The sequence below is a fragment of the Populus trichocarpa genome, chromosome 1 (assembly GCF_000002775.5).
Source record: "Populus trichocarpa isolate Nisqually-1 chromosome 1, P.trichocarpa_v4.1, whole genome shotgun sequence".
NCBI classification, from domain to species: Eukaryota; Viridiplantae; Streptophyta; class Magnoliopsida; order Malpighiales; family Salicaceae; genus Populus; species Populus trichocarpa.
Window position 1 is genome coordinate 37,684,195 of NC_037285.2, and position 72,089 is coordinate 37,756,283.

The 72,089-nt window shown below is 32.1% G+C and overlaps 4 protein-coding genes across 5 annotated transcripts; 3 read left to right on the forward strand and 1 right to left on the reverse strand.

Annotated features, from left to right (window-relative positions):
* Nucleotides 1-9,678: 9,678 nt before the first annotated feature.
* Nucleotides 9,679-15,753, forward strand: LOC7485075 (kinesin-like protein KIN-12F). Of its 2 annotated transcripts, none has more exons than XM_024593952.2 (16): nucleotides 9,679-10,099; nucleotides 10,183-10,323; nucleotides 10,425-10,508; nucleotides 10,590-10,715; nucleotides 10,799-10,855; nucleotides 10,940-10,993; nucleotides 11,114-11,206; nucleotides 11,351-11,446; nucleotides 11,703-11,851; nucleotides 12,145-12,294; nucleotides 12,514-12,643; nucleotides 12,724-13,707; nucleotides 13,799-13,900; nucleotides 13,985-14,131; nucleotides 14,218-14,979; nucleotides 15,230-15,753. In XM_024593952.2, exons 1-16 carry the CDS (start codon nucleotides 9,767-9,769, stop codon nucleotides 15,467-15,469), a joined length of 3,648 nt encoding a protein of 1,215 aa, XP_024449720.1. In that variant the 5' UTR covers nucleotides 9,679-9,766; the 3' UTR covers nucleotides 15,470-15,753. The 2 variants fall into 2 exon arrangements, with proteins under 2 accessions (XP_024449720.1, XP_024449719.1); XM_024593951.2 differs by having other exon boundaries at nucleotides 9,680-10,099; nucleotides 10,796-10,855.
* Nucleotides 15,754-16,858: 1,105 nt separating this feature from the next.
* LOC7487525 (mitochondrial import inner membrane translocase subunit TIM22-3) lies at nucleotides 16,859-20,087 on the forward strand. Its single transcript, XM_002298813.4, has 5 exons — nucleotides 16,859-17,138; nucleotides 17,308-17,372; nucleotides 17,639-17,711; nucleotides 17,792-17,845; nucleotides 19,681-20,087. Exons 1-5 carry the CDS (start codon nucleotides 16,943-16,945, stop codon nucleotides 19,935-19,937), a joined length of 645 nt encoding a protein of 214 aa, XP_002298849.2. The 5' UTR covers nucleotides 16,859-16,942; the 3' UTR covers nucleotides 19,938-20,087.
* Nucleotides 20,088-24,967: 4,880 nt separating this feature from the next.
* On the forward strand, nucleotides 24,968-31,199 carry LOC18095365 (40S ribosomal protein S8). Its single transcript, XM_024605094.2, has 5 exons — nucleotides 24,968-25,129; nucleotides 25,217-25,289; nucleotides 29,720-30,050; nucleotides 30,591-30,760; nucleotides 30,903-31,199. Exons 1-5 carry the CDS (start codon nucleotides 25,126-25,128, stop codon nucleotides 30,979-30,981), a joined length of 657 nt encoding a protein of 218 aa, XP_024460862.1. The 5' UTR covers nucleotides 24,968-25,125; the 3' UTR covers nucleotides 30,982-31,199.
* Nucleotides 31,200-45,494: 14,295 nt separating this feature from the next.
* LOC7485076 (beta-1,2-xylosyltransferase) lies at nucleotides 45,495-49,266 on the reverse strand. Its single transcript, XM_002300314.4, has 3 exons — nucleotides 48,415-49,266; nucleotides 47,996-48,145; nucleotides 45,495-46,927 (listed from the first exon to the last, which is right to left on the reverse strand). Exons 1-3 carry the CDS (start codon nucleotides 49,066-49,068, stop codon nucleotides 46,205-46,207), a joined length of 1,527 nt encoding a protein of 508 aa, XP_002300350.1. The 5' UTR covers nucleotides 49,069-49,266; the 3' UTR covers nucleotides 45,495-46,204.
* Between the last annotated feature and the right edge of the window lie 22,823 nt (nucleotides 49,267-72,089).

Here is a 72,089-nt window from a genome sequence, read left to right on the forward strand (position 1 = left end):
TCTTTATCTACTACTAATATTTGTAGAGGATTATAATTACATATGATAATAGGATTTAAACTTTGTAATAGTATAAATAAGGCTAAATGCTATTATAAATATTGGTTAACCCTATATATTGAATTTATACAATTTTATCTATCTTTTTTTTTCCTTAAAGTGTTTTATTGCTTTCATTTATTTACAACTTTCTCTTGATTGCTTTCATTATTTTTTTTGTGATATAGATTCTTACAATCCCTTTGTCCATTAAACTCACATATTTCTTTACATATTGGTGATTCTAAGAACAAATAACCTTTTATATGGGTCAAAGTCTATAATCTTACTTCTTGTTTGATTGAGATAGTTATCGCCTTATAACATGTTCAATCCTAAATAAAATTAATTAGCAACATATATATTTATAGTTGTAAACTCTAGGTTTAATGGTGTAAATCCCAATTAAAACTAGTATATATGAGGAAATTTCTACGGTTATTGGTATAAACCCCCTGTTTTGTTTTGTATACCCGAGTCAATTAGTGTAAACTTGAACAAGAAAAAAATAATTAGAGGAATAAGAGTAAAATAGTAATTGATGGAAAACAAATCTGCAATATTTAGGCCAAATATTTTAGAGAGAGAGGGAGAGCTTACAAAACTTGATGTTCTTCTTCTTCTTCTTTTTTCTTTTTTTCTTTAAACTAAATGGTATAGGTAGATAAGAGTGTTTTGTATGAAGATTAGTGAAGAAAATCTTACATAAACTTATCTAAGAGTGGGAGAAATCAATGGATAAATATTTAGTTAGATAAAGAAAGAAATTTGAAGAGGAAACAAAGGAAGGAGAAGAAAATTGCAAGGAATTCCCTATTTTTATCCTAAATCATTGGGTAAGGTGTTATAGTAACCCGATTTCTTGTCAATGTTTGTTTTTATGATTAGAGAAAGTAATTCTCAAATTCTCAATGTTAGGGTTTTTGAGTAATTTAGAGAAAATATGTGTTTTTATGTTAAATGCTTAAATAAATAAGGATTACATTACTAGATAGAGTACGATAATGAAGAGAAATTAAAGGAAAGTTATGGGTAACCCTAAACCTAGGGTTGGCCATGAGAAAGGGTTTATGAAAGGGAAGAATTAAGCTTAAGTTATGTGAAATTGTTTGATATTTTGATGTATATGTATGAGATAAGTATTTAGTTGAAAATATATTGGGTGCTATAAAACTTTAGAAGGAATATGAGTTATGTGTTATGGAAGTTAAAAGGAAAAATATTGAGTTGTGAAATTGGAAAAGTGCGAGGAATAAAAGCTATATTAAATGCAGTTAAGTTAAGAAAATTAAAAAAAATCATGGAATGGTTGTTAGGCTTAAGGTCGACCATAAGTAATATAAAGGAAATGGAAGATTAAATGGAAACTGATGTAACTCCATGTCAATTGATAAAATTGCATGGAAAGCAGGTTGTGAGATTGATGTTAGGGTTGAGTATGTGTGTCATGCTATTTGACTTGTTAGGAAACATGGCAAAGGTTTTATGAGGTGGTTGAGTTGTTAATTGTTTAAATTACTAGATTATTGGTATTTATGTTGGGTATAATTTGGAAATAAATTAATCTGGTGTAGAAAAGTAAAATATAAAAATGAAGGATAGATGGAACATAAAAAATAAAATATTATATATGTTGTAAAGTATAAATCATGCATATTATAATACATGTGTTAAATTTTATGAGCAAGAATGAAGTTGGAAAGTAGTGGGTGTTAGTTAAGGTGAGGTGTTGGAAAGTATTAATGTGAAGTTTACAATTTTAGAAGTTAAAACATTAACTAAGAGTAATGGAAATAGAGGATTAATTAGTAGGCAATAAGATAAGAAAAGTGGATTAAAATGGAATATAAAAACTTGATACGGAAATTAACCTTATACTTGGGAATTTGATGACTACATACATATGTCAGGAAGATAATTTAAATGTTATCCTTATGCACTAAAAGTGAAAAAAGATTAATTAATATTGTTGTATAATTATATCAATATAAAGGTTATGAACCAAAGTTAATAGGAAACCTTAATGTAAGGAAATATTAAATGGGTATTGTATATATTGACAAATAAGGATTAAATATAAAGGTGATGGAAATAAGAAATGAATTAATTTAAAAACTTGAAAATTAAAGTAAATGGAATATGAAATATGTTAGACTAATGCGAATTGAAAAAGGGTAACATTAATGCATATTCATGAAATTTGAAAATTTTAAATTTGATGTCAGCATCTCTTTTTTTTATCAGGAGAGGTACTAATAGCTAGACCCTCAGTATGAAGAGCTAAAACATCAGGAGGAGCATATAGATGCTCTATACCTTACACTTTTTATTTAAAAAAATGTTGTCTTTAAATTCTTTATGATTATTGTGTTTTTCAATTCAAACAATAAAGATGAATGAAAAATACCAAAAGAAAAAAAGAAATGAGAAATATCAAAGAATCATAAAAGATATTGTTAAGCCAATCACATGAGTGGGGGATACTGATAAAAAATGGATAAGTCGAACACATGTGTGGGGGGGGCTACTGATCAGAAAAGGGATAAGTTGTTATTCACATGAGTAGGGGTTACTAAAAATGTGTTTAGTATTGTGGTAGCTTTTGTGGTTTAAAAAAAAATTGTTTTATAAAAAGCACTTTTGGTTGAGATTGATTTAGTATTTATACATATTTGGTTAAAATTGTGATTGAAATTGAGATTTAACAAAAAGTAGTTTAATGTGTTTGGTTAAGAATGCTTTTCAAATTAAGGTTATAAAATAACTAAAAAAGATATATATTAATATTGATGGTTTTTAATTTAAATATTGTAAATTTAACTATTTCTATTATATCATGAAATAAATAATATTTTGTATAAAATATTTTTCTTGTTCCATTAAACTATCTGCAAATCCATCCGACAAGGACTACAGTTTTCATGGTTTATTAGGCGTGCAACAACATCATATAAAATATCATCAAGAACAAAATTGAGATTGCGATCAAATTCTGCAAATGCTACGTTATCATGTGATCACTTTCTAATTTATATACTGCCATTGAATAATGTTAAACACTAGTTTTTTGAATAAAATACAATTAAAAAAAATGAATTTTTATTTTATTTTACTGGATTGGACCCCGTCCAATGCATTTAGGTTTGAGCTGGACCCGGTCTGACCATGAACAGTGGAGACGTTCTCCACTGTTCACTTTTGCAAAGTGAATGGAGAGTGAAATTCTCCACTATTCACGTGGAGAGTGAATTAATTCACTCTCCACTGTTAAGTGGAGACGACAGAAGTAGGGGAAGTAACTTGAAGCTGCTTTCGGTTACCTTGCGTTTTAAACATAAATTATACTGGGTCTCACAAACAGTAAATTACGTTTAATAATTAACTAAATGGTTTATTTTTGTGGTCTGCTTTAAAAGCAGAAGCAACCACAGAAACAAACACTCTCAAAATTAGGTAAGGTGGTCATATGAGTAGGGGATATTAATTTTAGTTGGGTATATTGACCATATGAGTGGGAGATAAATACTCAGGGTTTTATGATTAGTTGCCAGAGTGAGGGCCAATAGACCTGATATCCTTTAGATGATCCCAGAAAAAAAAAAACTTAAAGACATTGAAAAGAACTATGCTAACCGTATGAATTAGGCCATAACCTTAATGACCTAATGAAACATATGATATAAAGTTACAAGTGAGAAGTAATTATAAGTGTGTGCAAGAACAATGAATTATAGGAATAGAATTAGAAGTGGTGAGCTAATAAATAAATAATATGATCAAAAGAAAACCAATAGAAAATGCAAGAAATTGTGTTATGATGATAGTAAATATGGAATATTCGTGGTGAATTCCCCATTTGTGAAATTAGTTGTATATTACCAAATTGATTGCATAATTAAACTGATAGCTAACCTTATGTATATATGTTTTAGTTCCATCCCATTTGATTAAAATATCAACAAATTACCTATAACATCTAAAAGAGTTGGGGTGTCAACTTATCTCCTTCATTATTCATATGCATATTGAAGGACATGACCCTTTCTTTTCATTTTCCTTTTTTTTTTTTTGTATTTCCCACTCATTTTTCTTTTATTTTCATTCTTTTTTCTCGATTTTGTTATTCAATATTTGCTTAATTTTAAATTTATCTTCATAAATTGTTTTAGTTTGGTTTCTATTATGTTATCGTAGTCTTAAACAAACATTTTAAAATTGGTTTTGTTCTTGGTTTTACGAGCGTCTATTTATGTTATTGTATGATTATGTAAAAAATATTCTTAAAAAAAATAAAGTTTTTAAACTCAGTAGAGTCCATCACCTGGATTGCGAATTAGTGGTGTTAAGCCATGAAACTCAGGTTAATCCAATATATTGATGTCTTAAAATTTTAAAAAAGGTCATCTTGAATTTTTTTTTAAACCAAACCATGCATTTTACTAGTCATCCGGGTTGCCTTTAGGTTTGCTAAGTCGATTGTGTGACGTTGGGGTAACTCCCCTACGATTTAATTTTAAACCTAAGTTAGGCAAAAAGTTTAGTCAATAAGTTTCAAGGTTGACCAATTGGACTAAGTTTACTAATAATGCCAAATAGTGCTCTATTACCTGGATATTTTTATTACATTTAATTTTTTTATTCAACCCGCAATGTAACTTGGGTATGTAAACTAGTTATTTCTAAATGATATTTTGGAATAAGGTTCCTATCTTTATAAAGATGCCGTATTATATGATGTTATCTTGATTAGAATAAAAACTTGATAGGTGGCCCATACTATGTTGCAAGCCTGCCTAATCTTTTTCGACTTAAAAAAAAGATGTTAAGACAATACAAGCATTCTTAAAAAAGGAAAAAACAAATATGAGACTTGGATCATTGACTTCAATAAGTTTAATAAGCTCATCTAATTTAAATAATATGAATAAAAAAAATACAATGACAAAAAATAAATTGACAAAAAATTGAGAATGAAAAAAATGTAAAAACATCCGACCCGAGCTCATCCGGGTTAACATGCCAAATATGAGACCTGGTCATGATACCAAACTAACCCAATCAAAAATAAATTGAATAAAACTATGAAACTCAATTACCAAACAACTCAATATTAAAGGGTGAAACTAAAAAAAAAAACAATCTAATTTAAAAAAGAACTACGTCAAACCGGGTTAACCTGTTAACCCTGCGAAAATGAGCATAAGATTGGAATGACTCCATAGAAAGGAAATTAAAAAAAAAACACAAAGATCAATTCTCAATCAATTAAATCCTGAATGATAGAATTGAAAAAAAAAATAATTCTAAAAAAATCAAATATTGAAGGATCTTATTTGATAACAAACCAAAAATTAAATGAGAACGTGGCAACCCCATTGAAAGAAAAATAGAAAAAAAAATTAATTTCTAGTAAATAAAATGTTGAAAGATGAAATAAAAAATAAATAAATTAAAAAGTTTGAAAAAACCCTGACCCGAGTATACTCGATTTAACATGCGAAATTTGTAACTTGGTAGTGATATCACGGTAACCTTGCCAAAAGAAAATTGAATAAAATGATAAAATTCAATCAAACAACTCAATGTTTAGTGGTGAAATTTTTTAAAAAATAACTTTTAACTCTAAACGCATCCTGATCATATAAACAAATTGAGAACAAAAGGGATGGAATAAAAATAAAAATAAATAAATAAATAAATAAATAAAAGCACTACTTTACTATTCATATAAACAGTGAAGCAAGTATATTACACCTGAATTCTTTTAATAGGTTGAAGTAATTTCTATTGAACTTTTTAAAACTTAAAGATGTTTCACTCAAATCACTAAATGTTTCAATACTACTTGTAATATCATGATACCTAAGGAAGGAAAGACATATTATTAACAAGTGTAATTTAAGGAGGGGAAATCATTCTTCCCCTCCTCATAAAATATTGTTTATTAAAATAGAATTTTGTTATTTTTTTTTAATTTTAATTTTCAATTTCATCTTTTAATATTATAGTTATTAGGAATTGAACTTCATAATTTATTTTATTTTGCTTTTTATAAGATTATCCTAATTTCATGACCCGAGTCATGAGTTTTGCAGGTTAACCTAATTGACGTGGGTTTTTTGGGTCATTTTTGTAATTGATTTTCTTTTTTCAGTTTTATCTTTTACCATTTGGGTTGATTGAGAGTTATGCTTCATAATTTATTTTAGTTTGCTTTTTATGAGGTTGTCTTAGTCTTATGACCTGATTCAGGGATTTGATGAATTAAATCGGGTTGATTCAAGTCTTTTTTTTAATTGATTTTTTTTAATTTTCATCCTTCAATGTTGGATTGATTGAGAATTGAGCTTCATAATTTATTTCGATTTGCTTTTCTATTAGGTTATTCCAGTCTCATGATCCAAGTTTGACAAGTTAACCTAAATTGACTCAAGCTTTTTTTTTATATCATTTTTTAATTATTTTTTTTAATTTTATTATTCAACATTGGGTTGATTGAGAATTGAGATTCAATAAATTTTTTATTTGTTTTCTATGAGGTTATCATGGTCTCACGACTTATATCATAAATTTTACATGTTAACCTGAATTGATTTAGGACGATCCAATATATTGTAGTCCTAATTTTTTTATATATATAAAAAAGATGTCATCTTATATTTTTTTAGTTAAACTATATTTTTGTTCCAGTTGTTCAGGTGTCTTTGGATTTACCAAGTTAATTGGGTTATATTATGTCAATCTCTACACAATTTATTTTTTTAAAAAATATGTTAGTGATACCTGAATATTTTTTTTAATTTTTTTTAAATAATCCAACCTACTACATAATATAAATAAAATTATCTAGTGATTTATATTATTCTACACATGATGTTTTTATCAAATTTCATACGATAAACAACAATAACCCCATGTGATATTGAAAATTGACAAAAGAAAAACAACTTTAAAGATTTAAAAATATCCTTTAATGTTCAAGAAAATATTATAAAAATCTCATTTTCTATGCAAATTCTTATATTATTTTCATATAACTCTATCTAACAATTTCCCAAAAATTTTAAAGTTTTAGACATGTACTATATAAGTTAAAAAATTTCCCATTTTCCGAAAAAAGAAGAAGAAGAAGTGGCAGCAAAAATTCTCAATACAAATGGCCTTTTGATGTCGGTTTTTTTTTTCATTTTGTTTTTTTCCTTTTTTTTTGGAAAGTGAGTTTTCCCATAACTATGTCGTTTTGTTCTCAATTTTTCGTTTTTTTTTTTTACGGAAAGTGGGCTTTTCAATAACTGTGTCTTTTTGCTATCATTTTTTCTTTTTCTTTTTCATTTTATTTTTTTCCTAAATTTATGTCCATCTTCAATATTTTAAAAAATATATTTTTGATTGGACGTTTAACTTTTAGGAAATGTTTAGAACGAAGAACACATATCAATACAAGGACACATTCTTCGAAGATTGAGGATCATTAATCAGCCGCACTAACAAAAAAAGATTTAATTGAAATAAAATTTTAACATATAAGGATGAAATTAATTAAAAAAAAACTATAGATGGATGTTATAGTTCTAAGATGGCTTTCCAAGCGAGTGTATATATATTTAATTTATAATTATGTAAATTAGTAAATTTATAATCCTAACAAAAACAAGCATACTTACTTAATAAATATATATACAAACTTACGTAAAAGATTAAAAAAAAAAACTTTATGAAAAATAAAAGGATTCTGATAAGGTAGGTTTGTTTTTGCGTTTCAAAAATATTTTTAAAAAATTAAAATTTTTTTTATTTTAAATTAAAATTTTTTGATATTTTCTAATTATTTTAACATGCTAACATCCAAAATAATTTATATAAAAAAAATTATTTTAATATATTTTTAAATAAAAAATATTTTAAAAAATAATCAACATAATACACTCCAGAACAATTAGTAACTCAGTGCCGAAGGAAAGTTGATGTGATCATGTGACATTCAAATTTGCATTTTGAGGAATCCACGTTCCACGCTGGTTACAACGGCCATGTAATTTGAAATAGTTTTGGATGGACAATCTTGTCCCCACCTTCCCTTCTTCTCCTTTTTTTTTCCGCCCTTTTTCAAGGAGCGGCTCGCGATGCTGATAAGCTAGCTAGAGAAAATTGGAGCCCTTGATGGGAAATACTTGAAATGTCAATTATTTCTTTTACACTATTTTGTAAGAAACATAAACAATTAAATACAAAAGACTCAATTACTAATTACTAGAAACTATATCATATTTATTAGTTTTTTCTAATTATATCATATCCATGTGATCTTTAAGATTATTTGAAAAAATATTAAATTTTAATTTATCGGTAATATTCTTATTATAAGTATATATACAAAAATAAAAATAAAAATGCATATATCCATTTTTATTTAGGTTTTTTTTTGTTTTTTTTTTAATTTTTCTTTTCTTCTTTGTTATTTTATTTTCACTATTAAGTGTGTGTTTATTATTATATTTTTTATTTTAAAATATATTTTTTTAATGTTTTTTTACATTGAGGGGATATTGATATATATTGACAAATAAGGGATATTCAAATAGTGTTAAAAATAACTTTTTTAAAAAATAATTTTTAATATATTTTTAAATAAAAAATATTTTAAAAAATAATTATTACTATAATCCCAATTACCCCGAAATCATAGTACCCGTCACCACTCCCGAATGCACAAAACCGACCCCAAACAGCCAAAAACCACCACCAAAGTACTGTCATTCCCTCCTCCCTCCTCCCTCCTCCCGTAACCTTTGCTCACCATGCACAATTTGGTTTTCAATCCTTTGGGCTCATCACATAAGGGAGACAGAATCATCCTTCCCTGTCAAATGAAACTTCCTCAAAAAATGGCACAATTATTCAATCGTCTGCAGCAGCACGTGTATACGTAGAATTAAAAGTTTAAAAACATATCCTAACTGTGGACTTGAATTAATCTATGATTTCTAGGCAACAAAAACATAATTTGGGTTTGAAATACTAACAAAACCAAGCCTTCAAAATCCTTAAAGTTTCATTCTTTACAGTGTCTACAGCATCAAACAGTTAAAATAAAAACTGGGTTTGCTTTGTTATAAGTCACGGGTTCATACAATTTCGGCATTGGGATGCTTGCTGGTGAGGCGAATCATGAAGCAGCTATGAGCATTATCATAGTAAAAGATGCCATTATGTGTGCCCACCGCTTTAGAGGCCCGTGGTTAGGAGATCCAGTGGAGTAAAGGAGAGGAAACGGCAGTGCTTTGATGCTGGTTTCCGGTGATTTTGTGGGCTATGAAGTGGTGGTAGCCATGGCGGAGAGAGGAGGAGAACGAGGAGGAAGCAGAAGAAAGACAAACAAAAAGGAAGAAGCGGATTTAATACAAATAAATTAAAAAAATACACTAGGAAGTTTTTAACATGATTCAACTTTCAACTTGATGTCTAGATAATTTCTAGTTAAAATTTCTTATTTTATTTCACATCAATGGTAGGAGACGACCCCACAATAGTAGGGCGTTATTGTCATTGCACAAATATCAAAAGTTGAATTTAAATTCCTCAAAGTCTCAACGGTCATCTCTCTCTCTCTCTAGGGTGTTTATAGTCCCAACAAAAACCTTCCCCTCCTCACCACTTCTTACAAAATCTCTCTCTCTCTCTCTCTCTCTCTCTCCCCCCGGATTTCTAAATCAAGAGAAAGTACACCATGAAAGGGGAAGCTAGCGAGAATAATCGGTTCTTAGGAACCTTATCATCTTCATCGATAAGAAATTTACTTCCCAGATCCAAGCGCAAATCCAAAAAATTCTCAGAAAACACTCCTCCTCCACTTCATCCTAACATCCAAATCAACGATCCTCCTCTCTCCCCTTCCATCCCTAAACTCTTTCCACCCTCCAAGTCTTTCTCCTCTTCTGCTTCTCTCAACAGATCAGACGGTCAGAATGTTCAATCACTCTCTCCTCGGGACCCACCACCGCTACTGGGACAAGTCGATGGATCCCACGGGGCATTGGAGGATTTGGATCCGGCAGTGAAGGTTTTTGTCTGTTTTAAACTGTTATTTTTTTTTTCGTTTTTCGCTCTCTTGGCTTATTTATTTATTTATCGCATATTGTAAAGGTTGTGGTGAGAATTAGAGCAGTAAATGATGTTAAAAGAGAGGGTGGTGATGGTGTAGTGAGGAAGCTTTCTTCGAATTCGGTATCAATTGGTGATAGGAAATTCAATTTCGACTCGGTTCTTGATTCGAATTCAAACCAGGTACAATATTCTTCTACTTGATTTTTCTTAGCATAATTTATTTATTCTGCTGTTAACATATTTTGATTCGTAAACTGTTGGATTGTGTGTCCGTGTACCAGGAAGATGTCTTCCAGTTAGTTGGTGTTCCTTTGGTTAAAAGTGCATTAGCAGGTTACAATGCGTCCATCTTGTCGTATGGAGAGGTATTATAACTGTGTGTTATGCTAACTAACACTTCGTTTTCTTATTACTGATCACTAATGATTTTCTGAGTACTTAACCAGACTGGGAGTGGTAAGACATACACCATGTGGGGCCCACCAAGCGCGATGGTTGAGGATCATTCAACGGGTAGCAACCAAGGCATCGTTCCTCGCATCTTCCATATGCTATTCTCGGAGATTCAGCGAGTATGTTTTGTTTTGTTTCCTTTTCCTTGGTTTCTGTGTGGAAATGGTTAGTAACTACGTGTTCGGATTGTCTTTCATAGCAGCAAGAGGACTCCCAAATGAAGCAGATCAATTATCAGTGCAGATGTTCATTTCTTGAGGTATGCGTAACAGTCTTAAGAAGTTATGGATAGAATGTGACCTGTATATCAATTTGTATAGGACTAATTGATTGATAATTGCAGATATACAACGAGCAAATAGGGGACTTGCTTGATCCAGGTCAAAGAAATCTTGAGGTGGGATTTTCGGCTCCTGTCCTTGGATTCTTGTTTCACTAGCCAATGCCTTCTTTGAAACACCTCACCTTAATTAGTTTATACTTGACGATAACAATTCATTTGAAATTTTTTTTCCAGATAAAGGATGATCCGAAAAATGGATTATACGTCGAGAATTTGACCGAGGAGTATGTGAGCAGCTATGAGGATGTAACTCAATTATTGATCAAGGTAGGGAGGCTACTATTTTTAATTATTCCCTGGGGCTTGGACCTTTTCAGGAACTCATGGTTGGCTTTTGATAGCATCTTTAATTCATTGTCATATATGTTTCTTCTTATTTTCCAATAGTGAACATGTACTTCTATGATGCAGGGGCTCTCAAGTAAAAAAGTTGGAGCAACGAGCATAAATTCTAAGAGCTCTCGGTCCCACATTGTATTTACTATGATCATTGAGTCATGGTGCAAGGTCTGTATCGTCAGCTTCTCCAGCTTAATTGCTGCAATCATGATCAAAATATTTTATCTTATTTTTCCTCAAAGTTAACTTCTCTTAGAATAGATATCATTCTTTGTGAAATGACATCATGTATGTATGCATTGGTCATATAGTTATTTATGATATACAATGTTGAGCCAATTATATATTTTTGGATTTTGGTATCATCTTGTAGTGTTATTATTCTTTTTATTGGTTCTACCACTTACATGTTCTCACGTGGCAGGGGACTTCATCAAAATGTTTCAGTAGTTCAAAAATCAGCAGAATCAGCCTCTTTGATCTTGCTGGACTGGATAGAAATAAACTTGTTGATGCCGATAGACAATTTGTGCAGGAAGGCAAAAGTGTAAAGAAGTCCCTGTCACAGCTTGGGTATGATGCCCATCACTTCCTTCTGAAGGTTTTCGAACTGTAAAAGTAGTAAAGAAAAAATATTCATTGTCAAAATAAGATGCAAGCTATATATGATCGTGTTCATTTTCAGTATTTATGCTTATTGCGCTGAAATGTATTTTTTTTTTTTTTTTTGTTAAAGACCTTTATATTTTCAAATATGAATTAGGTGTATTTAGATTCCATTTGGATGCTTAATGGAAGAGCATCTTAACAGCTGTTTCATTCGAGCACTTTGGTAAATCACAGTTTTTGTTTCATATGTGAAACAGGCAATTGGTGAACACTCTAGCAAAGGAAAATCAACCAGGGAAATTTGCAGTTTTTCCATACCAAGGATCCTGTTTAACACACTTGCTGCGAGAATCTCTTGGTGGCAATGCAAAACTCACAGTCATGTGCTGCATCTCCCCTAATAACAGGTAACCAACCGCTTTCCTTGTTATGAATTTCAGGAAAAAAGGTGGTGCTATTGATTTCAGCATTGCCCATGTACCATATGCATATTCAAATTAGTTTATTGTCATCAGTTTGAGTCCCTTGTTATGTATTATAAAGCACACATATTCTTCATTCTATCTAAATAAGTGCTCGAGATCTCTTGTACTATTCTACGATAATGATGTGCTTGTTGGTTGCAGAAACAATGGTGAGACATTAAGGACACTCCGATTTGGCCAGCGAGTTAAATTCATAAAAAATGACCCGGTTATAAATGAAATATCAGAGGATGATGTTAATGATTTGAGTGATCAAATTCGTCAGTTGAAGGTATGAGGCTTTTCCTTCAGGAAGTAATTATTTGCCCGTTTCATCTCAAGGCATCACCTTATTAAATGTGTATCTTACAGGAAGAACTTATAAGAGCGAAATCTGATGTACATAATTCATTCGAGGGTAGAAGCGGATACTTCAAGGGGAGAAATGTAAGAGAAAGCTTGAATCACTTGAGAGTGAGTCTTAATCGCTCTTTGATGCTACCCCGCATAGATACTGATTCTGACAATGAGGTGAACATTGATGAGAATGATGTGAGGGAACTACACCAGCAACTCAATAAATTACATTGTTCTCCTGATGAGAACTCAAGAGATCTATCTGATAATGGAGACTCTGCCCACTTTTCTTCTGTAGAAGAAAGCTTTGAGACAGATTTGGTGAGTGACAGCGAATTGAATGGCCCACATGAATTTGAAAGTGAAGAAATCAATCTTGAGAAAGAAAAGGAAGGTGAATCACAAGACGACTTCCCAGCTGCCCCTGAAGCCTCAGATCCTCCGCTTCGAACCAGCATTAATATTAGTCCATGCCGTCAGTCTGCAGTCCTCCATGAGCCAATGTTGTCTGAGTCACCTAAAATTGGAAATACCAGGAAAAGCATGGTCATTCCATCATTATTTTCAGCAAGTCAGAACAATATGTCAGACAGCTCCAACTTCCAGTCAGATGTACCGCCCCAGTCACTTAAGCAAAGTGAAAACATCAGATCATCTTTGTGTTCAAGCAAGATGTTTCCAGGCCCCACTGAGTCCTTGGCTGCTAGCCTTCAGAGAGGCTTGCAGATTATTGACTATCATCAGCGGAACTCTGCATCAAACAGATCTTCAGTTTCATTCTCCTTCGAGCCCTTGTCATTAAAACCTTGTTCCGAAGTTGACAAAGTGAATGTGTCTCTTCAGAAGTTAGCAGAACATGGATCATATGCTTCCTTACTTTGTACATCTTGTAAACAGAAAATCAATGATAGTTCAAACGAGGTCCAGGATAGCCTGACATGGGTGGTGGCAGAGGAAGAAGCTCGGAAGCCTAACCAACTGATTAGTCAAGTGGTCAAAGTATGATTAGTACTTAATTGATGAGAAGTGCTATAAACTCTGTTGTATATTTGCTTGTTTTATTTATCCTTTTTGTTTATTTTCTATGCAGGATTCAGGCAACGGTTTAGCAATAACTAACAACGGAGAGGAGAAGGACCTTGAAAATTTATGTATGGAGCAAGCAACTAAAATTGAGCAGCTGAATCAGTTGGTAATAATTCTTTTGATCACCCCTCTAACCACTGCAATTCCACATTTCTGAATTTACTTTTAATGACAACCTGAATTTCTTCAGGTTGAAAAGTACAAACAGGAAAGAGAACATTATATCATGACTGGTCAAGAAGGGGATGAGATTCTGTCCAGGAAATCAAAGAATCAAATGACACTCTTTGAAGGATCAGCAGATGAAGAGTACCAGTCATTAAAGGATCGAAACAAGGTTAATAGTTGTTTTCATCATCAATTGCAGACAATCTTGTTAATTCAATTTTTCTCTTTGTCATTTGTTCTTGTTGATTTGTGCAGCTTCGAAGTGTTGAGAATAATCAGCTTGAGATTAGAGAAGAAGAATATGAAGTAGAAGATGCGATGGATAAAAACACATATTTTGATTTGAAGGAGAAGGAAGCACTTCTTCAGGAAATTCAAAACTTACAGATGAAGTTGCAGTCGTATACTGATGCATCCAAAAACAGATCTACTGAAAAGCTGAGATCCTCTTTGTTGATACAATCCATTCAACTATGCAAAAGTGCAGACACCCAAAATAATAGTTTGGAAGAATATGAGAGAGAGAGACAGAGATGGACAGAAATGGAGAGTGATTGGATTTCTTTAACTGATGACCTTAGAGTTGATCTTCAATGCAGTCGTCAGCATGCAGAGAAGGTGGAGATGGAATTGAGATTAGAGAAGAAATGCACAGAGGAGTTAGATGATGCGCTTCATAGGGCTGTCCTTGGGCATGCTAGAATGGTTGAACACTATGCTGATCTACAAGAGAAGTACAATGACTTGGAGGGAAAGCACCGTGCAATCATGGAAGGGATAGCAGAGGTGAAGAGGGCAGCAGCAAAGGCAGGAAAAAAGGGCGGAACTCGCTTTGCCAAATCACTTCAAGCTGAGCTTTCTTCCTTAAGAGTGGAAAGGGAAAGGGAAAGGGAGTTCTTGAAAAAGGAGAACAAGAGTCTGAAAATCCAGCTTAGAGACACTGCAGAAGCTGTTCATGCTGCTGGAGAACTCCTTGTTAGGCTGAGAGAAGCTGAGCAAGCTGCCTCAGTTGCAGAGGTAGATTACCGTGATTACACTTTACTTGCCAATATTATTATGCAGTATGCTTAGAAATGTTGAATGAGAAATGTGACTCATCTAGCAGTAATATGGAATAGCATTCAGTCCCTTGATATTATTAGTATAGCTTGATGAAACCATGCTTCACTCACTATCTCCACTAACGTGAGAGGGCATTTCTTACACAGACATCAAGTGCTGATAGGTATCTGATTTATCATGTTATTGATTTCTATCACATATGCAGGAGAACTTCAACGTGGTTCAGCAAGAAAATGAAAAATTGAAGAAGCAAACGGAGAAGCTTAAGAGAAAACACAAAATGGAGATGATCACCATGAAGCAGTACATGGCAGAAAGCAGACTTCCAGAATCTGCATTGCAACCACTATACCGAGATAATTCTGACGGAGTACACAACACGATCCCAGATGATGACCAGGCATGGAGGGCAGAATTTGGGGCAATCTATCAAGAACACTACTAAACCTTCGGGCCTTGATATATAGAGACAGACCCTCCTTGGGTCCAAGCTTTATACAAAATTCTTGTGGAGTGACCAAGTCAATTTGTTCTTTCAAGGAAACAAAATAACTTCTCTACTGTACTTGTGTGCATGATTTATTCATATGTTTGTTTGCTATCATCATCCTTCATTTTACAACTTCCTGAACCACCTGTTGTATCCTATCATCTCCGATCTCCGGTGGAAGCTTATTGAAAGCTTTCATGACGAAATTATAATGAAAGCTGGTTCAGGATTAATTTCGAGATGAGGTGTCTATAAATAGTTGAATGTCTTTTTTCCCCATATATACATTGTATAGTGATATGTGTTTCCCTCAAAAAATATGACGCGGAAGATCATCAAATCAAGAAACGCGCAGACAGTCTTGGGATAACCAAAGCAAGAGAAGCAAATACCATAATAAGTTAAAATTAATGTTTACCTAGGGTGTTTATTTATACACCAAATACAATATTTGACTTGCAGGATTTTAATTGTGTTTTTTTTTTTTTTTGGTAATTAAAAAAATTTCAAGTGTAAAATAAAAGAATAAAAGTTATTAATAAAAATAAAATAGCACAAATTGAGATATATATATAAATTAAGATATCTAATCTAATAAGATAGGATATTTACCTAGTTATCTTTACTAAATTTATTTATTAAAATATTTTTTATTTAGTCAAATGATAATAAAAATAGATACATATATTAAATCGATTAAATAAAATAAAAAAAACATATTATGTAATGCTTCACATATTAGAAATATTATTTGAAAATAAATATATTTTTTTATTTTTAAAAATAAAATTATCTATACAAAACAAATATAAATGAATAAGGAAAATCACATAAAAAATTAAATACACACAAAATATTTTTTTAAAAAATATTTATAAAAAAGGTTAAATAAAAAAAATCTTATCAATATTTTTTTTTTCAATATCCCTCCAATATCTTTTTTTTCTCTCTCTAATCTCTCTTCTCCTTTCATTTTAAATTATGCCAGATGATTTTATAATTTAAAAAAATTGCTAATTATATTTATAACTTACAAGTCGGAGAAATTATCTACAACTCATAGAATTACTTTTCTAAACATCTAAACCATATTATTTTAATTTTAAAAAAACACTAAATTAAAAAAAAAAAAAAAAAAAAAAACTCCGACATTTGGTATGATATTAACCGCTAAATATCTTTTTTTCTTATTTTTTAGACTCTCTATTAAAGTTCTGATAGACTATACTGAACCACTGGTATGTATTATTGTATTTATTATTTCTTCAATGAAACGATGTCGTTTTGTGGAAGGAACATAAAAGAGGGGCGGACAAAATGATATAAAAAAATCTTTACTAGTACTATCACTTTTTGTTTTCGTTTTTGTTTTTGTTTTTTTTTTGCCCTTTTTGGATAGATATTAGAGAAAGAGAGAGTGAAACAGAAATGGCGACGGCGAATTCTCCAAACACCAGCAACAACTCTGATTCCGATGTCGAAGACCCTAACCCTAATCCTTCAAGTAATAATAACAATGCATCAATTATTCCTTCTGCTGAGTCCAGTACCCCTTCCGTCTGCCTCATCCGCTTCGCTGGTGACTCCGCTGCAGGCGCCTTTATGGGCTCCATCTTCGGCTACGGTCCTCTTTCTTTATATATTTATATATATGCATATATAATAGACTCTTACCGTTTGTCATTGCTTGTATCTCTCTCGATTTTGTTGGAATCTATATTTATAATTCAGATTTAATTTAATTTTAAAGTGAAGTGAAGTGATGTTTTGTTTTTTAAATGGATGCATTTCAGGTTCGGGATTGATTAAGAAGAAAGGCTTCAAAGGATCCTTTGGGGAAGCAGGATCTTGTGCCAAGGTGTGATATATGAATAATGATAATCATAATAATTATCTTTTGCTTATTTGCAACATACAGCTTTTGTGCGCATGTGTGTGCGCGCGCTGGTTAAAAGCCATGCTTGTTATTTCCTATCAAGTTATTTGCGCGCTTCAATGCGCTATTCATTATTCTACTTCGATGTTTCAATTACAATTTTTGGTCTTTGCTGTATTTCTTCCTGTCTTTAGTTGCTAAATTTTTAATTTTTATTTCGTTTCCCACTTATCAGTTTCTTGTATTAGACTTTTGCAGTTCTATCTGGAGTACACAGTTTGGTTGTCTGCTTTCTGAAGAGGCTGCGAGGGAAGGATGATGGTATGGCATGCCCCATATTTGAACTGGTTCTTTCACTTTTCTTGCTTGTTTATATTTTAATCATGCTTCTCTCTTTGCAGTCATCAATGCTGGAGTAGCTGGATGTTGTACTGGTCTTGCTCTGAGTTTTCCAGGTATTCAGCTTCTTACTTGACACGTTAAATTTTTAATTTGCTAAGACCTGAATTCTGTCTCAACTGAAAAAATATATTAGCTATTTGTATTCATGGTGTCCCTGAGCTTTAAATTTTATGGTCTTGTGCACATTCATCAATGACAATCTGTTCTATCATATTTTCCCATGATGTGCATAAACATCTCCTTGTATACACAACATTATTGCCATTTGTGCAAGCAAAATACTGTCATCTTTGGATTGTTTTAGCAATAACTTGTTAATTGCTAGTAAAATATTTTTTCCATGGGTGTGGGGTAGGTGGGAGGGGGTGTGGGCTGTCTTTTCATAGCAAGTGAATCTTACCTACAATGCTAGCGATTGCATTCCTCAGAACTTGATTCACTGTTTTGACACTTCTCTTAAATCTTTTTCAGCTATCATTTTGTTTCTGAGCATATCATTTCATATGCCATTTGGAGACTTCACGTCTTTTATATTCTGCTGATGACTATCTTTATCAGCTATGATTTTTCTTTTCTAAGCGTATATTTCATTTTCTATTTGATGGCAAAATCTGGATTTTTCACATCTTTTATTTTTCTAGTGACTTCCAAATCATCTTGGTTCTCACCTATTTTGAAAAAAGGTATTCCCCCTCCATCTTTTCGTAGGAACTTTGTTTTTTCTACATTGAAATTTATCCTCAAGAAATATTTTCAACAATCCAAATATATGAAGCTTTCCGAACTTCCAAAATTTCATAAATGATATTATCATTTCCATATTCAGTACTGTTGTAACTACAGACACACAGTCCGCAAAAAGAACAAGTTCTTTATGTAACTTATGGTTGTTTTCAAATTCTTAAAAATGGAGACTGCTGAATAGAGATCTGGGATAAACTGCTAGTTAAAGTTGGCTGCCATAAATTGTTAATGCTTCTTAATAGTGACATTTTTTTCACTTCCCTATTTCTTTTTAGCTTTCTCTTCTTTTCCCTTGTTTCTTTAAACTTCTATCTTTTATATCTATTCTTCTCAGTTGATCAACTCCTTCACATCAGCCTCTTTGTTTTTTATTGTCAATCACTGGCAGTTTTTTTTTCATGGAACAGCAAAAGGCTTGGTTGTTGGATTTGCTACATAACAGAAAAGGCAAAACAAAGAGAAATACCATCACATGATTGCATATTTATCCTCTATCAAATACAAATAATACTGTTTGCCAAATCGCCTGTAAAAGTGGCAATGTTTTTCCTTCGCAAAGACTCTGTTTCTGATTTGATCTTTTGAATTCAATTTTCTAATTGTTGTTTCTCTTGTTTACTGTCAATTTATATTTCCTTTGCATCCTATTCTGTTCCAATTTGTAATCCAATTCTTTCGATAATAAAATGTATTCACAATATAAAGCAGGCTATTTTTGTTGTAAGTTAGCAATGAATTCACACATGATGCCACTAGTAGTCTCTTCTTCCAACTCTAATTCACAATATAAACTAGAAGAAAAGATGGCACTTGACACAGATGAGGTAAACATGTCAATAAAGGTTCAAAGAGTGGATGCTGACTCAAACTGAAGATGATAAAAAGAGGTTGAATGTTAAAATTAGTCTTGCCTTTTGGTTGATGTGTAATTTTAAACCAAAAGGAGTTCAATAGAAACGTTACTCTAAAATCAATTCGATGATGGAGAGTGCATTCTCATATGCATACGTGCTCTTCCTAGCTGGACCCAAAAAAAAAGGGGCTATGATGTACATGACGGATGGGCAGATTCTGGTACTGTCTTTTTTCCTCGTGCAGATGTCAATAGGTTTGAGTTTTGCAAGTTTCTCTTATGGATTTACAGGTGCACCTCAGGCACTTCTGCAGAGTTGCCTTACTTTTGGAGCATTCTCATTCATCATCGAAGGGCTGAACAAGAAGCAAGCAGCACTGGCTCACTCTATTTCTTCAAGGAATAAATGTGACTATCACAGCAAACCTTGTCCGCTAGCACTCCCTCTTTCAGTCCCTCTTCCAGATGAACTAAAAGGGGCCTTCTCCTTTTTCTGCAAGTCCTTAAGGAAACCCAAGAGTGCCAATTTTCCCGCCGCCGCCCCCTGATTAAACCAGGAGCAAATTCATAATGTTTAGATTGCTGGTATGGTGACATTGTATCATGTAAATCTGTAGTCTTAGATTCTGAAGCTTGCTGCAGGCTTAGACAATGAAATGATTTCTTGTTTGGCAATGCATATTTATTTTTGGCTGACAGGCTTGCTTCTTTCTTTTTTTTGTCAATTTGCTTTTATTGATCAAGCTTGACTGTACTTGATTGCGTTACCCGTTTGCTAGTTTCCAAGCTGAAATGCATGCAAGCAAACAGTGGCCTCCATGCGTGAATGGAAATACTGATGCCAAGCGTGAATTAATGTGTACCTATCGACCCTTCAAAACCATTTCAGAAACCGGGGAAAAGGTTTGAAATGAAGGCTCTTTTGGATGTGTTATGGGGAACATGGGGTTTTCAATTTAAGTTTCCCCATTGACACACTGCATTTCTGTTTCTTCTTCCTTTTCTTCTAAGAATCCTTCTGTTGATAATTTTATTTTAGGGCATGGTGATCAAATTTTAACCTTGATACTAGGTGGAAAACAGAATTCCTAGAAAAATAAAGGGTAAAAGTGCAGAGTTTGAAAACATAGTGCATAGTGTTTCCCAAAATAGAGGGTTATGGAGTTAATTAACTCTTTTATCTTTCTTCAAGCTCTAGATTAAATCAATGGAAATAGATTTCCTCTCCTCCAAAGAAAAAAAAAAAGTTACTGTATCAATTATTCACTTGCTTATATTTCCAGCTGTTATTCTAGTATGTATGAAAATCAAATTATTAAAGCTACAAATGCTTATAGATTCATTGGAATAACTAAATGGTTCTTTTTTAATTAGCGTAGAAGAGTTATTATTGATAATAAAAACTTTTTTAGCAAAATTTACAAAGCATAAAAGATAGAATCATGTTTAAGAGAACAATATTTGAAAAAGAAAAAAATAATTCAGTAATTTTAGTGTACATCTTAATATTTAGTGTGCACCTCAATTAAATTTTTGTTGATGATTTCATCACTAATGTTATGGTTCTAACAACCTTAATATTTGTAAACCTAAAATTGCATTTGTTAATTAAAATTAATTTTTTCAAAAATTATTAACATGTCGCTGGGAAGGGAAACAAACTTACATTGAAAAATCGTTCTTTTCATGGTTGTTAAAAATGCGTATTAACTCGTAAAATCGTTTGATTTTACGAGTCAAAACACAAAAAACATGTAGAATCGATGTTCAAACTCAAAAACCAGTAAAATCGGGTCAAACTCACATAAAAATGGGTCGCCTCATAAAAAACATAAAAAATGTAACGTTTTCACGAGTTAACCAAAACTTTCACCAAATGCAGAAAATTAGAAATGTAAAATTGCAAATGCTCCTTTGACTCAGCACCATTGCACCAGTCTCTTTCCCAGTCCCCACCCGGCCACCCCCACCCCACCCGACTTCTTCCATTGAGCCTGATACTTCCAGGTAAATGGATCCCGCTATGAAGGGACCCCCCTAACATGGCGGCATCATACTTATTAAGCCCGTGTCAAGCGTGGATGCCTGTGTCAGAGGTATCTTTTATTGGTTGACACCTAATGACTTATAGTCGTCAAAAGCACTGCTAGAAGAACTAGTAATAATCCTATTTTTACGATACATTATTGACTTTTCCTTAGGTATCTATACAAATTAAAGGATTAAGATACCATGAACTATTTCTATTTTTTTTTTAATTCGGTAGAACCTCCTCTATATGGGAGACTACCCAATACATAACAATTTAAATTGAATTGCCATAAATTAGTTGATTTTATTCAATTCGTTTCTTTTTTATTGATTGAACAGTTCACTCAACTTGTACTCAACCTAGTTTTTAGATTATATTTTTTGAAATATTTTTTTATTGATACATATATGTATTATAGAGCAAACCTAATTATCGAGTCTCTACTTTTTAACTAGGATTTACTTTATAAATAGAAAAGCTTCTTTTCTATAATTAGGTTATATATACAATTATTATCACAATAATATTATATTGTATATCATATAAAAATCAATCTAAATTTATAACTTTGACTTATTGAAATGGAGCTTATAATTATGAATATATGATAATCAATTATTATTAACTAGGAATATTTTAAATTTATTAATGTTTAATAGAATATTATTAACTAATAATAATTAAATCAATCCTATACATTTAATTGACTTTGAACAACAAAATTGAAAAAATACATCCAACTAAAATTCAACAAATTGTTCTCATATAAAAAAAAAAGTATCAACAACAACATCCATACAATTATTAAGAAAAAAAACATAAAAAAAAAGAAAGAAGAAAAATCTTACCTTGATTTCATTGTGATTGAAGTTGAGAAGAGAAATAAAAAAAATTTGAACAATATGTTAATTAAAAAAACAGAAAAGTTAGTGGAAAAAAAGAGGAGATGACATACCTGCGCGTGAAGGAGAAGAGAAGAGAAAAGAAGGAGTTGAGGAGATAAAGAGAGGGAGAAGAGAAAGAAGGAGAGGGATGTTGGTGTTTATTTACAGAAGAAGAAGAAGAGAGCCGACCCATCTGTTATGATTTTAAGGATTTTGATGTTTTAATTTGGGGTTTTTTTTACCAACAGGATGGAAATGATACATAATGCTTTAGTTATAGAATCCATTATATATGCAATGTTATGTATAAAACTAGATGTATCTTATACCTTGAACATAATAAGTATATACCAATCTAATCTAGATGGGGTTTACTATAGATAGTTAAAAATATTATTAAGTACTTAAGAAAAACTAAGAATGTCTTTATGATTTATGAAGGAGATGAACAAGAAGTTCATGGTTATTTAGATGCTAATTTTTAATTAGATATTTATGATAAAAAAAAATCTCAGATATGATATGTTTTTATTCTAGATGGGGGTGTTGTAAGTTATAAGAGTTTCAAATAAGAGATCACAAAAAATTATATAGTTGAAGTTGAATGCATCTTTGGGGTTTAAGGCGACAAAAATAGATTGTTTGGATAAAAAAGTTTATTTGAACTAGATGTGGTTCCTTGTATTGTTGATCCAATATCCTTGTACCGTGATAATAATGGAGTCATTACACAAGCAAATGAATCAATGTCTCATCAATGATCTAAACATGTACTTAGACAATTCCATTTGATTAAAAAAACCGTATAAATAAAAGATGTAAAGATAAAGTGAGTACCCACTAAAAAGGATCTTCTAGATCCTTTCACTAAGGCACTACCTTGAAAAAAGCATAATCACTATATGGAGTGATATGATATTAGATACATGAGTGATTGATTTTAGTGCAAGTGGAAGGTTATTAGTGTTTATGCCCTATAAATAATTAGTTGGTTACATATGACACTAACTTTGTACATGCAAAACATATTTATTATTAATAAAGATATTTTTTATTGTTAATGAATATGCTTGATTAATGAGTTTAGAGTAAAAATAAAGTCTTTAGATAAAAAAAATACTTTGTAAAGAAAATTATAAAATTGTTATAATTATGAGATTTCTATTGCATCAAAACATTGTTCCTAAATGTTTGTGTTCAATGCTCTATTAAGACTGGACATTAATTATAGTAATTGAAATTAGTACATGTTATGTTTTTTCATTTATGAAAGAAAGAAGTTGTTTTAAAAAATTAAAGTATAAGTGATACCCAGAATTAATATACATGTGCTTGTTAGATGACCATATGATGGTTTAATCTTAACTACATATTGTCCTAATCAAGGATAAGAAACGGGCAAATATTGGGTATAATATGAACTATATGAAAGTATTTGAGTGATCAAAAGAGAATTCATCACCCTATGTGAATTAAAAAAAATGTTCCACTAGTCTCGAGTAGTATTGATGGCAAAATCCTTACACGAGATGGAATGAGATTTGAAAAAAAATTTAAATTTTATTTAAAAAATCAATGACAATGGTCTTGGGAACAAACATGATTTGATAGAGCAAATACATTCCATGCCATAATGTCTACATCATAACATTCTTGAAGAAAGGGCAATAATTATATTGAGAAACTAGTTACTGAAAAATTAAGTTAAATACATATAACTTTCATAATTTTTTAGGGCTCATGACATTTTGCTAGACAAAGCGTTTAATTCTCAAACATAAACTAATTAATTATTAAATTAATAATAAATAATTCATTTTATTTATGTAATCTGATTTTGATCAAGTTTTTGATTTATATTTGGACCAACATTTAGGAACCTAAATGGTTGCACATATTAAGAACCATTTGTCATAAATTAAATTTAGACGATTAATTAAATGTGTCTTGATTGTAAAAAAAATTAGAAATTGAGGACTATAATATAATTAATAAATGGATTACAATTCTAGAGTTAGAAAAATCAAGTAGGGAGTTGATTGAATAAGTTTTTAAAACTGTCCTGATATAATATATGTAATATTATTTAAAGAGTGAATTGATATTTTACCATTTATAGGGTTATCAGTTCCCTATAAATAGAATATTATGCCTCATATATTTGTGTGAAAAAAAATTATGTTAAAGAACATATGATACAGAGAAACAAGACATAGCAATTATTCTTTTCTAAAAGAGTTTTAGGAGATTTCTCACTAATAGTTCATGTGAATTAGTTTTAGATACTAAATATTTGGATAACTTATGATTTGCGATAATCTAGTCTTGAGAAATTGATAAAACCTCAAAAATAAAATTGATTTTCAAGTAATTTTTAAATAAACTTTAAACAACTCTGGATTATTTAACTAGGTCCTTAGGATTTTTTGAAGATTTATCATTGATTATCTAAAAGTTGAAGATATTATAAAAGTCTCCTTTTATATTTAAAATACCCTTAATATTAAAAAGGGAACAATTACAAAAATATTAAGGATATTTAGAATATAAAAATGGATTTTGTAGACAGGCATCGGGTATAATTAACATAATCGACGTGTTGGTTTTTTAACAAACAAATGTTAGTCTGTTAGTAATTCTTAAAAAATAATTATTTGATTGATCCAAACGTAGTCGTTTGACTGCTCGAAACCACTGACTAGCTAGGGTTTTAATTGATGACGCCCACGCCCATAACAGGCCCATCTCCCTACTTCAGTTTCTTTCGCGCGTTGCTGCTGTGAGTGTGCAGATTTGGGATTGCTCTAGAGGGAATAGAAAATGGGTGCGTAAGCGTTTATTTATTTATTTTCTTCAGTTCAAATTTTATACCTGGTTAAAAATAGTTTTGTATGGGTTGACTGGTTCGTAGGGATTTCTCGTGATTCTATGCACAAGAGACGTGCTACTGGTGGCAAAAAGAAAGCTTGGAGGAAAAAGAGAAAGTGAGCAACTTTTTTATTTTCTGTTATAATGTGCTTTGCTGGTTACTGTTTTAATTTCTGTGTTTAGAGCAGCAGCATGTTTGATGTATGCATTTCCACTTGTTTTTAAACACATAGAGGTCCAGCAATGAATACGATAGGCACTAAATAAATTGCTCTTGGAAGACTGATATTTATGATATCAAATTGCTGAAAGATGCTAGTTTGCAGTATAGGGCTCTTGCGAATTTCTTACATCGTGATGCTTTGACCTTTTCAGTTACTTTGATCAACTCTAGTTTAGGAGAGTCATTGCTATTACCTTGATTGATTAAATGTCAGTGGCGATTTTTTAAGGGAGGAGAGGGGCAGGGAAGAAAATAGTCTTTCGTTCTTTGGATTTCTAACTAGGTGAATGGAAGTTAAATTTTTTTCTTTATTTGCTTAGAGGATGGGAATGAGATGTTTTGTTATTAGATTATATTTATGTCCTTGGATAGAGTTTCATAAATAAATAACAAGGATATAACCATAAATTTAGACCAACATCTTTTAAGTATTCCTTCCCCTCCATTACTTCCAATTCCCCAATTTGGAGGAGACATTTTAATAAAAAGGAAAGGAATGGAGTTTGGAAAAACTCCCTTCCCTCCTATTAAAATGTTTTCCCAAATAAATTAACTTATTAGTTCCCCTCAACTGATCTCCTTCCTAAACAAACTGTATTGAGAAAAAAAAAATGAAGAAGAAGTTTAAAGTCAGTGCTGTCAAAGGTGGAAAGTGCTAAAAGGCACCAAGCCTGTAAAATGCCCGAGGCACTAGGCGCTCGCCTGAATGAACCATGGCAACATGCTATAAATAAAAAAAATGTATATAATTATATTATAATATATCAATCTAAAATATGTATCTTCTCAATTAAGATTAGATCATTGGAAAATAAAAAAATATAAAATACCATAATAGTCATACAAAGTTATATTTTTCATCCCTAAAACAAAATGAGATAATTTAAAGTAGTATCAATGTTGTCAAAGGAGAAAAGTGCTAAAAGACGCCAAACCTGTAAAATGCCTGAGGTGCTTGGCACTTGGCGCTTGCCTAGGCAACGCTTCATTGAATATCATCACCCAAGGCCTCGCTTGTAGCGCTTAAGCGAGCGCCTTTTGACAACATTGTTCGAAGTAAGTCCCCATCTGTCTTTTTATTATCATTGTTGGAAGTTACATGGTTCGCATAGTGTCTTTTATGGTATTGTCATATGGTTTTTAGTAGGAGATGAGCGCGCTTAAATTCCTCTATCAAAGATTTTGGAAAAAGAACTTCCAAATTTTTAGAGAATAAAGAAATCAATGAATGATTTGGTAATCTTGGTGCTTTTTCACACAAAGTTATGTCTTTTTATATGTTTTGATGAATGAAAAGGACCCCCTTAGGCAAGCCAAAGCATAGCCCCAACAAGACCATTTAAAGACCTTGACAAAGTGAAGCTTGGGAGGTCTTGTGGTCTAAAGTAGGTCCACTAACAATAAGTCTGAACAACGCGGTTGTTTGAAGCCATGTTTTAGTGTTCAGATTTCCCACTCTTAAGACTGACAATGCCAACCACCTTTTATAAATGCCCCTCAAAGAGAATAATAGTACCATCTTGTGTCCATTTTCTCCCTAACAATAGTATCGTTTTGCATTTTTGTCCCTCAAACGATCTTGTCACTTTTAAATTCTAGCTCTATTTCTTTAACTATAATCTCAATTTTCAAAATGCTTAGTTTTCTTGAAAATCTAGCTAGGCAAGTGTTTCTTCTAGCATTTCTAGCGAAACCCAGATTGGTACCTCAACTTAAGAAAAATTCTTAATATAGTCCTTTCATCTAGTTTCTAGATACTTTTTGACACTTGGCCTGACATGTGCTAGACACATGTCCACCATATTAAGAAATAATCTAGAGTAGATGGACCAACTAAATAAAAAATGAGTAGAGAGGCCGTGATAAAAAAGGTCAAGTGCGCAGATCAAAGATATGATTAATACTTATAAATTTGATGGTTAAAGTAGTGAACACCATTGATTTGAACACCAATGGTTTTTTTTTGGTGATATGCCTGAGCCCTGAATCATTGCTCAAAATTTGTGTTACAATCTGCTTATTTGGATACCAACAAATTTGATTTTTTATTCCTATGATTGGTGGCAACTTGACTGAGCTCTTAGAACTATCTTTATATAGAAATCAATCATTTGACATGATTCTCGAGTTTATTGCAAATTGTCAAAAATTGCAATTCTCTTTTCGATTATTTGAGGGTTCTTTCTACTTTGCCTAAGAGTCTAACTTATATTGGAAGCCTTTTTGATTGATTAGCCAATCATGATAGTCTTGAGGGGTTGCATTCCTTTAGGTTTCGACAATTGTAAGAATTTGTAAACTTTAGATTTGTCATTCAATAGCTTTGGTGTTTTTTTTTTAAAAAATTTAGAGCCTGTTCGGCTTCTTGTTTTTCTAGATTTTACTGCTTTGATTTAAATCAGAGCAATTAAAAGTACCAAAAAAGTATTTGGTATAGATTTTAAAAATTAGTTGTATAACTTTTGAGATTGAGGTGATTTTTATAAAAGCAAGTTAAATGCATTTTAGCTTTCACTTCAACAAGCATGGGAAGTGATGTTTTTTGAGATGGAAGGATGCTTATTTTATTTAAAAGACAAAAATAACCTTAAATATTTTAGAATTACAAACATGCGCGCGCGCGCGTGTAATGTAGTTTACCCTAGCACACTAGATTTCTAAATTAAATTATTTGGTAGCTCTATTTACTTAAAAAAAAAATCATGTAATGTTTTGATTCTTGTTTCTTTTTTGTGCCTTTTTTTTTTACTTGTGTTTATGAAATTTGTGTGGTGTCCAAAGAAAGAATTCATTTCATAAACAATTTTATTTTAATTTCTAGAAGAAAATGTGTAATTTAAGTTATTTCCTTGATAGTAATTTTAATCCAAACAGCAACATAGTAGATTGCTAAACAACTAAGTGATTTTTCTCATAGAACAACATGGCATTCATTACCAAATAGTTTAATCTCACAACACAACATAACAAAGCACTCACAGCACATCACAACAACCATAGTAGGGGCCAAAGAGGCTCTTAGACATTGTGGTAGCTTCAGAATCTTGGCATTATCCTTGTTAACTTAGTACCATACCATCATCCTTTGCCCAACTAAAATTTCTTCTTACCTGGATCTCTTGAGAATAAGTTGTCTAGGAGGGTTCCTCTTGAACCCCCTTGACTTGACAACCTTAGATTTATAGACAAATCAACTTGAGGGAGAAAGTCCGAGTGAATTGGGAAGCTAGGTCAGTTAGAGGGCCTCAATTTGTTTAATAATTAATAATTTCCTTTGAGATCAATTAATTTAGGTTTTATATAGTGCTCTTCTTGATTAGTTCCTTTAAAAAATTGAGCTTTAAGCTGGATAAGTTACAATATGTTTATAGTACAATTCTTGTGTCCATGGTTTGTGTACCCTACTAATGTGTCAATGGCCTTTTCCCTACACCATGTGTGAAAGCGGTCATGCGATTAGTCTCTTATTTCTAAATGTGGAAGGACTGTATCTGTAAAGATTAGTCTTTTATTTCTAAATGTGGAAGGATTGTATCTGTAAAAAGTACAGATGCTTGGGAGGCTATTTCAGTTAGAGATGCTTGGGAGGCTATTTCAGTTAGAGGGCCTCAAATTGTTTAATAATTAATAATTTCCTTTGAGATCAATTAGTTTAGATTTTATATGGTGCTCTTCTTGATGGGTTCCTTTACAATTCTTGTGTCCACGGTTTATGTACCCTTCTATTTTGCCAATGGCTGTTTCCCTACATGTGTGAAAGCGGTCATACTGGCATGCAATCGGTCTTTTAATTCTAATTGTGGAAGGATTGTATCTGGTGGAAGGATTGTATCTGTAAAAAGTACAAATAGCATCATATGTTGGTCGTTCTATACTGGGCAAACTATGTTTTTCCCTTATAGATTTGTCAATGTTTCACCTCTACCCTCACAGTTTAAAATTTCTGAATGCTACACCTATAGTCTGAAGAAAGTTCTAATTTTCCCCTTTAATGCTAAATAACTAACAAAGAAACTTTTTTTCATTTTTTTCTTTTTTCGCACTCATTTTCCCTCTCAAATCCCCAATATGTTATAATATCTCACAAAAACACAAAAAACTAAAAATTCTCAAACCAAATTCAAAAGGTAAGATATTTAATGGTTAAGGGCAACATTGGAACTTTCCAAAACTAGAAGGGTAACATTCGAAAATTTTAAACTATGAGTAGAAGTGAAACATTAATGAATCTGCAGGGGCAAGAAGCCAACAATGTTTACCTTTTTATATTTTATCATGTGTACTTAACTAGAGATCTTGATTCATGTCTTCTTCTGTTTGAAGGTATGAACTCGGAAGGCAACCTGCAAGCACTAAATTGTCAAGCAACAAGACAGTCAGGAGGATTAGGGTTCGAGGAGGAAATGTAAAGTGGCGTGCTCTGAGGCTTGATACTGGAAACTACTCATGGGGCAGTGAGGCTGTGACCCGAAAGACCAGAATTCTTGATGTGGTGTACAATGCATCTAACAATGAACTGGTTCGTACTCAGACTTTGGTGAAGAGTGCCATTGTTCAGGTTGATGCTGCGCCTTTCAAGCAGTGGTATCTCCAGCACTATGGTATTGACATTGGCCGGAAGAAGAAAACCACAGCTGCAAAGAAGGAAGGAGAGGTATGAGCTTGAAATAGTTTTTCCTTCCAGGCACATCATTTCCTTTTTTTAGGCTGCTTTTGAATCTTGATTTTATATTGGTATATTAAGATTTATATATTTTCCATAGTGTTGCCAATGCCTTGTGATACTAGTAGATTTTATGTTCCTCAATCTTCTTTCAGCCAGAAAATGCCAATTTAATTCGTTGTTGTTATTGGTTGTTGATGCTTGTGGAATACTTGTCTCATTGTGTAGCATCAGTAAACTTGATGGGTTTTTACTTATTTTGTCAATTCTGAAGCACTATAGAAGGAATTGTGAGCACTTGTCATTTTCATAGACAAATATATAAAAAAATGTTCATTCTTAGACTTGAGTCTTAATGGTCAGCCTTTTTTGGAGATTTGGATGACTGAGGAAAAAATGAACGCCTCTGAAAAATTATATGCGATATATATGCCTTTTGAGTTCTGACTGTACAAGTGCCATTCATCTTAGTGGTATTATGCTTTGGTAATGGCTTGTATATGAACCATAAATTCTTTCTTTGTTTTGTAGGAAGGTGAAGCTGTTACTGAGGAGGTCAAGAAGAGCAACCATGTACTGAGAAAGTTGGAAAAGAGACAACAGATTCGCAAGCTTGACCCACATATTGAAGAGCAATTTGGCAGTGGCCGTTTATTAGCTAGTATTTCATCACGTCCTGGTCAGTGTGGCCGTGCTGATGGGTATGTAACCCTTCTCCTGCATCTATTTCTTGTAGTTGTTAAATACGGCTAGAGGAAGATAATAGAAGTTGACCTTTTCAGTTCCTTGGAAGTGTTCTTTTCCTCTAAAAATCTCTCACATGAATTTTTTTTTTGGTGGCAGGTATATCTTGGAGGGCAAAGAGTTGGAGTTCTACTTGAAGAAGATACAGAGGAAGAAGGGCAAGGGAGCTGGTGCATAAAATTTTGTTTCCCAAACTTGTAATTTCCGAGTAGGCTTCTTCAACCTTCACCTTATATTTTCCCTTCTTTTGGATGTTGAACTGATGGTGAGATGAGAAATTGAACTTTGAAAACCTATAAAATTGTTGAGGTGTCCATTAGAATCATAGTTTGGTCCCTGTCCAGTAATACTCGTGTTTTGGTTTTGACTCAATGAATTACTAATCGTTCTTGTCCAGTGATGATCATGTTGTGTTTTGGTTTTGACTCAATGAATTACTAAAATTATTTACGGTTTAGGCGTTGGTCCCGTTAATAATTTAAGTTATCTTCCTAGCCGTTGCTATGTTGCCTGTCTTGGAAAATTTATTATTGTTCATGTCACTATGAATTTACTAAACGCCAAATTGTTTGAAAATAAATAAAATAATAAAGAGAGTAAGGTTCGATTAGTATGGAAAAATTGGCATGATCTCTATCAACAAAAAAACCAAGATATGTGTGTGTGTTAGATCCAGGAAAAGAAAATTGAGCAATTTCTATTTTCTTCTAACAATATTGATAGATAAGATACTACCAAGGAAAAAAAGAAAAAAAAATATTATGAATCAATTAATTTACTTTTTATAAACACCACCCAAGAAAAAAGTGTAATGTAATATTTTGAAATATTTAAAATATCAGAAGTGTAATCCATAAAAATTATGATTATTAAACTCTTTCTTCTGTTTGATATGCCGCTGAGTTCTTATGCTTTCATGTCTACAACTCGGTTCATCCTATCACTACAAGTATGACCGTATGAACCCAAGTCGAAATAAGAGACGTAAAAGAAAATACCTATTAAACTGATCACAAGAATACTAGTAACAATATCTGTTATCCGAAGAGAAATCCCTCCAAAGAGAAATCCTTTCATTAGTATCGGTTATTTATCAAATAACCCACTTTCCTCAGTATTTAATCAAGTTGTGAACAATCATAGATAATTATGTGATGATATCCTTCTGATGAGATAAGGAAATTTATGCTTTTATTTACTATTCTAATACTCTCTTTTCTTTTCTTTTTTTTAAATTTTTAAATTATATATTAATTAAATAGATAATTAGAAGATAAAACAATAAGTACAAAGTTGAGTAATAACCCTATTAGAGACTGGTACGATTCAATTCAATGTTTTATTCGTTTGAGTTTGATTGTGTCATAGCTCTATAATTAATTCATATTAGGTTTATTATTGGATGAACTGTATTGCTGATATTAACTCTAAAAAAGAAACGGTAGGTACAACTAGTTTGTGAACAACAAGCCATTGCACTATAAAAATTGGATAGGTTCGATCTATAGTTCTTGGGCCTTCCTAACCTAAAAAGATCTACTGAATTCATGAAGTTGTTCCAAAGGATCAAAACAGCTAGTTATTAAGGGAATTCCTTATCGACTCTCTGTAAAATATTAATTTGGACAAAGGCTTCCAAATACATCATAAGCTAAACATGTGTTGATGAATAACCAACCTGCAATAAGTAGGGGAGGTATAATAATGCTATAAATGATCCAATATCAAATACTGATAATAATATCAGCAAAAGAAAGTCACTTGTCTAGCACGAGTCATAACTTATTCGAAAGATCTATTGTGCTGGATAATTTACTTGGGGATTATTTGGAGTTTGATGTACATATCCTAAAAAGATTAAAAGGATACCAAATCTGACTTAACAAAATAATTACTTTTTTAAAATTTTATTTAAGGATTATTAATTTTAAATAATTTATATAGAAATTCTTTACGCTTTGATCAGATCATATAGATGTTTTGGTAAGTTTTACCCTTGTTTTTGTCTTGTCTTGAAACTAGTTTACAAGTCCGTGTTGTGGTGTGAGTCTTGTTAAAATTTTTCTAAACATAAAAGAAATGTCTATAAATGATAAGTAAAAAAAATGTGGTTAGGCTTGCAAAAAACTAGAAGATGATATTTTTTTATATATAATATTGAGACAGCTACGTATTAGATAAACCTAGGCTTTATGATTTAACCCGCTATACTTTGAAATCTCTTGATCCGATTCCTTACTTGGCTTGAGTTTAAAATTAAATATGTGGAAGTTGTTTTGATGTGACTCAATTGACTTGGTGAGTCTAAAGACAATCAAAATAACATGTAAAAAAAATGTGGTTAGGCTTGCAAAACACTTGAAGATGATAATTTTTTTTTTATAATATTGAGACAGCTACATATTAGATAAACCTAGGCTTTACGGCTTAACCCGCTAAACCTGCGGCTTAGGTTATAGACTTCACCGGATTTGATAACTCTTTTTATTTATTTTTAATAAAAAATGAATTTTACTTGATTATACGATAACAAAAATATAAGCTCATAAAATCAAGTACAAACTAAATGTAAGAATGTTTATTTGAGAATGCGATAACTTTATAGACAACAAACTAAAACAAATTATAAACCAATTTAAAATCAACCAAATATTGAAATTGAAAGAGAAAAAATCAATACAAACTCAGTATTAGATGATGAAATTAGAAAAAAATCAAAGGAAAAAAATAATAGAATTGAAAGGAAAAAGAGGGGAAATATAAAACAAAGTAAGGCCAAACATGCCCAGGCTTTAAAAAAAGCCTGGGTGCCTGGACCAGCCAACCATCCTAAACACGCACTCATGGGCCATATTTAATTATTTTTTCTTTTTGAAGGCTTTTTTTTCTTTAAAAAACAAACGACACACTGTTTGATGTCTAAAATCTAGCTATCATTATGGTGCTGAAAAATTAGGGGGTAGTTTTTTTTTTAACTTAAAAATCTATTTTTCAACTTGTTTCTCATTTGAAATACCTAATAAACATCGTTTAACCACCCTAAACCAATTTATCAAGCCAAAAAAACCTTAAAAGGTAAAACAATATTACAAAATCAAACTAAAAAATATATACTCTCGTGATTGATATACCTTTTCAGACAAGATAAAAGCAAAAAACTACCACCATCAAACTCTTGTTGTCAAATAAAACCATTTGACATGTTTTGATGGCATGATCAAAAGCCATTGGAAGAGTTTGTGGTGAAAGGACTAGAGAGTACTCCGAGGAGGATTGGAAGAGGAAATATCAAGAGTTGTCTCAAAATAGATTCAACTTGCAGGCTGCTTGGATGAGTACCTTAATTTATCTAATGAGATGTGGATAAAAGCCTTAGGTGCCTTTAATTAGAACAACCAGTTATGTTAGCTACACCCCAACTTTGGTGGGAAAACAATTTAGGTATCTATAATGTGTTCCTAGAACTATTGGCCTTAATTAGTTTTCCAACACCTTTAAAGATGTTGCCTCATTGACTGAACTATAAAATATCAAACGCGAATGGGAGACCCAAGTCCTGGTTAAACAAAAAATTATCAGGAGAAGCCTTATAGTCAATGAAAGGTACCTAGAGTGGTGCAATGGAAAGTTGGTCAGTGGCCTGACAATAAAGAGCCAATAGGTTGAGACTTCACATGAGAAGGTTGAAGTGGGGCATATGAGAAAGAGACCTGAAAAGAAAGAAGAGCAAAGAAAATATATAGAGCAATTGCAAGTCAAGTTAGAAGCTGAAAAGGCATCGAAAGCCTCTTGAGAACAATAATTGCTAGAAGAATTGATAGCAAAAGAAAAATCTTAGAAAGAGCTGAAGGTAGAGAAAGAGGTAGGGAGGTTAGCCAAACTCAAATTTGAGAGAAGTTTTAGAAGACTAATATGAATAAAGTTAAACAAAGAACAATAAGCCCGACAAGCAGCCAAATAAGATATGATAGACTACAAAGAAAGATCAGAGTAGGAGATGGACATAATAACCAAAGTAGAGTTAGATATAAAGGTAGAAGAGTTTGAGATGCTAAAGACCCGACTTATTAATGCCAAAGCAAAATTTGCTGGGGTAAAAAAAGACATAAATAGACTACATAATTGTGTCATGGAGTTCGAGGTTGAGTTAAATACCAAGAAGCCTAAAAGATGAGAATTAAACTCCTAATTGGCTCAAGCAGAAGATAAAGAGGCTTTGTCTAAATAAGAAGTGACTACTTAAAGAAAGTGGATGATGTAAGCCCAAAAGATGCCCAAAAAGAATATAAGATCTTGAACACTAACAATTACTTCTTGGTCCGAGCTAATATAACTTTTACCCACAACTAGCAAACTTTACAATCCCAGATTCATCGAGCTACTATTGAGTCAACCAGTTGTGATTGCAGTCCTGCCAGATTGGAGGTGATATACATAAATATATGAGAAATCTTAGTGAGACTGATGATTTTTGAAAAATATATCCAATAGAGCAATTTCAAACAACATTCAACAATGTATATATTCAAACATTATGATTAATAAGAAGGATCTGACCAATCTTTGGTAATATCAATCCTTGTGTATGTTTGAATGAAGTGTGTGGCTAAAAGCTTAAATAAAGCAAGCTGGGCAGATTCCTATTGGTAGTATGATAACGACTTTAGGTTTTTGCTCTTCAAATCTATGAGTGATAATTGTTTATTACACTTGAAAGGCGAATCCATATCCAATATATCCTTTTTTTTCTGCACACATACTTGTCTCACGTGTGCGGCGTCGCGGTGATCGTTCACTTTTTTAGTTTGAAGTCCAGGTAATCAGGAAAATGGGAAAGACAATGAATTCTAGTCTTTTATTAGTGGAATGAGGGAATGAGAGTTGCCACCAATTATTTTGATAACTAGGAACCCTAACTAGTTTTAGAGATTGAGTACATGGATTGGTTGCATAAAGAAAATGTATTAGCACCCCAAATACACTCTACCTAAGGTAAGCTGCATTGTTTAATCATTTGATAAAAACTAAGACGTTATTGTGTTTTCTAATTGTTGGCCTGCCTAAGGTTTAAGAAAAGTTCTCCTCGATAAAGATATTCTTATCTTATCGGGTAAAGCTTAACCGTTCTATGTCAATAAAAGAACTATCTTTTTAATATCAGGAATATGTTTTACGTATAAATTTGTAATCCCAGATACTAAAAGAAAACAAAATATTTTTGGGTATTTTTTGAAATATTGGCCTAGTTCTCGTGACTTTAATAAATTGGTTATTAAAGCCAAAATGCATGCTAACACATATTTTTGAATTTTTTTGTATGAAAATACAATATAATTTTTTTCTTTGAGATAGTTGGTCGTATGCATGAAAATAAGACTTTTTTTTTGTTTTATAAATTTTTTGCAACCTTTCGGAGAAAACCATGTATTTTAATACCAGATTTGTATTTTTAAGGTATAAAAATATATAGCAATATTAAGCAAAATTGATAGAAAAATACGTGGAAAAATCATCAATTTCCAAAAGGATTTGTTTTGAATTTTTTTAGACTGAGCCGGACCTAACCTAACCATTTTGGTCTGGGCCGGCTCTGTCCAACCCAGTGAACAGTGGAGCGGCTTTCCACTGTTCACATGCAACGTGAATAATAGAGAGTGAATTAATTCACTCTTCACTGTTTACTTTACAGAACATTAGAGGTCAGAGAGTAGAAGAAGAAGAAGAAAAAGAAGAAGAAGAAGGAAACTGACCTGGCAGCGTTGGTAGTGCTGGTGGCTCATGATGATGCTGGTGGCTGTTCTCGGTGGTGTTGCTATGGTGGCAGACAGTGGTTGCTGCTGGTTTCTATTTTCTTCTTCTTCCCTGCTGCTTTTTGTTATCTCTACTCCTTCCCTTTGTTTTTATGTTCTTCTCATTTTGTCTCTAGCGGTGCTGCTGGTGGCGACTAAGAGGAATGGTGGCAGCTGCTGTGGTTCCAGACGGTGGTAATTACTCTTTTTTTTATTCTGTTTATCTCCTGGTTCTCTTGTTTTTTTCTTCTGGTTTTTTATCCGTTCTTGCTCTCATTCTTTCCTTTTTCCTTGTTTTTCTTCTCTGTTTTTCACCTTTCAAAAACCTTCATTCACCCCAAAAGTTTCTTCTTGTCCTCTGTTTTTTTTTGTTTCATCCCCCTTCCTCCCTGTCATTTGTTCCCCCCCAGGTATTTATAAGAGGTAGGGGAGAGGGCCACCTTACCCCTATCTAAGTGTAGGGTAAGGTGGCTGGGGTATGGTTGTGTGCAGCTGCCTCACGGCATGTTTCCCTTTTCTTTGCTTCATTATAGTGGCAGGGTATGTGTGGGTATGGGTTGTGTCGGGTTTTTATGGAAAGTGGGGGGGGGGGGGGAAGAGATAGTAGGAAAAAGGATTGAAGAATATCCTTCTCCCTTACCTCTACACATGTAGGGGAGGAAGGAGAACAATGTCGTTCAAAACGACATTGTTTTGGGGTTTTTTTTGAAGAAAAGGAAATGAATTTGGGAATAACCCAAAAATAGGTTATGACAATACTAATGAACTTTACAATCATATACTTATCATTTATCATAATTACTGCTCTAAGTGAAATATAGGTCCCCTTCAAAGGCTCGCCTGTCTACTTAAACGAGCTTTACAATCTATCCTATCAAGGGAGGGTATTTTAAGCCAATGACAAGCTCCTACTAAAGCACAACCTATAACTAATACCTAACAAGCACCACCTATGCAAGCAACCCCTTTTATATTAATCCCCTTTTCATTTTCCTTTCATCTAACTAGCGTCTCTTACCATAGACCTGACTGTTGACGAATCTTAAAAGGTTAGAGTGGTAGAACATTTTGAATCTAATAAGTGGATGGACCTTTATGATCCCAAGAAGGAAACAAAAATATGTTTATTCCTATATGTGGTAATCCAAAAAAAGTTTAAAGTGCACAAGTTTGTTAAGTATATCGGTACACAATGCTCAATAACTCATCTTATGGTGTACTACAATAAGATGGCTAAAGTACATGATGAAAAACTGCTAATATATTTTTTCTATGAAATTCTGAGTGGCGTTACTTTCAGTTGGTATATAAGATTGGATAAAACTAAAGTTAGGATATGGAAAGAGCTGGTAGACACCTTCATAAAACAATACAAGTTCAATATGGATGTAGCTCTTGAAAAATCAAGCCTGTAGATTATGAAAAACAAATACCCAAAGAATCTATCCACACAATAACTATGGTTGAATGAATTAAGCAAGATGTGAAGGCCAAAAAGATCATGGATTCTTCTGAAAAGAAAATATTTTATAAAAGTAAGAAAGACATATAATTCAACAATGTTGAGAGTGAGGAACACAAGAAAAAGAAAAACAAAATCAAGAAAATAATAATAATTCAAGTTTTCAAACACCTATCTTAGTTATAGCTAACCTAAAATTCATAACACCTTTTCCTGAAAAACAGTAAAACAACCAAAACAACTAGCCCACCCAAATGAATAATCAAGCTAAAAATACTTAACAACTCCATAAAAAAATTTAAAGCAACTAAAAGCAACTATCACCATTACCCTTGCCTTTAAACAAAATGTAAAAAAAGGCTAGTCAATATTAGCTAGGTTGTCCCATTTTCTTTAGACCCCCTGCAACTATTGTATCCATAATGGTATAAACTCGAACAAACTTACGAGTACCATGCTACTGTTGCAGGTCATAACATTGACATCTGCTTTACCTTCAAGAAAAACCGTTTATACCTCATTGAAATGCCAAATGTGAATTCTAACCTACTTTCAAATCATGCGCATTAAAGTGAAGGGGTGAATGCAATCACTGTTGAGAGTGAGAAAAAGAGAGAGCACCTTAAGAGTAACCATATATGAGTTTTATAAAATTCTAGCAAAAATAGATTAACGTCGACCTCTATACAAGGCACAAACTATAAGAGATTTCAATAAATATTATAGATACCATTACCACTTTGGGCATGACATTGACTTATGTGAGGAGTTGCATTGGGAGATGAAAATCATGATGACTTTAGGAATGTTAAGAATAAGGAACAACAATGCTAATCTTGAAATAGGCATGGTGGCATCTTAAAAGAGGAATGATGGAGTTTGTAGGTATTAACCTACTATGGAAGGTCTCTTAAGGATTATTCTAACAAAACTTGATTGTACGACCAATGGAATTTATAATGCTTTGCTTTACAATTATGATTACACCTTTCATATTGAGGGACCCTCCCTGATTTTTCAAGTTAAAATAGATGGATTAACTAGAATTGAGAAATGTTTCAGTCTAGAAAAATTAGAGAAGCAAGGGACATCAACAAGGAAGGTTGTTGAAGAATTAGTCATTAATGATTAGGTCAACAAACTAGTGAGTAAAAATGAAAGTCATTAAGTTCCTAAAATTGATGAAATATAATGAGTATAGTGTGGTAGACCAACTTCAAAAAACTCCCACTAGAATTTCCATGTTGTCACTAATTTTGAGCTCTAAGATACACCAAAATGCATTATAAAAAGTCTTGAATAAGGCTTATATTATATAAGTCATCACCCATGAATCTATGAAGCAACTGATAGGGTAGAGCCAAGCTATTAATTACTTGTATTTCACCAAAGATGAGCTAAATCATCAAGGTACAAGACACAACAAACCACTATATATCATAATAAAGTGCAAGGATTATATGATAAATAAGGTGTCTATCAATAATGGATTGGCCTTAAATGTTCTCCCAAGTCATGTCTTGGATAGATTACTTGCTGATGCATCCCATATAAGGTCGGATACAATGATGGCAAAGGTTTATAATGACTCCTCAGTATAAATGATTAGGGATAATGATATTGAGCTAGTCATCAAACCCTAACCTTTCCAACTAACTCTGTAAGCACTAGATATCTATCCCTCATATAATATCTACTAGGAAGAACACAAACTCACTCTGTTAGGGCTTTAGTGTTTTATTTACATGAAAGGCTAAAATTTGTTGTAAATGGAAGACTGATCATAGTAAGAGCTGATGAAACCATATGTAAGATGAAGAATGAGTCCATTCCCTATAATTGAGGCAAAGGAAAATAAAGATTGGAACTTACACACTTTCAAGATCATAAATGTTGAGTGGGTACCGAAAAATACTATGAAAAGGAAACCTAAGATTTCTAAGGTTGCAAAAATGACTATAAAATACCTTTTGAAACATGGGTTGACTTTTAAGTATAACATAAATACATGGATGCCTAAGAGGATTAATGTGATGAATATGAAAATGTGTAGGTCAAATGTTTGGCTTATGGTTTAAGCTAAAAAAGCCAAATGAGGAAGGAATGGAGATTTCATCCATTCATATGACATTTCCTCGACTTATCTATATAATACAAATTGAAGATAAGCTAGAGAATTTGAGAAATTTTTTTGATGATGCCATTGTAACAACATAGAAGAAGATAAAAAGAGGGTTTATGATGAAGACAATAGGGCTGAAGAGGATTCTCATGAGATGCTACCTTAATTGACCATAAATACTTTATAGAATGCCTTAATAGCTAAAACACTTGTAAAAAAGATGAATAAAGGGAAAAAGGTTAATAATTGGGAGGCCTAAGAATTCCTAATTATCTTTTTAAGGTAATTAATTCTATGTGCTTTGTTTATATGCTCTGTTTTTACCTTGCCAACAATCATGGCTCAAATGTTGGTTAAAGGTTGCTAATTATGTTGAGCTGTTTTATAAAGTTTTAATGAGATCATGTATTTTATATCTAAATGTGTCCTTTTCTTTTCCTTGTCTATATTTGTTTTTTCTACTATAATGCAATTTACATCAAACACTTTTTACTGTTAGAAATCCTAAAAGAAATCCTTCATAAACACACCAAATCATTGAATTGAGAATAATTAGCCTAACTTTGATGAAAGCTTAATCAACATGGATGAAGAGGATTGGGAAGATGGTTATGTAAAAGAATTTGTTAGGCTATTTAAACAGTCTAAACGTATCTGGAATCCCACTAAAAAGGAGTTAAAATTAGTGAATAGACATAGAGTAGAATTAAGAAAATTGAAAATAGAGATTTTTATGTAGAAAAATAAGAGAAATAGTTTGATAGCCTTATTAAATGATTATGCAAATATGTTTGCATGGTCATATGTTTACATGCCAGATTTAGACATAAAAATTATAGTATATAAACTATCCCTGATAGATAAATGTAAGTCAATCAAACAAAATATAAGAAGGATGGGGTATGATATATTGGTTAAGGTTAAAAATGAAGAGCAAAAACAATAGGATGCTAGGTTTTTTTTTTAAAAAAGTGGTCAAATACCTCCAATAGGTATCTAACATCATAGAGGTCCCTAAATAAGTTAACAAAATTAGGGTATGCGTGGACTTTAGAGATCTGAATAAGCCTAGCTCAATAGATGATTTCCATTAACCCTATATAAATGTCTTTGTGGATAATGTTGCAAAGGCTCCACTCATTCCATTATAAATGAATTTAGGTACAATCAAATTAAGATGGATGAAAAGGACAAATACTACATTTGTTACCTATTGGAGAACTTTGTGTTACAAAGTCATGCCATTTGGGTTGATGAACATTAAAGTGACCTACAACGAGCAATGATGATATTTTTTTATGATATGATGTATAAAAAGATCAAAATTTCTATGGATAATATGATTGCTAAGTTTAAAAAGGGAGATGATCATGTTCAAACTTTGAGGAAGTTATTCAAAAGACTGAGGAAATATTAATTGAAGTTAAATCCTATATAGTGCATATTTAGGGTAAATTCTAGAAATTTACTAGGATTTATTGTGAGCAACAGAGGAATTGAAATATATCCTAACAAAATTAAAGCTATACAAGCCATGCTTGCTTCTGAGACCAAAAAATAAAATAAAAATGAGAAGCTTTATAAGGTAGCTGAATTATATAACCCATTTCATTTCTCAACTGACAGTTACATGTGAACCAATCTTTTGGTTACTTTAAAATAAGAATCCTAGAATATAGGATGAAGACTACCAAGAAGCTTTTGACAAGATTAAAAAGTATTTGCAAAAATCACCTTTTTTGGCACCACCCATACCTAGAAGACCTTCATATTGTATTTGACCATGACTGAAGTGGCTATGAGTTGTGTATTAGGCCAACATGATAATTTTGGAAGAAAAAAGCAAGCCATTTATTACCTTAATAAAAAGTTCACTAATTATGAGTTTTAGTGAAGTTAGCTAGATAAGCTATGTTGTCGTTTGGTATGGAGCGCTAAACAACTTCGATAATACATATTGTATTATACAACTTGGTTGATCCTAAAAAAGATCCTCTTAAGGGCATCTTTAAAAAGTCATACATGTCAAACCAAATAGCAAGATGACAAATGTTACTAGCATATTATGTGACCTCATCTATATGATGATAAAGGTAGTAAAAGAAAGTGCAATTGTTGATCACCTTATAAATAATGACATTAATGAGTACATACATTTAAACTTTGATTTCCCAGATGAAAATGTCATAATAATGGAAAAAGAAGTAGAAAATGAATGGTGGATGATGTACTTCAATTGCGCAATAAATGTATTTAGAAATGGAGTTGGCACCGTGATAATTTATTGAGAAAAATCTAATCTGCCAATATAGCTCACCTAAAATAATAGTGACACATAATGCTCATACCTTCAATAAGAAAGTGATTATAGAATTATATGAGAAGTGAAAAGTCAAACATACGCTAACTTCTCTCCATACAGGTTTGAAATAAATAATGTTATAGAGACAATAAACAAAAATATCAAGAAGATCATTTAGAAGATGGTGGTCATATACTAAGACTGGTATGCGATACTTTCTTTTTCTATTTATGCATACTGTATTGTGGTAAGGACATCAATATGAGCTACATATTACTCACTAGTTTACAAGATGGAGGCGGTGATGCCTTTATAGGTAGAAATACCTTCACCAAGATTCCTAATGAGATTTGAATTGGAAAAATCTGAATGGGCTAAAATATTGTATAAACAACTAAACATGATCAGTGAGAACATGTTAGCTATAATTTGAAACCATCAATTGTATTGGAAAATGATTGCTAAGGCATATGATAGAAAGATCCAACTAAAAGAATTCAAAGATCCTGCCATTACCGGGTGAAGACTAGAGCAAATGGTTCTAAACTGTAAGGGTCGCTATATGGTAAAGAAAGATTTCTTATGAGGAGCATTTGTGTTAACAACAATGAATGGAAAAGATCTAATTAGACCTGTAAATTATGATTATGTAAAGAAATACTATGTGTAAATGTATAAGTCCTCATCACATCAATAAAACAAAGTTTAGCCTTGAATTCTCTTTGCATAATATTCCCTTTCTCTCTCATTTATCTACTTGTAGATACATGTAAACACACACAAATAATTATATTTAGTTAAGTTTTTTTTTTTGTCAAGATAAAAAAGTTACACTAATGGTACAAGGATAAGTATAATACAAACTCAATATAGACTTTAATGTTTAAATTCAAGAAAGTCCGATATTAATATGTGTTGTAATTGTTATCTTAATCAATTTTAATACCCTCATTATTAAGTTGCGAGTCTTAATTCATGGTGTATAATCCTTAGCACAACAAATATTTTATTCTTTCATAGCCTACCGTATGGAGAACCAACACCTCTGCTATAAAAGGATCTTGATTTGTTGAAACAAGTTAGTTCCATGAATTAAGACTTATGGTGCTACTCAAATAAGATAATTAATATGATAATGTTAATAGCTTATAATGAATCATTAATGATAAATCATCCGATTAAAATCTCTTTTGTGTGTGATTTTCAATTGAATAATAAAAATAGTTTGAACTATACTTATTTAGAGGGTGCTTGGCAGTGTAGTAACGGTTGCTTTTCAAATAACTTTTTGTGCCAAAATGCATGCCAATGATTTTTTTTATTTTTTAAAAATCATTTTTGACATCAGCACATCAAAACGATCCAAAACGTACAAACCATATTAAATTTTAACAAAAAAAAAATTAAAAATTTTTTGGGAACGCGGTTTGCACCGCGTTCCCGAACATGTTCTTAAAATACCATTAGTAAATTCTCTAACGTTAACAATTATTTTATCTCTATTAAATATTTACATTAATATCATTTCTTTTAGATCTCTTTAACTCCATTTCTTTTATTATTTGTGGTTTTGTATTCTTAACCTCCCTCTGGATTTATCTCAGCGTTGCTGAATTATTTATTACTTTGACACTACTGCACTTGAAAAAAGACATCAACTATTTAATCATGTCAGTGTACCTCCTTAATAATAATAATAATATAAAAGCAAGGTATTAGGCTTGACTCCTTTGTTTTTTTTCTTTGTTGTGCCCCTCAGAAAAAAACTAAACAAATTCACTTACTTTTCAGTTTTGACATAATTCTTAAATACTATTATAATTTTTTTATTTGAATTTTAATATTTTTTCAATTACTATGTATCCGATATGAAAATAATAATACTAATAATAAATTATTTATGAAAATTCAATTCAAATAATTTTTTATTCTTAGAACTTGTAAATAAATTTTAAATATAATTTTATTACATTTATGATTTGTTTTAGCTTTCGATCACACATAAAAAATGGACATAATATTTTAATAGTTTTTGTTAGCTTACTTTAATAATAATAATTTTTTTAAACAATGATTCTAGTTAAAAAAAAAAATTATGTTCGTCAAGACAAATAAAAGATACATTAATAAGATAAATTATCTTAAATAAATAAAAATTCAAAATAAATATATTTTCACATTTAATAACAATTTAAAAAAATCCCCTCAGAAGCTTATATTTTTTCTAGGCCCCCACTTCGGTGAGTGCACACAACATGGAGTAGATATAATGGTGCGCGACAGGCAGATCAGAAAAGCAACCAAATCAAGCACGGAATAAAAATCACGAACACTACTACTACTACTATAAATCATGTATGACTAGGCGCCATCGCTACCGCACACCGGTCCTCTTCTCATTCCTCGCACGAGGAGGCATACTTATTATCACAAACATGTGCTTCTCGACAGGCAAACGCCATCCACACTTGTGATGCTTCTATTATCCCTATTTTTAATGGTAGTACTCCACCAAGCTATCCTAGTCTACCTTCTCATCATCAACAAATTTTTAATTTATTTTTCCAAACCGATCATGAAATTTGTTTTGATAGTGCAAATGGATCCCTAATTTTAGAGAAAACACAGGGATTCAACATTCATTTAAGCTTTAGATTCAATCTCTAAGCTTTAATTTTTTTAAATCAATAAAATTAAATTTTATTTTTTTAAGCCAATTATTAATAGAGCGAATCAACATTTCCTTGACATTCCAAGATTCCCTTAAGCATGCATAAAACAACAAATCACAACCAAATAAAAAAAAAAATACATTTCACCATGCAAGTCCACGTCTCGCAAGGCAACTAATGGATAATTATAGAAAATCTCATCTGAAAATCACTTTCCTTCTATACTTTTATAAATTACATTTTCTATCGAGTCAAACAAAATTTTTTAAAATGATTGAAGGTTAAAGAAGTAAATTATTATTGAATACAAAGTAATTTATGAAAGTATAGAAAGAAAAATAAAATTCATATCAAACTACATGGGGCTTTTTATAATTATTCCATTTAACAAAAACATACATGTTCGTGCACTTAATTGGCAAGTTAAAGGACTGGACAGAGCAAAATAAGAAAAAAAATACACAAATTAATTATGTGGTTATCCTTAAATAGGAGGAGAGAGGGAACAGAAACTGGTGGTATCATACAGTAGTAGTTCATTTAAAGACCAACATGTAGTTGTGTCGTACGTGTGAGCAATCATGAGCTAATCTCCTAAAATAAACGAGCCTGGGTTGCAAGTCCATTTCCTCATACAAAATATCATTAACAAGAATAATTATCACCAGTGTCAGGATGACGTACCATATCCAAAGAACACAAGACATCCACCTCGTACGGACTACGAAGTTGAACAATGGCCATCCATCAAACTTTGAGGGCTGGCGATAGACGACTAGCATCTATGTTGTCTGTCCTGTACCACTGCTGAAGGTGCTCCTGAGATGACCACAGACTGCAAGAAACTCACACAGTACAATCTTGGCATGGTATCTTCAATCAGCCACAAATTACAATGTTGTGAAGAAAGAGTTGAAAGCAAAAATTAATATCAGCAAGAGAGGATGTGGCATTAAAAAGCAGACTCCTGAAGATCAATAAAGTTTCGCATCACTTCTTTCCCATTCCCTGCTGCCATGAGTATCGATCAATTTCACACGTATCCAAAAGAATTTCAACATCCAAGACTTTTCATTATCCTGCTAAACCTGTCTATGACAACTGATGGATGCGCATGTGATCCATCAAGATTGATGGCATGATACTCTAACCCTTTCCACTCAGCAATCAATTGAAAATGTGGGCGTCTAAAGTAGCTACTAATAATCTCCAGAATTATTGTTTTTGGTGTTGCAGATACTATGTGAGTGAGACCTGCGCCATGAGCACCAATGATAACAGAAGCATCTTGAACGGCTCGGACTTGCTCCTTCATAGACATATGTGCAAACAATCCATTGATAAGATTCACTTTGCACTCCAAATGATTAGATACCCAGGTCTGCAATGAATCAAAAACTTCTTGTTCATTGCTAAGCCTTGATTCAACTTTACCAACATGGCGTGGATGGGCTAAATAATCTTCGCGTCTGACAAAGAGGACATTATGCCCAGAAAATGGCTTTTCAGCTCTGTGTCTACTGACAGGGAAGTCAAAAGCTGCCCTGATCATTTCTCCAAACTCAGACAATCGAGCAGTTTTTTGGTCATCAGGGTTTTGCCAAAGATCATGCGCTGATGCTCCCTGACAATTTATTTTTTCAGTCAGTCCCTTGAAGAGTGCAGTCTCATATCCCAAAGGGACAAGAATAGCATGCCGAAGACAAACTGAGCCACTAAATTCCTTAGCATATCTAACGCTTGAAAACAACGCTTTCCAAGTTCCTTCCAAGGGTGTCTGAAATTTGTCATCAACAGCAGGTCAGGTAACATAAGCATGTATCAGTATTCTACGCAAATTAGATCAAGAACAGCAGAACAAATTTGTAAGGGTGGTGAGCTCATAAAAGTAAATTAAACATGACCTTCATTGGGTCAGTTAGGTGAAACTTTTCCACCATCCAGCCCTGTCATGTTTCCCAACTACGCAGAACAGTAGCAGAGCAAAAACAATGTCCAAAGTGACTGCACATTACAATTTTCGTTCAAACAAGGAGAAATTGTTGCTTGTAGTTGATTATGTTTCACTAGCAAGAAAGACAACATGATGACCAGCTCATCAAGAAGATTGAAAAGACTGGCCATGGGGCACTTGAAAATTTTCAGACAGAGAAACACAAAGCAGAGGATGACTAGTGCAAGGGATAAAAAAACTCTTGGCAGCTTGAGTATCCCCTGCTGAAATCATGATTATTGATCACTCATTCAAAAGAATTGGATCCACTAATTGCATGTTTGGAATGGAATAATGAACTTATTTTTAGAATGAAATAGCAAAACCACAGGGTTTGTTTGGGAAGGGGGGTGTTGAGGCAATCTGGATATTGGGGTGAGTGGGCAGCTTGTGAAATAAATGGTGGTGTAAATTCAAATAATGGCTAGTGTTGTTCAAGCATGCTTTGAAAATCAACCTTCTCATGCTGAATTCGATCTTTCCAAGAACAAAAGCAATTGGATACTGACTTCTCAGAGTTCTACTAGCTAAGCATTTCATAAATTTATGAAAGATGATTAAACGCTTCCACACCATCAAAGACATGCCATGTAAGCCTGAGGAAGAAGAGTTGATATTATTTGATTACTGATTAGAACATTTCAAGTTAATAGAGAAGTACTCCGCTGCAATTCATCTCTAAACCTAGAACTCTATCTCTCTCTTCCAGTCCTCCCTTCCACTGATCTATAAAATTCAATACTAGACAACCCGGACAAACCAATTTAAGCATAAAATTAATTAAAGTCTCTCATATGCAATAATCTTAAAGAGCCAAGAAATCATGAAAGTAAAACAGAGAGCATAACATACTCTGGAGTGACCATCCACAAAAATCAAGTGAGGTCGATAAGGCAAGTCGGTGACTCTCGAAGCAACATATGCACTGTACCAATCTGTGATAGTATGAAAAAGATTTGCATACTCAAATCTGGTGACCAAAAGGGTTGGCTCCTCAATCCACTGCAAGCAGATAGATCCATTACCATCAATAAGAGACAAGCATACCCCATAATTTAATCTACATAAACTTATTATCACCTCTATTTAGTAACAATTTGTCTTCCTCTTATGAAATATTTCATTAAATTCCCTTCCACTCCTGTCAGTCTATAAGCGAAATTAATGATCAAAATAGATCATTTATTACTTAATCAATTAACATTCCAATCCGGTTCCACCACATCACTTGCCCTAAATAAAATTAAAAAAGGAAGAAGAAGATTATTTACCAGGTCGCAATGAAACTCCTTGCTGTTATTATCCACAACCCGAATCGATCGGATCAACCCACGCATGGTGTGTCGCATTACATTCCCATCAGGAACAAACGCATCTAAGAAACCTTCATCAACAAGCCATTTAGATCTCGCTGTCGATCCAAGAATCTCAAACGCACCGTTTTCGAAATCCGGCAACTCCTCCTCCTCACTTCTACCAATTACCTCCTCGATCCTCTCACCTCCTCTCGACATTTTAATCCTCTCCGGAACCATCCGTACACTCCCTCCCTCGCATATCGAGCTCCTTAATGTCTCGCTGTACAAGCACCTGAACCATCCGCCGCTCAAAAGCACGTCGATGCGGCGGCCAAAGCCGTTTCCGAAGTAAGCTTCGCATGAACGGACGGTGACTTTGTTAGGGTTTTGAGTCCATGGAAGGTAAGAAGGAAGTATTGGCCAAGCTTTTAGATTGACATTATTACTGTTACTGTTACTGTTGTTTTCCGTATGGGAACGGTCGTTTGACGTTAGAGAAGAGTGGTATTCCTCTTGTTTGTTGTTAGAATTGTGGTGGTGAGAGGAGAAGTAGAGGCAAAGAGAGAGGGAGTTGAGGGCGAAGAGAAAGATAACGATCTTCAACAGCTTTGAATGCGTTTTGTTCATCTCTCTCTCTCTGCCTGGTCTCTGGATGAGTGTTAGATTTTATGTTGAATTTTCTCTGTTCCACCAAAATGGAAGTGCAGTTGACGTAACGCACCGTGCACTCCGCCTGAGCTACGAGGAGGCTGTGGAGGAGCCCACGAAGGTTGATTTATTAAATATTAATTACCATGACTTCAGCTTGACTTGAGTTTTAAAGCTGGCTGAGCCAATGTAGAGATGACATGTGATGCGCTTGGCAAAATGTAGGAGTGTGTTTTAAGTAACAAATGTTTTTTTGAAAAAGTAGAACAGTTACAAGAATAACTAGAAAAATAATACATTTATTTAAGTCATTTTATTTCCAAAATTAAATTCGTAACTATCAAGTTAAGATATCATATTAAAACTTAAATTGTATACAACTAATCTTCTAATTAAACCAATTAAAATTTAAATTCACTTCAACTAACTAACTATTTTTATTGATAATTATTATAATTAATAATTAATAACTTAACTATAAATAATTTTCTTATTTATAATTATCATAATTATTAATATTAAGTTACATAATAAAATAAATATTGAAACTTAAATGAACTAGAATCCAAACTAATATATAATAATTCCCTGCTGCATACCACCGTTTGGAAGCTTTCCATAAATGTTTTTTTTTTAAAATTCTTTTTAGTTTTTTTTAATAATTTTATATTGTTTTAATATATTGATGATAAAAATAATTTATAAAAAATAATAATAAAATATTATTTTAATATATTTAAAAAATAATTATTTTAAAAATAATTATTACCATGTTTTTAAACACCCTCGACTATAAAGTCAGCATTAACCTTCTTAAAAGAATGTTGAATGCTCAGCACCAATTCCATAGCAAGTAAATCCATGGTATTGAGATTAATATCTCTGTAATTATGGTAATTGATATTTATTTAGGAGTAATTATTTTTTAAAATATTTTTTAATTAAAAATATATTAAAAAAATTATTTTTGATATTAATACATCAAAATGTTTGAAAAATATTAAAAAAATTAATTTGAAAAAAATTCAATTTTTTTTAGATATACCTTTAAAACACAAAAATATAAAAGCTCTAAGATTTTCTTCCAATTCAAATTACAAAAAATACATCTGTAATGTTTAATGGCCAACAGCTTAGGAAGAAGATTGCATCCACTGCCCGCAAAACTTGTAAAAAATCCACACACAAAAGAAGCATCATCTCTAAAATTATTTTATATAAATTAAAAATCAACTCAAAATTAAAAAATAATGCTTATATAAAATTAAATGATTAATCTAGATTTATGTTGTATATTTCTTGGTACAAAAATACTTGTCACTTTCATAGCCCAACCGTATGGTATAATTGACACCTGTGTTATGAAAGGAACTTGATTTGTTGTTAACATAAGTTATAATCATGAATACCTGACAACATTTACAAGTACTAGCATTATTCGAATAAGATAACTAATGTAATCATGTTAACAATTTATAATCCGATTGGAACCTCCTTTATGTGTGGTTTCTAGTTGAGTAATAAAAAGAGTTTATACTATACTTGTTTGAAATACCATTAGTGGATCCTCTAACATTGACAATTATTTTATCCTTGTTTAATCCTTACATCAATATCACATCTCAAAGCTCTCTTCAACTCCTTTTCTGTTATTATCTAATTTCTTATTTATAGTTTATACAGTTAACCTCCATGTGGTTCGACATCGATCTTACTGGGTTATAGTTGAGTAATAAAAAGAGTTTATACTATACTTGTTTGAAATACCATTAGTGGATCCTCTAACATTGACAATTATTTTATCCTTGTTTAATCCTTACATCAATATCACATCTCAAAGCTCTCTTCAACTCCTTTTCTGTTATTATCTAATTTTTTATTTGTAGTTTATACAGTTAACCTCCCTGTGGTTCGACATTGATCTTACTGAGTTATTTATTACTTCAACACTCCTACACTTGGGAGAAGACATCAACTCTTTGGTCGTGTCACCTCTCTCATGCTTAAATGATTGCACTCTATCCTTCTATCCATACTCTCTGACACAACCAAAAGGCCCTCACTCCTTTCATTGTCATCATTTCTTTCACCACTGCCCCTCTCAATACTAATTTTTTTTTTGAAATCGCTATAAAAGAAAGGTGAAGGAGGTCACTCAATTATGATTTTTATGACGGGACAAATGATATTAACGACTAGGATTTGTTCCAATGAACCAAGGGTCGATCAATCCACCTAAGAAAGCTTCTAGAAGCCCTTCCCTTTCTATAAATAGAGGAAAAAGAAAAGAAAGAACAAAACTTAAAGGTGGAAAAAGAAATTGTCAAAATAGAAAGAGAGAAGGAGAAAAAGAGTTTATATAGAGAAAATGATGGTTATTTGAGCCAATAAATAAGAGAGGAGAAAAAAGGAGTGAACAAAAAAGAAGGAAAAGAAAGATAGCAGGTATCTCGTCGAAAACAAGCAAGAAAAACCCCTCTATCACAAACACCATAATAGTCTCCGCCACCAATAGCAACCCTAACACCTCTGCCATGTATGGAACCCCTTAAGCTAAACCATGGTCTTTTTTCTTTTCTTATGGGTGAAGAAGAATTTTACTATTCAAAGATGCAAAACAATGTAATATTACACTATACATGCATGATTACTATTCATCCCTGTATTTTTATTTTTTATTTTTATAGGCTTCACATTAGCTTCAATTCATAAATTGTGTTTTTGCCTTTTTTACGTATGCATGTGCATATAAAAAACCATATTTGAAAGTAGGTTATGATGCAACCATATTATTCGATAGTTTCACCCACATTTAACTAGTGTTTTGCCTATGTTTTATATATAAAATGCCTTGATATTCTTTATTTTATGTTTTGAAGGCACTTTTGGATGAAAGATGCAAAAAGGAGTAAATTGGAGATAAGTGGCAGATTTGACCTTCAGTCGATGTTTTGTGCAGAGCGTGAGCTCTAGAGGTTGAAATGAAGTGATTCCAGTGGCATTAAAAAGCTAACATCCATACCTTTCTGGATATCTAAGTCAAGAAAATAAAATAAGGAAGAGCATGGAAATCGCAGCCTTCAAAGTCAAATCTCGCAATCTGCCAATGTTGACCTTCGGCCATTCCAACTTACATATCGGGAGCTACAGAAGTCCAATTGATGCAAACTCAATTTTTTTGGATTCATGACTCAAAGGTATATAAACTCTCAAAAGTTCAGTGAAAACCGATGTCATATGAGGGAGATATGATTTTTCAAAGATGACATCTGAATTCTGCCAGCAAACAGGTTTCGTGAAGAAACGATTCCAAATTACGTTTCGAAGCATCTAAACCGATATCCAAGTTTTTATTTCAGCAATTTAGCTCCTCTAAGTCAAAGATTGAATATTTCATGCAAGGCTATTTCTCCTTTTTTAGGAAAATAGTTATTGAAATACTTAAATGTAAACAGTCTACTTAATGGAGGACTATTTTGTAAAATAGAAACCTAGGGTTTCCTAGGATATAAAAAGAATGAGAGAAGAGAAGGGGATATTCTGAGGATATCTAAGGCAAGAGGAGAAAAACGCCCCCCTCCTCTAAGAAACTCAAAATTATGCATTCTTCCTTCTTTTTGATTAGTTGTTCAACAAACATGCAAGGCTAAACACTTTTTCTTGGTTGCAAGGACACGGAAACCTTCGGATTTCAAGAACTGTGAGATTTATTTTATCTTTTCTTTTCAGTTTATATGATGAATATGTTTGTTCTCCTATGCTTATTTTTTCTATGATTGTTTATTTTAATTGCTAGAGCGAACTCTAAGTTATTATTGTAGACAATCTATTGCTAAGTTTGATATCAAAACCGGAGTTGTGGTATATGAACTTGTGAAGCAACTGAGTTTAATAATTGTGGTGGATCTACGTTATTAATCTTAGGAAGAACATTCAATCAAATCAAACATAGACTGCGGACATTTATGTTTTCTTGATTAATCAACTTAACTAGTTCTTAAGGCTTTCATTGAATTAAATTACTAGTGCGTACACTGTGGTTGTTTGATGGTTAGGGTTAGTTATACAGCGGATCTGTTAACTAACCAATGTTAAGAAGAGATAAATATTCAGAATATAAATTGATGTTTCGTTTCCATGATCAGTTTTGATTTCTGTAGGTGAATGTGTGCTTGCGACCAAGGTTTGTTCTCTTGATAATTTTCTGATCTTATTAAATTTTGTTTGATAGTTTTCTGTTTTCTTTTGCTTTAGCCTAGATAACGTCCAAACCCCCCCAAATTGCATAACATCTAGCATAAAAATCTGACTTGAACCTTCCTCGTGGGATCGATCCCTTGCTTGCTCTATACTATCTTGTGTGTTGTGTTTGAAGCTAGGGTAATTAATTTGTGCGACCGCGACATCACAACAAATTTTGGTTGATTCTTGTGCTATTATTTTTATTTACTATGATTGTTATTTCTTTTTCTGAAAAAAAAAACAAAACAGAATTTTTGCTTGCTGCGGTACTGTTCAAAACAGATGTTTTGGTGGAATTAGGTATTGGTCTTTTGTTTCCTGAAGGGAAACGACGTTCTAAACAGGACTAGTGGTAAATCACTAGCCCCACCCTATTGAGGCCAAATTCCACTGTTTTCTAGGGTGTTTAGGCAGTTTTTGTTTTCTACCGTAGGATTTTCGTACAATTTGCATTGTTTTCGATCTCTTGTGTGGTTGGTTTCTTTTGAGTTTTCTTGATGATTTATGCCAGTAACCCGTTCTACTAATCAAAGTCAAGTGCAGTTGGATCTCGAAATAGAAAAAACTTTACGCAGGTTACGAAAGGAAGCTCGCCTCAACACCATGGTTGTTGCACGACAACAAACACTCAAGGAGCTTGCTGCTCCTAACGTGGAAAATCAGCCATTGTGCATAAACATTGACAATAATGTAAACTTTGAGCTCAAATCTGGTTTTATACATTTGCTACCAACATTTAATGGTCTTGCAGGAGAAGATCCTCATACTCATCTTAAGGAGTTCCATATGGTTTGCGTTGGCATGAAACCGAATGGAGTTGACGAAGAACAGGTTAAGTTGAAAGCTTTCCCTTTCTCTTTGAAAGGGGCAGCAAAGACATGGTTTTTCTCTATTCTCCCAGGTTCCATTGGAACTTGGAATGGCATGAAGAAGATCTTCCTTGAGAAGTATTTCCTAGCATCTCGAGTTGCCAACATAAGGAAAGAAATATGTGGGATTTGACAATCTCATGGAGAGACACTTTCCGAGTATTGGGAAAGATTTGAGCAACTGTGTATTCAATGCCCTCATCATCAAATACCCGATCAGCTGCTCATTCAATATTTCTATGAAGGATTAATGCCTACTGACCGTAGTATCATTAATGCTGCAAGTGGAGGGGCATTGGTAGATAAGACACCCGAGGCTGCACGCCAATTGATCTTAAACATGGCAGCCAACTCGAAACAGTTTGGCACCCGTGGAGACTTCGCAAATAAACGAGTAAATGAGGTAAGTATTTCTAACCTTGAAAATAAAGTTAATGATCTTACTTCTCTTATGCGTTCTTTGGCTTGTGGAAATGTACAGCAGGTGAAAGTTTGTAGCATATGTTCCTTACAAGGACATACCTCAGATATGTGCCCAACAATGCAAGAAGATTACATTGAACATGTTCATGCAATTGATGGAGGATTCAACGGACAGTCCCAGCGTAAATATGATCCCTTTTCCAACACGTACAATCCCGGATGGAGAGATCATCCAAACTTATGTTATGGGAACCCACCTCAACCAGGCAATCAAGGCCGACAGTTCCATCCCCATGGATTTCAATCCCAACAGAATTATCAAGCGAGACAGCCCCCTCCATTCACAAACTCCAATGTTATGGGGTCATCATCCAATGATGATCTTCGTGAGATGATGAAAACTTTGGCTTCTAACACTATGACCTTGCAACAAAATGTCATGTCTTTTCAACAGGAAACACGGTCAAGTATTCACAACTTGGAGAAGCAAATGGGGCAAGTAGCTTCAAGTGTGGGGAAATTGGAAGCACAAATGAATGGAAAATTGCCCTCCCAAGCATTGAATCCAATAGAGAATGTTAGTGTGATCATGCTGCGAAGTGGGAAAGAACTTGAAGAGAAAAGGTCGAAACAAATTGAGATAGAGGAAGAAGAAGAGATAGAAACCGAATTAAGTACAAAGAAGGAACATCCTCCTCCTCCACAAACTGAAACATCGACCAACACTCCAAAGGTAACTCTTCACTCAATGAATTCCAGTTTTAAAACAATTCCACCCTTCCCTTTAAGTTCTTCTAGGTCAAAGAAAGAGGACAAAGAAAAAGAGATTTTAGAGGTTTCCAAGAAAGTAGAACTCAACATTCCTTTACTTGATGCTATCAAGCAAATTCCCAAGTATGCCAAATTCTTGAAGGAGTTGTGTACCACCAAGAGAGCTTTCAAATTGAAAGGTCATGAAATGGTAAGTATGGGTGAAGTTGTATCTGCTGTTGTTCAAAAGAATATGCCTTTGAAGCAAAAAGACCCAAGTGCTTTTACTATCCCATGTGTTATTGGTAATGCTAGTTTCAAAAGGGCCTTGTGCGATTTAGGTGCATCTATTAGTGTTATGCCCAAACATGTTTATGATTCTCTTAGTCTTGAGCCTTTGAATAAAACTAGCATTGTAATACAACTTGCGGATCATAGTTTTGTTTACCCACTTGGTGTGATAGAAGATGTCCTAGTCAAGATTGATAGTTTGGTCATTCCATACGACTTTTATATTCTTGATATGGAACATGATTCAGTGATTCATCAAACAACACTCCTATATTGTTTGAGAGACCATTCTTGAAAACTGCCAATACAAAGATTGATTGTGGTAAGGATATTTTATCTATGGAAGTAGGAGATGAAAAGATTGAATTTAATTTTCATGATGCAATGAAATATCCTTATAGCAATGTTTATTCTATCACATGCTATGACCAAGTTGATAAGTGTGTGCAGCAAGTTTTTGATTTTGATTGTGAGGATGGATTAAGCGTAGCTTTGAGCTATGGCTATGATTTTACCAAGATAGAAAAGATTGAGAGGCATGTATATGTTCCCCGAAACGTGCATGAATCAGCATTGGCTTTGCAAGCTTTGCAAACTGTTCCCCATGATACAGGAGTCATTCACCCCATCATGGACAGTGAATGGGTGGCGCCTATCCTTTTGGTGCCCAAAAGGATTGGAATTATGCTGGAAGAAATACAAAATGATGCTTATGAGAATGCAAGGATTTACAAAGAAAAGACTAAGAGTCTCCATGACCGAATGATTACAAGAAAAGAGTTTAATGTTGGAGACAAAGTCCTTCTTTATCATTTGCGTTTGAAATTTTTTCCTGAAAAGTTGCGCTCTTGTTGGATTGGACCGTTTGTTGTTTCTAATGTTTTTCCTTATGGTGCAGTTGAAATTACAAGTTTAGAAACCAACAAAGTACTCAAGGTGAATGGGCATCGCTTGAAACCTTTCTATGAAGGTTGGACGATAGAACTCACCGCTTCTGCGGAGTTAGCTAAACCAATCTATGAAGAATGAGCATGCAACATGTCGAGCCAATGACATAAAACAAAAGCGCTTACTGGGAGGCAACCCAGCACAAAAAAAAAAAAAAACAGATTTGCTTTCTTTTTCCTTAATCTTTTATTTTTCGCATTTTACTTTATTTTTTTCATTCTCCTATATTCCTTTTCTTTTATTTCAACATTGAGGACAATGTTGTGTTTTAAGTGTGGGGGTATTGGGAGAATGTTGGTTTTCTTATTTTGGTTTTCTTTGTTGTTCCAAAAAAAATTTTCTATGTTTGATCTTTTGAACTCCTATTGGTTTATGAGAATGTGAGTATTACATATAAGAATTAATTGAGATAGATGGAGATATGAATCGAATGAAGGAGTGTGCATGCAAGTTTTAAGGTTTAATTGGTTTATGGATTGACTTTGAGAATATGCCATGTTGACTTTATAGTGTTATACCAATGCAAGCTTTTGAGCCTTCAACATTATATTCTTTTATTGTGCCTTCTTTCAATGATATGTATCTCTAGAACTTGCTTCATATCTTGTTGAGATTACATTCACATTACATATATACATAAAGATGATAAAAGCATTAGGAATTTTAACCATTTGAGCCAAAAAGTCAACCTAAAGCATATTATCCTTAGTGAGCCCCTTTTGAGCTTGTTTATCTTTTCTTTGCTTTATCCATGTATAAGCCTTAACTTTTTATATGTTTTCCTTTTCCCCTGGCTAAGGATTAGTAAAGCATATACTTATGATATCTCATGGAATTATGGTTGGAAATTATGTGAAAAGAAAGAAGAAGTGATGCTTGATGAAAAGATGGGCAAAGTTGCCAAAGGTAAAAAAAAAAAAAAGGAAAAGAAAAGGAAAAGGAAAAGAAAAAAAAAAGAAAAAAGTGTTCCTTTATGTTCTTAAGATTTTATGTTGAAAAAGCTTGAAATCAAAAGAAGTTAAGCATTGGTGATTAAAGATGGAAAATTTATGTGCTTTGATGAAATATCTTGTTTGAAATATCATTTTTCAGAATGCTCTACTTTCTTTGGTTTAAACCTTTTCTTTTACTCTCTTTTACCTCACCTTTACCTTAGCCCCATTACAACCAGAAAATAAGACCTTTTGATTCATGCATTGTTTGTAATATGTTATTAATGGAGATGAGATTGAAGAGCAAGCTTATGGTAGAACATATTCATTGATTGAATTTGAGAGATTTAAACACATAAGCCCTAAACACGTGAGTGTTGGAGTGTATATCAATGAGAGGACCTATCACTTTGGCATGGCATAGATTTCATTTAAATATCGACGATTAATTGAATTTTAAAGTTTGCATGTAAATAAATTCATGAAAATTTATACTCTTTATCCTTCTTAATTGTGTTCTTGTTTATAATGCATATATTCTTGGATATTGATGGGAGATTAGAAGATTAGTCATAGTGATTTCATTTAATTTAACTTCAATTTGATTTTACCTATCCTTTCTCGAGGACGAGCAAGAGCTAAGTGTGGGGATATTTGATGCAACCATATTATTCGATAGTTTCACCCACATTTAACTAGTTTTTTGCCTATGTTTTATATATAAAATGCCTTGATATTCTTTATTTTATGTTTTGAAGGCACTTTTGGATGAAAGATGCAAAAAGGAGTAAATTGGAGATAAGTGACAGATTTGACCTTCAGTCGATGTTTTGTGCAGAGCGTGAGCTCTAGAGGTTGAAATGAAGTGATTCCAGTGGCATTAAAAATATAACATCCATACCTTTCTGGAAATCTAAGGCAAGAAAATAAAATAAGGAAGAGCATGGAAATCGCAGCCTTCAAAGTCAAATCTCGCAATCTGCCAGTGTTGACCTTCGGCCATTCCAACTTACATATCGGGAGCTACAGAAGTCCAATTGATGCAAACTAAATTGTTTTGGATTCATGACTCAAAGGTATATAAAATATCCAAATTTCAGCGAAAACCGATGTCATATGAGGGAGATATGATTTTTAAAAGATGACATCTGAATTCTGCCAGCAAACAGGTTTCGTGAAGAAACGATTCCAAATTACGTTCCGAAACATCTAAACCGATATCCAAGTTTTTATTTCAGAAATTTAGCTCCTCTAAGTCAAAGATTGAAGATTTCATGCAAGGCTATTTCTCCTTTTTTAGGAAAATAGTTATTGAAGTACTTAAATGTAAACAGTCTACTTAATGGAGGACCATTTTGTAAAATAGAGACCTAGGGTTTCCTAGGATATAAAAAGAATGAGAGAAGAGAAGGGGATATTCTGAGGATATCTAAGGCAAGAGGAGAAAAACGCCCCCCTCCTCTAAGAAACTCGAAATTATGCATTCTTCCTTCTTTTTGATTAGTTGTTCAACAAACATGCAAGGCTAAACACTTTTTCTTGGTTGCAAGGACACGGAAACCTTCGGATTTCAAGAATTGTGAGATTTATTTTATCTTTTCTTTTCAGTTTATATGATGAATATGTTTGTTCTCCTATGCTTATTTTTTCTATGATTGTTTATTTTAATTGCTAGAGCGGACTCTAAGTTATTATTGTAGACAATCTATTGCTAAGTTTGATATCAAAACCGGAGTTGTGGTATATGAACTTGTGAAGCAACTGAGTTTAATAATTGTGGCGGATCTATGTTATTAATCTTATGGAGAACATTCAATCAAATCAAACATAGACTGCGGACAGTTATGTTTTCTTGATTAATCAACTTATCTAGTTCTTAAGGCTTCCATTGAATTAAATTACTAATGCGGACACTGTGGTTGTTTGATGGTTAGGGTTAGTTATACGGTGGATCCGTTAACTAACCAATGTTAAGAAGAGATAAATATTCAGAATATAAATTGATGTTTCGTTTCCATGATCAGTTTTGATTTCTGTAGGTGAATGTGTGCTTGCGACCAAGGTTTGTTCTCTTGATAATTTTCTGATCTTATTAAATTTCGTTTGACAGTTTTCTGTTTTCTTTTGCTTTAGCCTAGATAACGTCAAACTCCCCCAAATTGCATAACATCTAGCATAAAAATCTGACTTGAACCTTCCTCGTGGGATCGATCCCTTGCTTGCTCTATACTATCTTGTGTGTTGTGTTTGAAGCTAGGGTAATTAATTTGTGCGACCGCGACATCGCAACAGGTTACTATTCAAAATGCAAACTAATGAATTTTTCACTATCCATGCATGTCTCTATTCATCCATGCATGTTTATTTTATTTTTATCGACTTTGCATTTGTGTTAGCTTAATTTTGTAAAACTTTGCTTTCTCATTTCTACGTATGCAAGCACGCATATAAATTCATTTTTGAAAATAGATTACTATTCACCCATGCATTTTTATTTTATTTTTATTGGCTTCATATGAAAGTTAGTTTCATTTTGTAAAACTATATTTTCATCTTTTTATGTATACATGTGCATGTAAATATTTATTTTTTAAAAAATAATAATATTAATGAGATTTCATCAAATTAGCATTGTGTTTTGATTATGATTGGATTTGAACAATTAAGTTAACATGTCTCCGTGTTTTTAAAGACCAATGTAGGCATATTGCGACATTGTTAACTATAAAACAACTTTAATAATGAGTCGATGAATTTTCCTGAAATCAGGGACCAATATAGGTTTCATCTCCTTATATGAAAATTAGTTAAGTTGCAAGACTCTTGATGTAGGGTCTGATGTTAGCTCAACAATCATCTATCAACAATAAATAACTTGTGAATAAGTTAGAAAATAATTGGCAATTAATGGCCTACATGAAATGAATTTAGAAAAAAATATGGCTAAGATAACATTTCATTTGAAAGTTAGGTAAAGGTGATTTCTATCTTTTCTTAAGTATAATCAACCTTTTACTTAAGATTACCTTAGAACTAATGTCTATCTTAGGATTCTTAGTTTCCTTAAAGAACTATAACTAACTCTAGCCATTAAACAACCACAACATCTACACTAGTAATTTAATTCAATGACAACCTTAAGAACTAGATAGGTTGATAAATCTAAACAATATAATTGTCTGCAGTTTATGTTTGATTTAATTGAATGTTTTCCCTAAGATTAACAATATAGATCCGCCATAATTATTAAACGTAGTTGCTTCACAACTTAAATATCACAACTCCAGTTTTGATAGCAAACTTAATGATAAATTGGTTAGAATAATAACTTAGAGTTCGCTATAATAATCCAACTATATAATCATATGAAATAAGCATAGGAAAACATTCATACTCGTCATATAAACTGAAAATAAAAGATAAGATAGATCTCATAATTTTTGAAATCTAGAGGCTTCTGTATCCTTTTAACCAGGAAAAACTAAAAAAAAAAAAAGATGAAAAGATAATTTTGGCTGTAGAAAAAAAAGTGAGAGTTTCTTTCTTCTTACTGGTCGCCACCTTTTCTTTTCTTTCTCTTTTTATTTGATCAAAAACCCTATTCCCCACACTCCGACTAGTCTTTTTGTATCAAAAAAAAAAAAAGGATTCCTTCCAAAGTAGATAATTTATATTTAAGTATTATAATAACTACTTTTCTATAAAGAAAGAAAAATAGTCTTGCATAAAATCTTCAAGTTTTGACTTTGGACTTAGTGAAGTCAATTTGCCCAAATAAAGACCTTTTCCATACAAAGAAATAATTATCATGTCGGTTTGGATGCTTGGGAAGTAAGTTAAACTTGTTTCTTCACAAAACCTGTCTGGTGGCAGAATTTATGGGTTGTCTTAGAAATATTATATCTCTCATATGAGCTCCTTTTCTGATGAAATTTGGTAGGTTGATAAGTTTTTGAGTCAGAAATCCAAAACAATTGACTTTTCATCAAACAAACTTCTCTAACTCAAGATATTCAAATCAAAATGGCTGAAGGTAAAACTGACAGAATGTGGGACTTGTCTTTGAAGGCTGAGATTTCCATGCTCTTTTTTTTTCTTGCCATATATATATATAAAGATATAGATGTTAGCTTTCTAATGCCAATAGAATCACTTCATTTTGATCTCTACAGCTCAAGCTCTATGTAAAACATCAATCGAATGTCAAATCTACTAATATTCAACACGAGTTGGAACATGGTCAGAATTTTATCTTCAAATTACTTCTTTTTGAATCTTACATCCAAAATTACCTTCAAAACATAAAATAAAAAAATATCAAGGTATTTTATATATAAAACATGGGCAAAATACTAAGTAAATATGAGTAAAACTATCGAATATTATGATTGCATCAAGCTATGAACAAGTATATGTTATAGTGTTATTAATAGTTTATGAGATATGCATCACACCATTTATCATACATATATCAATATATGGGTTTTTATCAAATAATAAAGTACATAATGTAATTAAAACAAACTTAAAAGATAAAAGAATGTCTTAGTATTATCATTAAATAATTGTACTATAATTATACCCATAAACGAATATCTATTGGCTACTAGGAAGTAACATTTTCAGTGTCATCCTCACTACATCAAGTCTTAATGTTCTGGTTACTTAATGGATCCACTAATATCGTTAAAGTTGATGACAAACTATTTATGATAAATTTATGAATGACATATGCATGGCTCTATAGTCGTGATGTTGGTCTAGACTAGTGATGTTGGTCTAGACTAGTTCACAGGAATCAACCATATAGGTCATCTTATTGACTTTATTATAAGCAAGAAAATAGTGCGAATGAGGCAATTAATAATTGACTTTGCAAGGCCAAATTCTTTACAAGTGGAAGATGATGGCCAAGAGTTTGAAATATGAGAATAAATAAGTCATAATAACTTATTTACCTATATAAAAGCCTTAAAAAAGGCCAACGATAAATATTAGGCATTAGAACACAATTTGTTCGTTATAATTGAGCGAAGATGGTTAATCGACTATAATTGATATAAAAACTCTTTCTCCAACACCACTAAAGATGGATAATGGAAAGGTTGAGTTCAAGACCCTTCACTCTTTCCTCCTTTTCCCCCCCTTTAATTCCATTCCTATAATCAACAGAAACTATCCATGTTCAATGTTTGCCAAAAAAAAAAGTTGTGTCAAAGAAGAAATCCCAGTCATTGATGTCTCTATTTCCACTAGAAAAAACGTTTGCCCAAAACTGATGAAGGAATCCCAAATCTTTCTGTTTCCACTTCAAGTGACACAAAAGAAGTTTTGTCAAAGATTGGAGAAGCGTGCAAGAATTAATTAAAACTAGTTTGCCTAAAACTAAGGAGATGCAGATAGAGAACTAACCAGAAAAGCTAGAATCCATAAAAGTTAGAAATCCACAATGAAGATCATTGTTGATTTAATAACCAAAAGAGAGACGGGGACAAAACCTGGTATGGCTTGCCTTGAAGTTTTTTTCGTGTGGCTTAAATTCCTCTACTCTTCTTCGCAATTGATATAGCAAGATTGAAGAGATTATGTTTTTTTTCTTCATCGTTTTAGCCTTTTACTGTCAAACCGTTTGACAGTAAATGATAAAACAATGATGTTTATATATATAAACAGCTGGGTCTTACATGGGTTTACCCAGGTCGACCGGGTTTAGCTGGGGCAAATCCCTTACTGGTTTTTTCATCAACCCAGCCTGGTTCCAACCTCGAGTCAGCCGGGTCTTGGGCCGACCTGCTGGGTCAGTCTAGGTTGTAAAACACTGATCGTTACTCTATACTTATAAGGATTGTTTCACTTGGGATTAAGATGAGATGCCTAGGCTAGATAGAAGCTTGGTCGAACATCTATTTCCAACCAAACCTGGATTTAAGCCATATAAGCAAACTTTAAGAAAAATAACTGATGCAATCCAACCATCAAATGATCCATCGGAGGTTCTAATTGGTCCAGTTACTAGACTTAAGGCTAAGAAGTTCAAAGAAGCTTTCAATGGACTTCTTCAAGAGACATGGGCTAAGGTGGACTTCAAGAGGATTTATAATAATAAAGAGCAAGCCTTGATTAATCTTATTAATGTTTAAGAGGGGCTTGTTGGTGGAACTAAGACCATTACACAAGGATTGGGAAAAGAAGACTAGATTCGAACAATTTGACCTTTTGTTACTCTTGTGGTCATAAATGGAGCTACAAATATAATTTTGATGTGATTTTAGTTGAGCTGGAAACTAGACTTCCATACCTTTCCAACGGTACATGGCACACCTTTTAATTCATTAAGACGAGAGAGAACCATCCATTTTAAGTTGGGATTTTACTTCTGCTAGACAAAATACGGAAACAATGAACTTGTCTTATTTAATTAGTTGGGCTATCAAACTTTATTTATTTTGAGAGGAGACATTTTATTTGGGTCTTAGACTTGTTTATTTTGTTTATTTTAATTAGTTTGGGCTAGTTTTAGCTTGATTTGATTATTATTTAAATTGGGCTTCTGTGAGACCCATTAGGAAAACTAGGGTTTTGGCTTGGAGTTTAAATACTCTTTAGAATAATTTTAGGACAAACTTTTTTTTTAATGATATTTTCAGCATTGTAGCCGACTTCTTGGTTGCTCAATCTTGGTTCTTGATTGAACTTTCAACTTTTCAAAGAACTGACCATTCTTTGTTGTGAATTTATATTTTATTTGCTCGTCTCCAGGTATAGGCGTTGTGATCGAGTTGGTTTATAGTTTTGTTGTCTTGGAGCAAGTCTTTCATTGTGATAAGCTCATTCAAATCTCAATAAACTTAGATTAGATTGATCTTGGGGTCGTGAATTCCATTAAATTCTGCTAGGGTTCGCATCAACAACTATAAATATGATTGATCATGTAAATGAGGAATTAAAATGGCTATTAAAAGTTAGTTTTATTAGGCCAATAAGATATGTTGGATATATTTTTAACATTGTGCTAATGTTAACTAAAGAATGGTAAACTAATAGTGTGTATAGATTTTAGAAACCTTAATCGTGTAACTCTAAAATATGAATATTCAATATCAATGGCTAATATATTTATCAATTTAGTAGTTGGAAGTGAGATCGTCAGCTTCGTGGATAACTATTAATGTTATAGTTAATTTTTCATTATAGAAAAATGATATTGCTAAGACTATTTTTAGATTTCCTCGCTCATTAGAAACATATAAGTGAATATTATTTTATTTTATCTTAAGAAATGTTGGTTCCACTTAGCAAAAAGCCATGAATTTGATCTTCCATAATATGATCAATCACAACTTGAGGTGTATATTGAGATATCATGGTAAAGTCAAAATTTAAATAAAACCACTTTAATGAGCTATGTCTACCTTTAAAACAATATGAATAAATAATTTCAAGAAGAATCTGTTAAAATATACCTTTGACATGCAGGTAGGGAATTTATTAAGATTTATAATACACCAGGATGACATAAAGGTAGAAAAATCATATTGAAGGCATTGAAGCATGACCTTCACAAACAAAAAAGAAGTTATGAAACCTTATTAGAAAATCAATTTTCTAAGGAGGTTCACATCAAACATTGTAGGAAAGATCAGGCCATTTCTTGAACTCTTAAAAGAAAATAACATAGATAAGTTTCAATGTATTGAGAAACATCATTTAAATAAATGAAAACTTATCTAGTCAAACATCTAGTTTGGCTCCACCAAGGCCTAATAAGCCTTTAAAGCTATACATTTCAATTGCACAAAGGTCAATTAAAAGCATGTTAGCATAGAAAAATGAAGCTGAACATGAACAAGCTGTATATTATCTTAGTCCTTACAAAGGTTGAAAAATGATATACTTTAATAGAAAATGTCTATCTATCATTGTACTTTATATATGTTAAGTTATGTAGATACATATTACCATTTGATGTATATGTAATCTATAAAATAAATATAATAAAATAGATGTTGTCTAAATCTTTTTTAAGAGGTCAGATTGGCAAATTAACATTAGCATTGTTTGAATATGATGAACATTAAATGCCATAAAGAGAATTTAAAGGATAATCTTTAACTAATTTCTTTGCTAATCACTTTTATCTTGTTTCATCTTCCCATGATTTTTTTAACAACACCATAAGTTCCTAAGCTTCTTCATAACTTATTTGTAACTTTAGTGCAAATGGTATCTTGGCCTAATGATTTTATGAATCCTTGGGATAGAATGTTGTCCACTAGTTGTTAGAGATGCTATATTTTGGTTCGGTCGCTAAGGATATGCATTCATTGCCTAGGAAACTCTAAAATCTCCTTGGCATTCCCTACTAGAGATTTTTTTTTTTATCATCCTTAAAATCTACTTCTAAGCTAGACATCTTCCATGCAATTATAGGATCTAGGAGAGCTATCAAGTCATTCAAAGTTTCTTGGCAAGACAAAGGAAAACAATTTTTATTAAAGATGATTGTTACTTGAAATTAAATAAAAGTAAACTTAACTAATAAAAATTAATTACCTTATGATTTGAATTAATGGATGCCATAATAGTCTTCTTAGCACTCATAGCCAAGTTGTACTCAATCTCCAACACAGTGGAGGGACCAACATATCCAAGGGAAACAATTAGTTTTGTAGCTAATTTTTGCTCAACAAGGGAAGAAACAACAACAGTTGCTAGTTTTTCTTTTGCAATAGGAGCACTTTTTACTAGATTGTCTTCCATATCCATCTCATGTTATGACAACAGTAGAGTATTTCTACTCTTATCTTCACATGATAAGGGGATTATAGCAGCATTAGAATATACTTCTTTAATTTACCTTATGAAAGTTCCATTGATGTTAACTCCTTAGACTTCTTCCTCACTAGTATCATCTATGCTGAAATCACTAGTTAGGGAAGATTTTTATTCTAGGATCACATCCAAATTGGCATGGCTATAGTCAGTGGCTAATGAACACACTCTCATAGGCTCTTTATAAATAATAGGGAGTCACTACAAGTTCTAGATATCCATTTAAAGATGACGATGGTGATCTAGCTTTAGCTTGTGAAAGCGTTGTTAAAGGAATGACTTTGGGAACTAGTACCTGAAAAACAAAAGTGATAATGGCTAAGTACAAATGTCAGAGGAGTAAGAAAAAAGGAATTTATCAATAAAAATACTAACCCTTGGTATTTTTTTCAACTTATAGATAAGAGCATCATCTTTTTCCTTTTCAACAATAATGTGCTATAAATAATTGGTAGGTTGAGAGACCTTTAGAGAAGAAGCCTTTATAGATTATGATGCTAAAAAATAAGAAAATATATTAGAAGACAAGTTATCCAATAGGGTATAATGAATAACTAAATATAAAGATTTCTCACCAAGAGTTTTTTTTGCTCAATTTCCTAGCTAATCTACTGGCTAAATTTTTGGTAAGCCTTATCTTACTGTCTTTTGTAAAAGGTTCTTCATCATATAAAAGTTTCTTAGTCATCTTTTTTATAGAAGGGTTTAAGATGACATATATATAGCTTTCTTGTACAATAGGAAAAACCTTAATGAATTTCTTAATATTAGCATAAAGTCTCTCACACTATAGAATCCAAAATTATGTTTTGTTAACTATATTACATTTTTCACTTCTTTTAGAATTTTGAAAATTATTTTCTAGATTAGAACTATTAGTGGTATAGTACATTAGAAATGGAACATATTATACAAACTTTGATTGTCTTGCCACGAAGTAAAGGTTATAAGGCTCATAAGAACAATAGTTGTTCCTTTATAATAAATCTATCACTAAACTAAAGTCTAGATCCTTATAGGTTAGAATAATTTCGCATTATAGTGTTCTCCTCTCCCTTACAATTTATCCTTTGATGTTTAAGAATCAATAGCCATCTAGAGCATGTTCTCATTGACACTAAAATGACCATGGATCGGTCACTCCTCCTTGTCATGGATAGAAAAATCTCTAGGTATCTCTTGAAAGGAAAGTTGTGGAAATGGATCATCATCAAATTTTGTCCTCTATAAATTAATAGGGAGTCCGAATTTGACTACAGTACTAGATTCATGGAAATTTATAGTTTCCCGTGCTTAAATCCACCATAAAATTCAATAATAGTTTCCTTTTATCATGAAAGGGTGGTCTTCACCTCTCACTTGGCATTCCTCTAATACCATGTATATATGATTTAACATAAAAGGTCTTAGGAAAATGGTCCTACCATTAACCAAGGTCACCACTATATTTAACTAGGCTTTATTTAATTTATAAGACCTAGAAAAAAATAAATATCTCTATACCCAAAAGAGAAAAAATGCCACATGTTCTATCTATAAGGAAACTTTGGTTCCTTTCTTCTCCTTCTTAAAAGAACACTATATTTAGGAGTACTTACCAATAAATCTTTAAATTGACCTGTAATAAATTATATGGATGCACAAAGTTAACCTTTTAGGTATAGGCTCCTATTAAAGCCAAATCATATAGAAATATAATTTGCATCCTATACCTAAATACAAATATGTTATTTGATTAGACTAAAAAATGATAAAGTTATCACATCTCCTTCCTAGGCTTAGTGGTAATCCTATATAGTTGGATTACGTCAAAAATCTATTAGCATTTTCATTCTTTGTCAAAGTGTAGTTTTATTTTTTTTATATATTGAGGTTCACATGATTTTTCTAGAGTGGAAGCCTCTCTTTATATATCTAAGGCAAACAAGTTATCTTCTTCTTATAAAATTTCTTCTTGATATTGCCCAAAAACATTTTTGAATCATTTATTTTGGGGAAATGTTGATGATAGATTAGTGTACATTAGTGATACAATCTATGTAATGCTAGAAGTGGGTGATAAGAGAAGGGTTTTATTTTGCAGAGCTTGAAGATGTCATTTATGTGTTTAAAGAGAGAAGGTTAAGGTTTATCTTTTTTTTTTAAAATCTTTGGTTTCTTCAAATATGGATTGGATTGAGGGCTTTTTAAAAAGATGAAAGAATAGGAAGTTAATTGATTGAATTGATAAATAAACTATAAATCAAAATTATAGTTATTGTAATTGTAATATCATATTGAAAAGCTAGAAAACATTTTATTTTGAAATTTCTTAAATGTTTGACATGTTAGACAGTGAAATATGGTGGACATTTTGGAAAAACAATTCTTGATTTTCCATGTCATTCATGGTCAATTTTTTGATTGATTAAAATATAAAAAGATAAATCAATATTCTTTCATTTATATTAAATAAAGAAATATGGATGCATTATTTATATTACATTTAAATCATTTATGTATCATGTGATTAAGAACAATATAGTTTATTGTTAATTTTTAAGAAAAATAGTGAATAAAGATAAAATTGACCATTACTAGTAAAGAAGGGTGAGCTCGAATATCGTCTAGGAGATTAAGTTTCACATTAAGTGATTGATTAATCAAATCCTATATGTTGAAACATTTGAGGGAGAAGGGGGTTCCAAAGAGCAGAAAGCACAACTAGGACAAACCTAAGACCTTCGTAGAGCAATTTCTAACATTTTGGGTAAGTTGCATGCAAGAAAACAACAACCCTAGGTTAAGTTCTTGAGAAAAAATGAAGAGGCAGTGAGTGACTCTTCTTCTCCCTTTTTCTTTCTTTTATGTCGTTAGCTCTCTTCCTTCAAGGGATGACAATTTTCTTCTCACCCCCCCACTTTTTAATTTTTATCCCTCACTTATTCATACCTTTTAAGTCTAGTCATTCCCTTTTTGTTTCTTCCACTTTAGGTCTTCAAATCTCTCTTTTCTTTTTGTGTGGGTTGCCGACTCTCTTCTTCTTCTTTATTTAATTGCACTATTATTATTATACTTACCATAATATATATATATATATATATATAGTGTGTTTCTCAGGGTTTTAATTGATATGAGCACATGTGACTGATAGAAAGATGTGTGCAAGTAAATGAGTGCAAATAATGCTAGGATTAAGATTGTATAGTCTTTATATGTTATAGATTGTTTGTTTAAGATTAGGATTTTCTTTATATGAGATTTTATCTCTATAAAAATATAAATAGATCATCCAATAGCTTAAAACAATAATCAGTCTCATATACATAATTTATTATACAATTTACTCATAATTTTATGCTACTTATTGCTTTCTTTTACCTATGACAATTTATTTCTTTTCCTTACAAATTTTACTAGTCATCTTACACGTACTTCAATTCGGTCCAAATCAAAAGTTAATTATTAACATAAAAAAATTATTCAGGCATTTTAAGTGTCTTTTAGCTTAAAGAAAAAAATTTATTTGTTAAATAAAAAGTTAACACATGAGTTTAATAAAATAAATAAAAAATTATATGTGCGAATAAATGTTAAAAAGAGTCATTAATGCTAACTAAAAAATAAACTGGAAATTCAAGTTATAAATACAAATTAAAAAAGTTGATCTCGTGCCAAGAGGAGCTAATCAATTTTTTTTATTTAATTATATATCAATTTTTCTTATAAGAAAATTAATAATTTAAATTTCATTGAAAAAAAAAGTAATTTGCTTGTATAATTACTTCTTTTCTTATAAATCTATTTTTCTCTAAAAAATATAGTTTTGTTTTTCACTATATGCTTTATTTGATAAAAATTGAAAGCAATTAGAATAATTATCAAAAACAAATTTGGACGATTTGAAATAATGATAAAAAAAAGTATTTCTTCAATTAAAACCTATTCATCTTATTAATGAGCTTTTTGTTTTTAGCATAATACTTATTTTATTAAAATAAAAGCTTATTAGAATCATAAAACACAAGTTTTAATAAAAAATATTTTTTTGATAGTCTTGACATGAATATATTAAAACAATATAAGAATAATACATTGCTCGAGTGATTCCATAATGAACTTTTTAGGTCTATTTTTTATTTAATTATACAATAATAAAAATATACATGTATAGAAAAGTCAATGAATAAGAGTTTTTAAAAAAAAATCATGAAAGAGTGTATAAAAAGAACACTCACTAATATTATAAAAAGAACATTATAGTCTTAGTTGAAATCCAAGTAAAAACAGAACAATATTTAATAAAATGATGTCCTAGATATATTTTTAAGTAATTTATTTAAATAAAATTTAATTAAAATAGAATGAAAAAACCATAAAGACCTTAACAAAAAGAGGTTGTGTAATTGGGCTTGGGTGGGCCAACACACTTGGCCCATAACAAAGGAGGCCAAGTCCACATGCTTGGCCATCTTAAAAAAAAAAAACAAATAAGAGAACGATGTGGCGTCTATAGTGGTAAATGACGCATCACTTACTAGTAGGCTTTAGGCCACTTGATGCAACTAGAAAGTCAGGTCCTTATTTATTAGACCCAAAAAAAAAAAAATTCAACCCGTTTTTTACTTAAAAATACCAAAGAAACACTCTATAAACCTCCACAAACTAATATATAACCTCTAACAAACCTTTTATTTGTCAAAAAACCAAAACATCATCCTAAATATAAATAAAGATCCAGAGATCTTATCTATTTTTTCTAGCAGGATCAAAGGTAAGAAACACCTAAATAAAGCTCCTTTCATCAAATAGAACTCATTGACATAAAGATCAATTTTTTTATTGTCAAAATATTATTAATCGATAACTTTCTCTCACGTCCCTCATTTTCCTTTGATTTTTCAAACATGTCCTAAAGAATTCCATGTTAGTGCTATAAAATGAATTTCTTTGATATTTGCATGGTAAAATTGATTTAGGGTTATGGTATTCGAAAGGAAACGAGTTGAATTTGATTAGTTATTCAGATGCTGGATTTATCGGGTGTAAAGTTGATAAAAATAGTACTAGTGAAACTTGTTATTTTAGGATCATCACTAGTATCTTGGGCTAGTAAAAAACAAAACTCAGTAGCCCTATCAACAACTGAAGTCGAATATATTATAGCGGGTAGTTGTTGTGCACAAAGTTTATGGATGAAACAAATCTTAGAAGACTCTTGTCTTAATTTTGATAATATATTGTTGGTTAATTGTGTTTAATTTTTTATTTAAATTAATCACAATATTTATAAATATTAGTTGAACACCTAATTCAACTCTTTTAGGTGTTATTGTTGCCTTAATCCTAGAACAACAGTTTTCAAAAATATACTTTACTCCTTCTACTCTCCACTTTATCACTTTTCATCCCTTTTAGTTTTTTAAAATGCATTTTAGTCCAAAATTTTATTTTTCTTATTTCTTAGTCTTTGTTTTAGAGTGGAGGGATAAAGTCGTTAGATTCCAATGATAGGGAGAGAAAATATTTGTTAACATCAATTTAGGCCATTAAAAAAGTCAATTTTGATGTTAATAGGTTCCAATCGATGAGAGGAGTTCTAATGGGGTGTTATTTGGTTTTCCTATTGCTTGAGATGACAGATTTGAGCTCAACAAGGTTTTTGAATTCTGATTGATTTTGGGTTTATGGACGTGTTTTTAGGTTATTTGATCCCATAAACAAGCTTAACAAG

What these genes read in the sequence shown, in the direction of transcription:
- LOC7485076 (XM_002300314.4), bottom strand. Translation starts at nt 49,068, where the DNA reads ATGAACAAAACGCATTCAAAGCTGTTGAAGATCGTTATCTTTCTCTTC. An exon ending in AGGAGTTTCATTGCGACCTG is followed by an intron (nt 48,146 to 48,414) that starts GTAAATAATCTT and finishes ATCTGCTTGCAG; the next exon opens with TGGATTGAGGAGCCAACCCT. An exon ending in TTGTGGATGGTCACTCCAGA is followed by an intron (nt 46,928 to 47,995) that starts GTATGTTATGCT and finishes GACAAATTTCAG; the next exon opens with ACACCCTTGGAAGGAACTTG.
- LOC7487525 (XM_002298813.4), top strand. Translation starts at nt 16,943, where the DNA reads ATGGCGACGGCGAATTCTCCAAACACCAGCAACAACTCTGATTCCGAT. An exon ending in GGGCTCCATCTTCGGCTACG is followed by an intron (nt 17,139 to 17,307) that starts GTCCTCTTTCTT and finishes GATGCATTTCAG; the next exon opens with GTTCGGGATTGATTAAGAAG. An exon ending in AAGCAGGATCTTGTGCCAAG is followed by an intron (nt 17,373 to 17,638) that starts GTGTGATATATG and finishes TTCTTGTATTAG; the next exon opens with ACTTTTGCAGTTCTATCTGG.
- LOC7485075 (XM_024593951.2), top strand. Translation starts at nt 9,767, where the DNA reads ATGAAAGGGGAAGCTAGCGAGAATAATCGGTTCTTAGGAACCTTATCA. An exon ending in TTGATTCGAATTCAAACCAG is followed by an intron (nt 10,324 to 10,424) that starts GTACAATATTCT and finishes TCCGTGTACCAG; the next exon opens with GAAGATGTCTTCCAGTTAGT. An exon ending in TAACTCAATTATTGATCAAG is followed by an intron (nt 11,207 to 11,350) that starts GTAGGGAGGCTA and finishes TCTATGATGCAG; the next exon opens with GGGCTCTCAAGTAAAAAAGT.
- LOC18095365 (XM_024605094.2), top strand. An exon ending in GCTTGGAGGAAAAAGAGAAA is followed by an intron (nt 25,290 to 29,719) that starts GTGAGCAACTTT and finishes TTCTGTTTGAAG; the next exon opens with GTATGAACTCGGAAGGCAAC. An exon ending in CAGTGTGGCCGTGCTGATGG is followed by an intron (nt 30,761 to 30,902) that starts GTATGTAACCCT and finishes TTTTGGTGGCAG; the next exon opens with GTATATCTTGGAGGGCAAAG.